This window comes from Quercus lobata, chromosome 9 (genome assembly GCF_001633185.2).
Source record: "Quercus lobata isolate SW786 chromosome 9, ValleyOak3.0 Primary Assembly, whole genome shotgun sequence".
Taxonomy (NCBI): Eukaryota; Viridiplantae; Streptophyta; class Magnoliopsida; order Fagales; family Fagaceae; genus Quercus; species Quercus lobata.
The window spans coordinates 11,892,775-11,964,863 of record NC_044912.1 but is presented as its reverse complement, the minus strand read 5'-3'; the positions used below and the strand labels follow the sequence as shown (position 1 = coordinate 11,964,863).

Here is a 72,089-nt window from a genome sequence, read left to right as displayed (position 1 = left end):
AAGATTTTCGGCTATGCTCAATAGTGTCATTTTTGGTGGGAAAACAAAAGGTGACAATTGCCCCTCCAGTTGGTTAAAACTCACATCTAAATACTGTAAAGTTGGAGGCAGCTCCACAAACCACTTAGGAATCTTATCCGAAATTCCAGTATTGGAGATATCTAGGATAGAAATGTTCCACTGAGTTTGGAGCCAGCTTGGAAATCTAGGTCCCAGCTTGCAGGATGACAAGTACATGACTCGCAATTGAAAAGGTGGAACCCATTCCTTGTTCAATTGTAAAGCCAAGGAATTAAGTGACAAGTCTAAAGACCACAAGTTGGACAGGTTTGACAGATGGACTTCAGTGACCACACCATGCATAGAATTGTTAGAAACATCAAAGACCTCCAGCTGATGAAGGTTTCCGATATCTTTGGGTACGGTGCCAGTTATATTGTTGGTCCCAACATATATTTCTTTTAATGAAGAAAATGTTGAAAAATCAGGCAACGATCCCGTAATTTGATTCAATGATAAATCCAACATTTCCAGTGAGTTTTTTGCACACCCAGACAAGATATTGATAAACTCAACGAGTTGTCCACTGAGCCTATTGTTTGATAGGGACAATGAACTTAGAGTGCATATGTTTCCGAAAGATTTTGGTATGCTACCTTCAAGTTGGTTTTTGTCGAAATTGAGACTATCAAGAGAATTCATTTTGCCAAGGGCATCTGGAATTGAACCTTTTAACTGATTGGAGGAGAGGTTAATTTCAACAAGGCTGGTATTAAAGTTGAGCAACCATCCGAATATTGAGGAGTTTTGATGATTATCAGAGAGATCAACAGCAGTAAGAGATTTCGAATAGTTGAAATGGGTATGAGTTGAGGGAACGATTGGAGGAAGATCACATGAACTCAAGCTCAAAGATGTTAAATAAGGAAGACGATTAACAACGTCTGCCCAATCATAGGCTTCACTGAGATTTATTGAATTTAGTACAAGCTCTTTCAAAGAAGACAAATGAGAGAGCCATTGAAGGTTTGCAACATTATTGAAGTTATTTGCACTGAGATCAATAGATTCCAAGTGCGAAAGGTTTCCAAGTTCATACGGAATAGTCCCACCAAACTCAGCCTCTAAGAGATAGAGGTGCTTTAGGTTATTGAAAGAACCAAGAAACTCTGGGATTTTGCTCATATTGAAATCATTGTAACTGAGGTCCAAAGAGCTCAAATGATGCAATTCAAGCAGTGAAGAACTAAGCTTACCTCTCAAAGGTTGTGTTTTTTCTGAATCACCCCGAAGATCAAGCTCCAGTACGTGACCTGTGTGCTTGCTGCAATGAACTCCTTTCCACTTGCAACAATTCTTCTTTTGATCTTGGCTCCCCCATGAAGAGAGTATATCATAGCCATCAACAAGGCCTTTTTTGAACTCAAGGAGGGCTTGTCTCTCCCTCTCTATGCACCTGACATTAGCATCTCCAACCCCTGAAATAAATCCAAGGGCTGGATTCAAGTGCAGTAAAAGCATTAAAAATGCAAATGCATGGAGAAGTCTAAGGGATCTTCTGTCCATAATCATTGACATGCCACTGAAAATAACAACTGAAATCAAGATCAAGATGCCACCAAGCTTACAAGCTGCAGTAGAAAAACATGCACCGCAGAGTTTTGGGTTTTTTATTAGGTTCTCAGAATTCTAAGCATCAACCTTATATTTATATTGGTAACTGTAGCAAGCCAAAGAAAACATTTAAAATATATCATTACCTCTCAACCGGTTTAGAGCCATCTTGTACCAACTCTATATGTGACAATTAAAAAATTTATTTAAATATAATGTAAGTCATGATTTTTTAAAATAAATTTTGTAGGCCTTTTAAATAATACACATTAATAATTTTATAAACTGTTATCTAGTAGGTTGGAGAACATAATTTCAAACTAATATAGAGCTTAACTTTAATCTTTTTCATGTTTTTTTTTTTTTTTAAGTACTTTTTAGTTCTTTATTTTTGTGAATGGTAAAAGGTTCGGCAAGCATGGATGCCTACAATTCAGTGGTGGAGCCTAGCTAGGGTGCAATCACCAACTAAAGAAAGTTTTGGTTAATATACAAAATTTAAAATAAAAAATAAACTCTTGTATGGTCAATTATTAGATATTTGTAATACAAATATGAGAAACTCTCGTACTCTTAAAGTTAAAAATATTTGTAGTAATAGGGTATAAAATTTAAGGTAGGGTGTGAAAAATATTTTTAAAAATAAATTAAAATATTAAACTAAAAACAATATATTATAAATATATATATATTGGGAAGTCAGGGGTTCACTTCAACCCAAAACAAAGGGTAGAGCCGTCCCTTTCACAGATAAGTTTGAAAGTTTCTCAAAAGAAAATCTGTCATGACAAGTGACAACTGACAAATATCAATTTACGTAATAGGTTACTATATATGCACCTGGACAGAAGTCATAGAATGGTAGAACACAGTAATTAACGATTCTACACGTGTGTACTTAACCCAATAGTCAGTGTGAATGGGAAGAAATACGTGTATCGGTTGACGCAATTCTCTTCAAAATCTGCTCATCACTTATCGGATGAGGTGATGCAATCTCAAGAAATAATGAGGAAATTAAACCCCTCGAAGAAGGAATGAAAAAGTTTCTGGAAGCTGAAAATTCAAGTAAGATTAAAACTATTCCTATGACCCATTCACTGGAACGTATCTAATGAGTTGAACGTATAAATATTTTAATTTGTGAGACTCATATGTGGGTTCTATTCACACACATACCCAAAAAAAAACTTATTCCTATGAAAGATAGAATGACAAATAATTCTTATTTATATTCTTAATTCACTCTTTTTTTTTCTTTTTTTCTTTTTTTGAGGAAATTCTCAATTCACTCTTAAATATTTAATTGATATGTTTAAATTTCTTATATATATAGATACATATATATGTTAGTGAATTAATTTTTTTTATGGAAATATGAGTAATGATTACATATTAATTATTTTTGTTTATATCTTTTAATTGTACGCGTGTGTAGTTGTTTGAGTTATAACTTATATGAGTATAACTAGATTATATTATGGATTTTTTTTTTTTGAAAGGATATTATGGATTTTTCAAATCTTCTTTCAAATCCTTTTTTTAAGAATTTTTATTTAATTCCCATCTCAATTACATTTCTTATTTGTATTTATCTATTGTATGATCATTAATTTTTTATTTAACTATATATTCATTTCTGTTGATTAAATTTTCCAAATATTTTTTAAATAAACTTTCTTTCAATGTTATCTTTTAGTCCTTCAACTAGATTAAGCTTATGAATCCACTGTTGCCTTTAGGTCACTTTAATCTAAATTGGACGAAATTGACAATTAGTGTCCATTTGGTTATCTTATAGTTTTTAGTAGTTTATTTGTAAAGTGTATACATATACATAAATTTTTTATATTAAAAGGGTATTTTGTAAAAGAAGAAAAGCTCAACATTGAATGTTGTGTCATCTAGAGGAAGAACAGTGAATTTGAATTTTGAAACTTAGAGTTAGGGGAACATATTCAAAATTTGAAATTTTAAGGGATAAAATCAAAATTATCTTAAACTTTCAATTTAGTCTATATTTTAATTAATATAATGGTTGAGGTGATAATAATTTATGTATTACAATCATGATGTGATTCGCAATTTTAATAAAAATATTATTACATTAACAAAAATATACCACCTTCACGTGTTATGAAAATTGAGAAGCGCTACATATATATGCTATAAGTTTTATTGTATGAAATTTACAAATTGATGTGTTACCAATTATAAAAATATATTTTAAATATTCATTTATAAGTTAGTTGAAATCCACCAATAATCTTCATTGTCACGTCAATTTTAAAACTTAAAATAACTTTAAAATTTTATCATGAAATTTATCATATGTTTTTTGTAAAAATAAATACATGTGGTTGCAACAAATACCGGCCGCAATGACTTAGACCTAGACTTGACGTTTCTATTTGCTTATTGATTAGGGAATTGGGGGAAAATCTTACATTTGCTAGGCACATGAGACCACTCACTCATGAGCTCCAAATGTCTGGTGCATGAGATACCATCTTTTTCATTTAACCCAAGGGCAAAGGCAAAGGGACACCCTTGATATTGACTCACGGTCCACAAGGACCACAACCAGGTGGACAAACCAACACCGCTAATTTACATCCAACCTTGAATATTCTCACGTATACTATTCAACCAATTCATAGCCCCACTTGGAGATAAAATTTTGGTAGTCCTAAGCTCGGCTGGAATTAGACGTCTCTAATAAGAAACAATGGCAAAGGCGGAAAGCATAGCAACATCAAAGCCGCCTTCATTTGGAAAATTTTTGCATAAAAACAAAAGGTCAATTTTGTGATGCTTACAGATATAAGTATTTTCTTCTATTTCTTTTTTATAATTTTCTATCTTGTCACACTCACACAACTCAGCTGCCGAACCCATGTATTGGTTGGGTGTTCTCCTAATTACCTAGTATAAGTAATATCTTTTTCCATATTTGATCATTAAAATATTTTTTTTTTAAATTGTTCATCTTTCAAAAATTCAATCAACTTATTGCCCCAATTGGAGGCAAACTTTTGGTACTAAGCTCGGCTGGACTTAAAGAGGTTAAGAAATAATGGTAACGGCGGAAAGCATAGCAATTAAAAAGAGTCAATGAAATAATGGTAATGAACCACGTTTTCACCAGTTATTGGTTAAAGTGATTGGCGGGTTTGCTTAGAGTTTTGTGACAGATTCTCCAACGTGTACAAATAGTAATTACTTTGAGTTTAGGCTTAATTCATGTGTATATATATTGTAATCGTGTAATTACTTATTAATCCAATTTAGTTAATTTCTCTCAAGAATCGCTCTCAAATCTTTCTATTATCTTATTTTCTCACTGGTTTCCTTTATTTTCTCTCTCTTTCTTTCTCTACTTTCTGTTTTCAATACTGCTATTAGAATTAGAGGACTATGACTAACGGCATCTTTGTATTTATCTTATCGGTTCGCTTTTTTCTTTTTAAATGGATTATCTCAACTCTTCTTGATTTCAATTAATTTATTAAATTACTAATGGTCCTAAAAATTTAAGCTCTTAAAAATTAATAAATTTAATTACTTAATCATAATTCTAACATAATTTATACTCATATAAGCATGTGAGAACATTATATATATATATATATACACGGTGATGGGTCTCTTTCTATTCGACCTTAAGATACCAATGTGAAAATTGATAAATGAATTGATGTCTTGGTCTTTTTATTATTTATTATTTATTTTTTTTTAGAAATTGATGTCTTGGTCTTGATCCCTAATCTACCTTGGATGGGGCCATGACGTGATAGGTTTGAAAGAATTTTAGTCCGCCTATGACATATAGTGGATTTGAAAGAATTTTTTTGGAATGAATTGATGTTTTGGTTCTACTCCTAATAGAAATTGACTAATTGAAGTAGAAAATGGGATTCTAGTCCTTTAACTTTCTCGAAGTGTTTATTTTCTTTATCCTTTACCAAATCTTCCATAGACATTTAGACTTTGTTTTGTGGACATGTGAGAATATGCTCTGAGAATCGTGCTCCCATGGTTTTATTATTATTATTATTATTATTATTATTATTATTATTATTATTATTATTATTATTATTAGCTTGTAACCCCATGTATATACATAGATACACTTAAAGATATACAATAAGATGTATAATATAATTCCTATATATATAGTTTAAATATTATTGATTGTCATTTTTATATTTTGTTAACTCTTTAAAAATTTTTGTAAGGATATTATTAGGTATAAAATGTAAATTTTCCATATTTAAAAAAAAAATTATTGTGAAGCACTTTTTTTTTTTTTTAATGATTCATTTATTTTAAACTCTTTGGTTTTTGTACTTAATAACTTGAATGAATATTTATGATGTGGTCCTACATTTAATTCTAAAATTAAGAAATAAAACTATTTAAGAATAAATAATTTAGGACACATGGTGCAAAATTGGAACTCTAATTTGAAATTCTAATTTGAGTTTCTCTCAGCTTCACTTATTATTATATACTAACTTGTAACCCCATGCATATGCATGGATACAATTAAAGATATACAATAAAATGCATAATATACTTGTATATATATAATTTAAATTCTATTAATAGTCATTTTTATGTTTTGTTAACTCTTTAAAAATTTTGTAAGAATATTATTAGGTATAAAATGTAAATTTTCCATATATATATATATATTTTTTATAATTATTGTGAAGTACTTTTTTTTTTACAATTCATTTATTCTAAACTCTTTGGTTTTTGTATTTAATAACTTATTTGAATGAATATTTATGATGTGGTCCCACATTTGATTCTAAAATTAAGAAATAAAACTCTTTAAAAATAAATAATTTAGGACACATGACACAAAATTAAAACTCTAATTTGAAATTCTAATTTGAGTTTCTCACAGCTTCACCTATTATTATATATATAGATTATTATTATTATTATTTCAAATACAGAACACTCTTAAGATATGGAACATCCTTTATGTGTTTTTTTCTTTTTTTACATGTCCATCGTTAAATGTCCGTGAAAATATACAATGAGTAGCTCATGTAATAACATTGGTCCATATTTAAAGTTATATTTCCATAAAAAATAATACCACAAGAAATTTTATATTACACTTAAAAAAGCTACAAATAAATCTATGTTTTATAAGAAACCCATACTAAAATTTTGTGTATTTAACTATTTTTTTTCCCTTTAATTTACAATAATTTTCTTCTTAATCATGTAAAGGGCAGGACACTTGCTACAAATCGAACTTAGACTCTCCTAGGTAAGCCAAACATGGCCGTTGAGCCCCTGACTTTTCTTTTCTCCTTGCCAAGTCTTTATTTATTTTTTTTTTTTTTGGGGGGGGGGGGGGGGGGGGTTGTGTGGTGTGAATTTGGTATTGGCCAACAATCCGTCAGAATTCTTCGATTTTGATGGTAAGAGGTTTTCTTGCGATGGAAACCTAAGTGTATATCATCAATAGGATTCTCTCTCTCTAACTCATTTTTGGTTGACTTGAGTGTTTGCTTATATATTATGGACAAGTAGGGCACAAATTCAAAGCCTCAAATCGATCGAGGGCATGAATGAAGAACTCAATATCCCCAAGTCTCGATTGATTGAACTATTGAGATTGCAGTCCAGCTAGCTCCTTGAGCTATTCTTGAATCTTCACCTTGATCTTCAAGTACTCTAGTAAGATTCTTAAGGACTTACAATTTAACTCAAGTAATGGTTACAATTTGAAATGGTTTACCAGCACTAAAGATACATAAACCTAACAATCTCCCATTTTGGCAATCCATGACAAAACTAGTTACAAAAGTAAACTAGATTACAACATAACCTAAGTTACACTTGAAATAGCCTAATTTACAACATTTGATCCTGATCCGACTAGCCGTTGCATGAACTAGAAACAACTATATATCTTAATTAGCTTCAACTTGTCTATCTTGAAAGCACATAGCAAAAATGTTATCAATGCCATGAGGAATACAATGACAAGTGATAACAATTATACAAATCAAGATAAATAAACTCAATTCACAATGCCAAAAGATACATCAATTCAATTCAAATCTAAGCATGTGAAACAACCAGTAAATACCAAATAAACATATCTAGTTATATAATATCTAAAAGTTGAAGTGTAATATTTATTGTTTCTACATTCCTGTTAAGCCACATCAACATAACATTTCAGTCCACTTTGCTCCATTTTAGTCCACTTCGGTCTGTTTAGTTCATTTCAATCCACGTTGGTCCATTCGGTCGAATTCGGTCAATTTTAGTCCACTTTGGTCTATTCAGTCCATTTTGGTCCAATGGGTTCATTTTTGTCCATTCGGTCCATGTTAGTCCACTTCAAAATATTCGATCCATTTGGTTCATTTTGGTCCAATTCAGTCCACTTCAAAATATTTGATCAATTTCTGTCTATTCGGTCCATTTTAGTCTATTTTCACTTTGGTCTATTCGGTCATTTTTAGTCCACTTCGGTCTATCGATACAGTTGGTCCATTTTTGTCCAATTCGGTCCACTTTGAAATATTCGGTCCATTTTAGTCTATTCTATCCACTTCAGTCTATTCCGTCCATTTGGTTCATTTTGGTCTATTCTTAATTTTCACTTCGGTCTATTCAGTCCTTTTCAGGCCATTTCAGTCCACTTTGGACTAATTAGGCCTTAAATTGATTCTTTTAAGAAATTTCCTTTTTAGTTTTGGACTCAAAAATTCAATTTATTCTTTTTAATTTTTGTGTTGAAACCTATAAAATTTTATTCTATTTGGACCAAACTCTTTAGTTTTGACATAAAAATTACAAATAAAATAAACATTAGAAATTAGATATATGGGCCTTAAAAAAGCAATAAAATTGATAAATATTTACAATATTACCTTAAAATTAAAGTTTCAATAATATAGGAATTATATATATATATTTGGAAAGAAAAAGAAAATATTACATTTCTAAACTAATATAATAATTTAAATTTAATGTAATATGTTACATGTGTTCCATGAGATGGAGGTGTTAGAAGGTACTAGATCATAGTTACAACTTTAAGAAGCAAATGTCAAGTTAGGTGATATCGTGAGTTGAAGATACAGTTTTAATACAGCAAACTTGAGCCCAAATGTCAACTCTTTTTGGAAGTTTTCTAGTCAATTTGCTGCTTGAAAGGTTAATAATCTTTAATATATAGTCCAAGATTTGTACAATACTCCTAGATACTCCTTTCTTTTTAATACAGCCATCGCACTATAAACATATTCCAACAAATAGGCTGAATCATTTCCATGTGAATAAGGAATAATACTGATGTTGTTAGCATCTCCAACTCGGAACCTTGAAATGAATCCCAGGGCTAGTCTCAACTCTCAAGTGCTATAAAAGCGCTATAAATAAAAATGCATGAACAAGTTTGAAGGATTTTCCACCCGGGAATGTGATCGTTGTCATGGCCATGAGTATAATAATGATTAATTTCACAATTCTGCAAGCGCCTTTTTTTACATAAAGTTAAAATTTACATTCAATCAAAAGGAAGAAAAACATTTTAGAAAATTGCAATTTATGTATGTTCCACGTGGTAGTAACAAGGCAGTTCATGGTCTAACTTAATATGCTAAAAACATTTTACATTTTGTCATTCAGATAAAGGAAACTCTTTGTATTATTGAGTGTGATTTAGTTCAAGATATACTGTTTTTATTCTCTTCTGAATGAAATAAAGATGTATGGCATTAGTATTGTTATGAATGAAATAGAAAGTAGTACTTACTATTTGGAGTTGGGCTTGGACTTGATGTGCGGGTCATTTATTTGTTTGCGAAAATGAAATATTTTCGTTTCTCTTCTTTGGACTTTAGGCCGCTTATTTGAAGGTCCATGTTTCACGTGGATGGCCCATTGGCCTTTGGTACATTCATGACAGAGATGTATGTTCGGATAAGCTTAAATATAGCTTATTTTTACCATAGTTTTAACTTTTAAGTAAATCTTTTTTTTAGTTTATTTTAATTATTTAAAGTAAAATAAGTCCCCAAAAAAAAAACGTTTCCAACTGTCCGGAATTTGTTAAGAAATATTTATAACTTTTTTTTGAAAAAAAATAATTTTGCTCAAGAGAATTTAGAAAATAAGACTTACTTGAAATGGTCTGGATAAAACAAAATGGAAAGAAAATAATGTCTTCGTAGATTGTCACATGTAACTTGTAACTTGTTTCCATTGTCTATCAGAAGGTGCCAGATCAAAGTCACAACTTTGAGAACCAAATGTCCAAGCGAGTTGAAGTCACGATTTTTAGGTTTTGAAATTGACCCAAGCTCACAATTTTGAAACTACCACAGGTTTTAGATTATTAGTTTCAGAAACCCAACATATTTCGATGAACACCATTTTGAGCCAAATGATTTGTTAAATCCTTTATCATAACAAGAACACATTTAACAATGCAAAACTGGTTTCATGATCACGTCAGAGGCGGTACTATATGGCATTATATTTTTAATTAAGACAGTTTTGGTTCAAAAAATTCACTTCGCTCCTCCAAAATTAAAAACCAGTTTCCTAAAAACCGATTCTTCAATTTTATTATTATTTTTTTTAATTTTATAGAAACAACCAAGTTAAAGTTGCCACACCTAGTTCATATATGTCGCCAGTGGCTTCCTTCTCAAATAAAAATAAGAAAAATTATTTTTAGTTATAAAAAAAAATCTCCATTAAGAATAAATGTAAAGGTTGTATATATTATAACTATGTATTTTATATAACATTTTGGTGATTGGCTTATTTGGGACTTTAGAATTTGGATGCTACCATATTTGAACTTAGAATTTGGTGATTGGCTTATTTGAGATGGGCACCTCTTTCTTCACCTTTGTCTGTCTGAATAGAAGATATCCCACCAGACATCAAACCTGTATTTATGACTAATCTTCTCAGTCTTGCAGTTTAATAAGATTGGTCTTGATTCTCAATATATATATATATATATATATATATATATCTTATCTACCTCCACCTATAGGATTAATATTTGGATGTTTATTTACCCCTTTTTTTAAACCATCAATTAAACCTTTTTTTAATATTTGGTCTTGAGCATAATTATTGATTAGATTTTTTTTATTGCAATATATAAATCTAAACCACAAGAATCAAATCATTGACTTTGTACATATAATATAATACAGTTTCTTATTCTCAGTTCTAGATTTTGGAAAGATATGTAAATTTTTTTTAATTGATTATATTTATTTGTTAATTAGTAAACAAGCTTTATCTGAAAGAATTCACAAACCATGCAAAGACTACCATTAAAGTGAAAATTCACCATTGTTAGCATAATCTCATTCGACATAAGGACTTCAAAAAAAAAAAAAAAAATCCAATGTTTTTTATTATTTCAATGGCTAGTAAGGACAAGTAGATCAATAGGTTTTAAATTTGTTTATAGAGTAGAATTAATTTTCGGCAATAAAATGAAATATTATATTAACACAAACTGTTTGATTGTATACTTCGAAAGGAAAATTTGTTACGAAATTTAATGCAGAATAATCATGGATGAATTCAATAAACCAAAAGAACGTCAATATCCATTTTAATATATTGTAAATGATTAAGTTGAAATATATTAAAATCAGCTATTTAATATCTTTAATATTTAGTTAATATATACTTACAAATCATTTGTCAATAGTTTTTCATTTATGTTTAATTTGTTTTATTTATGTACAACTCTCTTTAAAACTTCTTCTTCTTTTTTCACTTTTTTTAAAGTCTACGTATAGTTTTGTCCACTTTTAGCCCCCCCCCCCCCCCCCCCCCCAAAAAAAAAAATCAGATATTGAATAGTTGTACTAGCTATCAGATTTAAAGTCTACGTATGGTTTTATTTTTATGTATATATAGATCAGATTTTAATTTAAGTGTATTTCTTATTTTTGAATGATAATTTTTTTTTTTTTTTTTTGGTTTATGCTTTGGCTCCCTTAAAATGAATTCCCCTTTCTGTCACTATTTCATATTGAAGGAGTTAGCTAGTGCGAGAAGCTGTAATGTAACAAGTTGCACTTGATATTCAATTAATAACAGTAGACATGTTACTAGCACCATTCAACAATGTCCTGATGCCTCTGAGAGAGGAGCCACAAATAACCACAACAAAGTTAATAGTACAAATAGCCCACAATGGTAACACTCAAACATTAACTAAATTCAAATTACACATGATCTCTTTGCAAATTGAGTTGCATTATTGAAAATGTAGCAGATAATGACAGCGCTGATCAGAGAGAATACGATTAAACAAAGCATATAGACACACAAGGCACACCCATACAAATATTACAAACGGCTCCCGACACTCTAATTTGCGTGAGCAGCAGAAGTAGCATGCAGCTCCTGATCTGAACACCAAGGAAAGAAAAAGCTATCAACCTAGATTCAATAGATATAGAACTACTTCAAGCAAGTGTAATTTGCCATGCATGTTAAGCGTATCCCCTTCAGCACAGCTATGCAACATGATCATGCAATTTCAAATTAATATGAAAAGCAACAGTAATTAGTGCTTCTTGAATCTTTGGAATGAGTGGCATAATCAATAAATTATTTAAAAAAAAATTTAAATGGTAAAATATTATTTTGATCCCTACTTTTACCCCAAAAAAAAAAATCCTCAAAATTTGTAAAAGGTTTTTTTTTTTTTTAACAATTTTAGAGACAAAAATAAGGAAAAAAAAATTTCAATAGTTTAGAAATGAAAAAATTAACTTTTTTTTTTTTTTAAAGTGTAAGAATAGAAAGCAAAACATTTTCAATAATTTAGAGATAAAAAACGAGTTTTTTACTATTTTAAATATGAAAAACAAACTTCTTAAAATCTAAAAATTAAAAACAAACTTTGATTAAAATTTGGAAACCAAAAATAATATTTTATCTTAAAAAATAAATATAAATATAAAAACCCACTAAAATTGAAACACGGCATACCATGCTAAGCCCTATAGAGAAAGTGGTCATCGAGGCCTCTGAAACTTCCTCCGCAATCTTGCCATGTTTACTGCCATTCTTACACACAGCCAATCCTTCATTTTCTCGAATAACAAGAAATAGGCATGTCTCCATGAATCCTTTAGCAACAAAGAACCGCAAACACCCAAAAATCCTACCACAAATCCAAATCCTGTTGTGCCATAAAACCATTTCCAAAACTCATCTCCATATTCCTCAATAGCTTCACTTTGGTTTGGTGTTTGTTCACCTAGCCAGCACTTTTGTGAAAGTGGAAGCCCACAAAGTGCCGGGTTTCCAGCAAAAGAAGATGCATTAAAGCTTTGTAGTTGAGTGCTTAAAGGAATTTTCCCAGACAAATGGTTGTACGATAGGTCTGGGTGGTTCAAAAAGCTTATCTCTGACATGCTGGATGGGATTTCGCCTGAAAACTAATTCCTTGACAAATCAAGTGTTTCTAGTTTCTTCCACTGACCGATCAAATGTGGGATCTCTCCAATCAAGTTGTTTCTGGATACATTCAATGTAACCAACTCCAAAAGGCTTGAGATCTCAATTAGAAGTTTCCCAGTCAGTTTGTTGCCTGAAAGGTTAATCATTATTAATAGACCAAGATTTTTACCGTACTCATCCTCTCTTCCTTTCAATACAGCAATGACGCTATCAACATATTGTACTTGAGATGTGTAATTTTCATAATATGAAAAAGTACAAAGACTTGTATTGATATAATCGGAAGAGTCCCATTTTTGAGCCATGGCAGTTAAATTATTGAGGCAGCTTGGAATAGTTTCAGATATATCATTTTGAGAGAGGTCCAACAATTGTAATTTTTTCAACCAACATAAATTCAATGGTATGTTTCCATCAAACTTATTGGAATGTAGGCTCAGAACAATCAACATTGGTAGGCCTTCCCCAATCCATATTGGTACTTTTCCGGAGAATCTATTGCGACCCAAGTCTATAACTATCAAGTAACTGCAATTTTTCAGGGATGACAGTAAGTCCCCAGAGAAATTATTATTAGACAACTTCAATGTTTTGAGCTTAGACAACCAGCCCAAAGAGCTTGGAACTTCCCCGTAGAAATTGTTGCCAGCCAAATTCAAAACAACTAGCTCATGCCAATGCATTAAACAATTAGGAAATGTCCAGAGAATGTATTATCGGATAGGTCTAGGTATGTCAACAACGGACTATTGATTTGACAAAGAGATAAAATGGACACTGAAAACCGATTTTTAGAGAGATTTAAGAACGTGAGATTTGTTGGAAAAAGTGGCAATGGACCCCTATACAGTTAGCACTCATATCAATAGTAAGACCATGCGGAGACATTATTGACACATTTGGTAACCTACCATGTATTTGGTTGCAAGAAAGATTTAAAACTCTTAATGTAGTTGGCAGGTTTATAAACCATATTGTCGGAATGTTATCTGAAATATTAGCATCGGAGAGATCAAGGATAGAAACAAACCTTTGAGTTTGGATCCAATTTGGAAATCTTAGCCCTAACTTGCAAAAACTCAGGTGTATTTCATCCAAGTGGAAAGGGGGAACCCAATCGAAGTTGAATTCCAAAGCAAGGAAATTATTGGATAAGTCTAAAATCCTTAATTTGGAGAGATTTAAGAAATGAGTTTCAGAAATCACACCTTGCAAAAAATTTGAAGAAAAATCCAAAACCTCAAGCTTATATAGGTTTCCAATGCTTTTGGACAGAGTCCCATTTATATAGTTGTAAAAAAGATTTACTTCTTTTAAAGAGGAAAATATTGTAAAATTAGGCAACAATCCTGTAATTTGATTCATTGATAAATCCAAAACTTCTAATGAGTCTTTTGCACATCCAGACAAGTTATTGATAAACTCAATAAGTTGTCCATTAAGATTGTTGTCCCGCAAATCCAATGTACGTAAGGTACATATATCCCCCAAAAATTTTGGAATGCCACCTTCAATTTGATTCATAGAAAGATCCAGGCTTTCAAGAGAAGTAAAAGATTTTGAATAATTGAAATGGGGAAAAGATGAAAGACTCAATTGAGGAAGATTACATGACCTCAATTTCAAGGATGTTAAATTAGGGAGACGACTAACAACTTCCAACCAATCGTTGGCAACACTGAGATTTGTTGTAGTTAGGTTAAGGTCTTCTATTGATGATAGATGAGATAACCATTCGAGATTATCAACTGTCAAATCATTCCCTCCGAGATTGAGGTACTGCAAGTGTGAAAGGTTTCCAAGATGATGTGGAATTGTCCCATTGAGATTGGTTACAGAAAGATCGAGGTGTTTTAAGTTACTGAGAGAACTGATAAACTCTGGGAAATGGCTTTGATTAAGATGGATATTGAAACTGAGATCCAGAGAAGTCAAATAAGGCAACTTAAGTAGTGACGGACTAATTATACCTTGAAAACCATGATGATAAAGCTTTAGCTCAAGTACATGACCAGTTTGGTTGCTGCAGTGAACTCCTTCCCAGTTGCAGCAATTCTTATATTCATCTTCACTCCGCCGGGAAGAGAGGCTGCCATAATCATCAACGAGGTCTTTTTTGAACTCAAGGAGTGCTTGTCTTCCCCTTCTAGACACCTGGTGTTGTTAGCATCTGCAACTCCAACCCCTGAAATGAATCCAAGGGCTGGTCTCAAGTGCACCAAAAGCGTCATAAAAAAAAAAAAAAAAAAATGCATGAAGAAGTTTCAGGGACCCTCCTCTCGGGAACGTCACCATTGTCATGGAAAATGGGAATAGTGATTAATTTCACAATGAAAGATGCGAAAAAAATTAGAGGCACTCTCCATTAAAATACCCAAAGCTGCAAGCGCGTTTTCGCATAAAAAATCAATATTCGATGGGAAGGTCTCTATTGCTTTAACCTAGCAGCATGCCAAGGGAATGTATGGCATTGGTATTATTAACTTTTGTAAATCGTAAATTATCGGTTAGCAAAAAGTACTCTACTGTCACCCAAATGGTGCAATGCATGTTTCTGGTTTCACACTTACAAATACTTGGACGATGTTTGAAATTATATGCAATGTGATTCCTTTTGTATGAATCACATTTGCAAATTGAGAAAGCAGTAATTTGGGCGAATAGAACTTTGGCTTGGTGCGAGACAGCCCGAAAGGAGTCATTAATTTTTTTTGCAGAAATGTTGGACTCCCTGCTATGCTGCCCGTGGCCTTTTTCTCGTTAACTTTCGCCAATTATTTTAAAGAGATATTACGTCTATAATATTTTTACAACAAATCACAGGTAGTTAGTTGTTATTGATTCATATTTGAAACTAATATTAAGATTACTTCTTTGCCCTAATAATAACAACCAGTAACAACCTGTTATTTAAGATTTGTTATAAAAATATTGTAGACGTATCATTTCTCATTATTTTAACATCCATTGTCGCATTTGTAAAACTTGCACAATACAATTGATAGCAACTTCAACATTTTCTAAATTTTAATAGTGATATCTTAGGTTACTCAATTAATTTCAACCATGGATAATGAGGGTTTAATTTAATTATTCTTGTGGGAAGATAAAATCTTCTTTATTCCATTTGTCATGTTATGCAATCACATGGTTGAAAGTTAAAACCATACCTAAATTTTGATTGACATTCAATTATATATGTTGGGAACAGCTAGTGTGGTACGGGAGACTTTTAGAAGAAAGATTGGTAGCGATTGGGTCTGTTTGGATTGAGCTTATTTTTGTTGAAACTGAAAACACTGTAGTAAAATAATTTTTAAATGTGTGAATAGTACTATGGGACCCATTTTTAATGAAAAAGTTGCTGAAAAGTGATATTTGTGAGTCCGTGAACAGTGCATAGGTACACTATTCACAGTTAAAAAGTCAACCTTTGTGGCTACTATTTATGAACAGTAGCCGCATTACTCCCTGAAACGCATGAAAAAAAGCCAGAAAACACAAACGCAAAACGTAAACGTTGAATCCAAACGGCATCATATTTATATTTTCAAGCGCAACTACAGAAGCAACTCTTAATATTGACACCAGGTAAAAGAATTAGTCTAGAGAAACTAGATAGATCTTTCATGCAAAATCATATTGAGAAATTATTGTTACCCTAAATAAATTTATTAATAGAATAAAAAAGGACAAATCACAACCTTAAATGTTTTCTTAGGAAAAGTTGCCACGACCATCGTCCCGCCCTAGGGTTTATCTATAAAAATGCCAATTCCAATGAGAAGATTTGCCTTAAGTGCCACCAAAAAGAGACTACAATATTTCATGTTTTAAGGGATTGCAAATGAGCTAAATCATGTGAAATTAATCATTGATGATAGTAGATAAGGGGAGATGATTATTCAGATTTTCCTTCCATATCGGTATATACACCAACAAACTGTGCAAAATTATGGGCTATTCCGATTCGTCATGCACTCCATAGGGCATATGGGATTTGAGCCATAAACATATTATTATTGAATGTGACTCAATCATTGCCATAAACTTGATTACTAATCGAAAAGATCCTTCTATGGATCTTTGTACGTATTGGTTCATGACGAAATAGAGTTTATTCTCTTGTAATTGTAGTCTTTAATATATTTCAACAGTTTGTAGGGCTTTGTAAGGTATTTATGCCAATAAGTTACTTTCCTAATATTCTGTGACTTTGATTAATCTTGTTTATACAAGTTACATTTAGATCACTAAGAACTTAGTCTTCTTAGTCTATTGTTTTATTAAAAATAATAATAATAATAATGTCACTATTTTATTTATTTATTTTTTTTTTTTTGAGAGAGTTTCAACTTATGGCGTCCACTCCTGATGATTGCTCTTTATCATCAGACCAAGACACCAATTAGTTTTTGGTGTAGGCGGGGATTGAACTCCAGATCTCTTAGACAACCATCAGAGACTTTACCAGTTGAGCTAACTGGAACCCACGTCACTATTTTATCAAGAGTATAAAATATTTCCTGTTTGCAATGAAACTTAGAATAATCTTGAATTACTTAGATTCCTGTGATTTAATGGCATTAGATTTCACTAAGAACTTAGTCTTCTTAGTTTTTTTTTATGAGAAAAAGAAAAAATTAAAGTCATTATTATAATTAATGGTAATTTTTCTTTTTGTTATAACTTCGGTCTTGATTTGAAAGTCAAAATAAGATCCGCTCAATTCTTGACATTTTCTAAATAACTAGGGTTCGAATCCCCTCATCAATTATTGTAAAAATTAATAAATATTTATATAAAAATAATATAAATAAATATTTTATTTAACTAATATAATATAATATAAATAAATATTTTATTTAAATAATATAATTAATTAATTAATTAAATTTTAAAAATAAAAAAATAAAAAATAAATAAAAAATAAAAAAACTCTCAGAAGAAAGAGAGGGATTTTTTTTTTTCTTTTTTGAAATAAAGTGGTTTTTTTTTTTTTTTTTGGTTTGTAATTCAATGGTTGGAAGTAGAAGGCCCTTGGCAAAGTTAGATTTGGCAAAGTTAGATTTTGATATTGTCAAATTTGCTCTACTTTTCTCCCATATATCATAGTCAAAAGAATTGGGAACAAGTAATTATTAGGTACTCCTAGAATACGATGATATGGTGCTCCCTCCTTTCACATTCATAATAAATCTCACTAATTAAATTCATAACAAGATCAACCATAAACGTGAGATGAGGAGACACCATATCATCGTACTCTAAGAGTATCTGATAATTTTCCCTTAGAAACCTTAATACCCCACCCACCTCATCAATTTACACCAATGTCATTTTGCCTTGACACTCACCTCAATTAATGCTACCTAATTCAAATAGAGAACAATGATGTTCTCACAAACTCAATGCTATACATTCCACATACATTAGATCCACAATTTCACATATGATATCCACATTTAAAACGTAAAATGATTAGTATGCGGATTATATACAATAATGAGTGATAATCATTACTCCTTATAAATAGACACAATCCCGAAGTGCAAAAACTTCATCAAATGATCAATCTACAAAATCGTTTCTCCATCCACTCTTCTACACTGCAAAAATCTTACAACAAAATTCAGTTTCAGTTCTAAGGGAACGCACGCTTCACCTGGACAAATAAATAAATAAATTACAAAATCTTTTCACGAAATGTAGAAATTGAGATTACAGATAACTCTAAATAATATATTCTATAAAATTTAAAGTGGGTCAACAATCACCCCGCCTCCATTTATATTTCAAAGACGTTGAGATCCGCGAACTTATAAGAAATTTTTCTGCTGGAGTGATTATAGTGAGATAAAGATATATAATTTTTTTTTATCAGAGAGAATAAGATATCATTAAGATATCGAAACTGATTATGGTCCTAAAAAGAAAAGAAAAACACAAAGAGATAAAATATGGGATTCTACTAATTTAAAATTATTCTGGCTGAAATCAAAAAAATTAGAATAAGTCGGGATCATAGGTAATTGAAAAGTTGATTTCCAATATCCAATTAGACAGATATGGCAGAAGTTTAGAGAAACTGTACAAGTTTTAAGAATGAGAGGAACCTGGCCACGCTTCCATCTCAATCATCATCCTCAAGATCAAGTACCATTCTCAACTTCCTTCTCATTACATTACTCTTTGGAGATGCACTAGGAGCTAATTCATCAATTGCATCTTCCAATTCCTCATCCACTACCTGATCTGACAAATTATCTAAATCGTTCACAGGTGCAACATCCAAACGATTTCCACTGCCAATCTTTCTTATTAGATTACTCTGTGGAAATGAACTGGGAGCCACTGCATCCCCAAAAGCTGCCGAAATATCAACTTCTTGTTGTGACAATTGACAAATTATCTAAATGATTCACAGGTGCAACGTTCAACAAACTTCCACTGCCAATGCTAGTCACTTCAGCTTCAGCAGTGCCATTCAGACTGCCATAATTAAAAGAAACATTCACATCAACTCCTGCAGGTTCCGCCTTACTGCACTGGTTGTTAACATCCCTGAAAATACATAAGATTAGTTCTATGTTCAAGTTAATAAATATTATCAGAATATTTGAACAAAAAAGAAGCTAAGCTGAAGCTATACTTTTCTTCACAAACCATAACTTAATGCAACAAACATCAAGTAAATAACAGAGGTTATTCTTTATTAGTACAAATTCCCTTTGAAAAGAAGCCAGCTTGATAAACACAACCCTGCTTTCCAAACATAACAGCTTAATAAGGATATCAATTTGTAAAATTCTAAGTAATACTACTAACATAGGTGTCCAAAGCTCTTCGAGCACTTGACTAATCCCACATACTAGTTAATTATAGGGAGGAATCCATTGGGAGTGGCCCCAAGATGCAAACTAGGAGTTTTGAACCCAGAGTCTCATGTATCTCATGAGGCCTTGAGAATTTAATTTGGCATAATTCCTGCAAGTCTTTGTAGTAAACTGTCTGAAACTCATGATTAAATCAAAATAAAAATTTAAGAGGCTAAAATGACCCAACTTTATATCACTTTTTTTGTTCACTTTATTTCCTCCATCGAATTAGTCCTTTCAATGGATATATACTCTAAAATTGACAAAGCAGAAAGCTTTTGCTAGTCTTTCAACAATTTTAGAAGAGTGCTATTCCTTTTCGACCTGAAATACGCAGTCAAGCTCCAACAAGAATTGGATTGACAAAGTTTTTAAAAGTCCTCCTTATTCGAGTTTGTTTGATATGCTCATGAGAGCCACATTTGGTCTGGAAGGTCACTCATGGTTTGTTTGAAGCATGAGTTCTCAAGTTGTCATGTTTTCTTCTCTTTTATTTGTTTTTCTCGTTAGTCACTTTTGCGCCTTTGGTTAATTGTTTCCTAGCCTCTTGCAACGTGTAAGGTCCTTTCTAGGCTAGCTTCCAATGTCTCTCCAGTTGTAAGACTTGTTTCTTTAGGTGCTTTAGGGAATGTACTGAAGAAGCATGTTTGAGAGCTTTGTCATGTGTCTTGATTTTATTTTTTATTTTTAGCAGTAAACTTACTATTTACCCGTCAAAAAAAAATTGGTCAATTGAAAATTATTTACATCCAGGCATCCAAGAGAAGTGGGCATAACAGATTCCAAAAAACGTTTCTGCAAAACTGAAAATGATAATTGTGGGGTCATGGGCCCAAATCATATAATTGGGTTTTGGGCTTTGGCCGAGAGCGTGAGAAGTCCGAATCCAAGGAGGAATATCTCCTCGGATAAGCTAAACGCAGATCGGGTATAGATCCTAATGATCAAAGTGACCTTTCAAGAAGCTCTAGTGATAGGGACGTGCACCATAAACATACAAGAAAGATGGAAACCCAAAAATATCTAAGGGAAAACTATTACCACAGCATTAAATGCTCTGTATCTAATTCCCTGACCGTATTAATGAGGAAGTGACCTCTGAACAGTACCTTTCCAGCCTTATAGCCATCCTCCAAAGACTTCTAGAGGAGGCTGATGGGACAAGTATCAGCCTAAGCCATCAACTATCCACGTGTAGGGTAAAGGTGAAGAAAGAAATGTAGTATAAATGAGAATAGAGACCTTAGAGGGAGGAGATCGGAAAACAGAGAAAGAACACTGTAGCAATCACAATTGCACTTATACTCTGTTTACTTGATTTATATGAGCACTTGCCTCCTCGGACAAGGAGTTCATCCATATTAACTGTTGTCCAATTCACTAAAACCTAGTTCTTTAGCTCACTCTTTACAAATTTATTATACTGGGCTCACTAGGCCAAGATCCCATACATTTTGGGCTTGGACTGCAAATCGTGTCCCTACAATAATGATGCCATTTCAGCACAAGAATATATGTAACAATTTCCAAAGGACTAGGAAGTATTTTCTAGACTTTAAGCCTATTATCAATTTGTCATTAATCTCAAAGTATGCAAATACTTCAAACATAGTACATCAGCATCACAACTAAATAGATCCACTAAACATTCAACAGCATCAATCTCCCTCGTTTCCAACATGTTCATTTGTAGGAGTAACTACTTGGAAATGGAAAAAAGTGAGATTATCATTTCAAGTTCAACCTGAATATTCAGCATTATATGGATTGTAGAATAAATTGAATAACGTAGTAACTAGCAAGAAGAATCGTGGTGGATGAGCAACATACTGTATTTTGACAACTTCAGTAGGTCTATTTCCAGGATCATTTTGAATTTTTTTTCCCTGAATTGAGATGGCTGTGAGATTCTCATCCTTTGACTGAGCAAGCGGCCTTCTAGTTTTCCTGTATCCAATAGATTAATTAATTATAAACAAAGGACAGAAAGAAAACATAACGGGAAGAGTTGTTGCCACTCAGTGATATGATTAGATTTAACACACACATACTCTAATTTAGAGTTACGGAGTAAATGAATATATAGATAATTATGTTCCAAACAGTACCATCTTCAAAAAGGAAACCACAAAGGATACAGGTATAAAATTATGAAAATTAATGACATGTTTAGAGTGCTGCAGCTATTTAGCATTTAAACAGTTATAATACAATGAAAGGATTCCATTATGATTTCCAATGTTTTCTAAATCATGCAAAGGAACTTTTAGATCATTCAAAAGTAACAGAATTCCAATCAACATGATACAGCATAATTAAGGTGTCGTGTGCTATGCAGATATTATTAATATCATCACCTGATATCAATTTGAGTCTCAGTCCAAGTAATGTGTCTCATTTTCAAATACATGAGAGACTTGTTCCCAGTCCAAGGGAAAAAGGCAAATGATGAATCCAATAACATGCATATATTCAAAAAATTGTGTACCATTTACATATAAGAAGAGCTGTTCCCAGGCTAAGGACAATTCCAAGAAAAGTTTTATGATAGGACAAACAATTAAACCACTAACAAAGACTCCATGCATAAAATTGATAATATAAGTTTAAAAGAATTCATCATAAATATGGATGAGACAATGGAACTGGCAGTGCAAGGTTCATGTTGTTGGCCACAAATAGCAGCAGTACTACGGACCACAAATTAATAACCACAAAATTCAATGAAATATTAAAGCCAAGAGACATTGTATATGTAAACAAATAACGAAGCAGATTGGTTAGAATTTTTTTCTTGGTTCTACAGTGGACTAGGCAAGAGAATTCTTGATTTTCAGAAATATATTTGACACCATATATGCAAATTTAATAAACAAAAGTGAACTTTATCATTATTTGGGTAAGTACCAGTCATAAAAATAAATTAACTTTAAACTATGAAAGATAAGAGAATAAGAAACAATATGACAGGCAGTTCTACTTTTGCCTACCAAGAAAAATTCAAACAAAAGTGGAAATAACAACTATGCCATTTTTAAGGAAAAACACTGAATATTTCAAATACAGTTCATAGATTCCTTTCATATAAACAATGATTCCCAGATATGAGTCCATTATAAGGAAAGGTAACAGCTTCCAGATATAATTACCCAATATAATATATACACAATCAAGCTCCAACAACTATAAATATTTATTCTTTATGATGAGAGACAGAGAGAGACAGAGAGAGAGAGAGAAAGAGATAGAGATTTACTTAAGAACAGAGCTTAGGAGTTCATCGTCCGAATCATCTTCGGGCAATAATCCTTCAACTTGTTTTGGTAATTGCTCACCAAATAGCCTCTCATTCTCCATTTTGCGCCTACAGTTTTTTAATATATATAGATCAGTAACATTAGGAAATCCAGCAATATTTGACAAGAGATGTCAAATTCATCTGAACTTGGAAAAATGAAAATGAAAATTCATATATGTAGGGTGTAAGGTTGAATTTAATCAACCATTTTATTGGCTTTATTCCGTGCCAAATTTGCTTGTATTTCAGCATTTAGTAACCCTGTATTTAGGTGGGTTTGTTGTAAGGGTAGTGAGTGAGATAGAGTGAAGTTTGCTCAAGAGTGTGCAAGAAAACAGAGACTCGCGACTTGTTCTCGCGGGTGGCTCGTGGCTTCAAGTCGCCAGACGCAGCACACGTGCCAAGCATGCCAGAAGGTGAACAGTCATACTAGCTGGAGCACTACAGGACAAAACAGGACAACTGACCATACGGTTATCTCGCGATTGGATCTCGCGACTCAGTCAAGTCGCGAGGTCAAGCCGCGAGCCACCCCTGTTTTGTAAATCCTGACATTTCACATTCCTCTCTTACTCCAGTATAAATACCCCTTTTACCCACAAATGAAAGAGAGCTTCCAGAGAGAATTTTGAGAGAGAAACCCTAAAGAAAAACAAGATTGATTCACCCACAATCTATACATTAGAGTCTCTTCAAATTCCTCAATTCTCTTCCTCTCCATTGTCAAATCCTTGAGAGGCATTTTACCAAACCTTGTTCTCACCATATTCATCATTGTGAGAGGGCTGTTTGGATTTCTGGGAAGCAGTTAGGAAGGAACCAATCTACATTGGTTGATGCTACGGTCTAGTAGCGGAATCCGGGAAGCTAGAAAAAAAAAAGGTTCGGCGCAACCTCGTTGGAGCAAGAAGCTTGGAGGGCTTAGGTGCACTGGGTAGAATAGGCTTGGAGGATCTATTGCTGTCCATGTATCCCAACTATATTTTCTAGTGGATTGTTTACCACTTGGAGGGCGGCGGAGAGGTTTTACGCCGAGGGTTTCGGTTTCCTCTTCGATAACACATCGCGTGTTGTCTTTGTGTTTGCATCTTCCTTCCCTTTTATCTTTGCCTTTTTATCTGCTGTGGGTTGTGATTTTAATTTGGCTTAGATAGTTTTTCCAATTCCATATTATAGCTTATGTTAATTTTTCGCACACTAGTTGTTTGACATAATGCTTGAATTGGTTAAGTTGTAATTTGGGGGTCTAAACGTTCAAGGGTGTTTATACACATATTTGAACTTTCAATTGGTATCAGAGCGGGTACACTTTTATTGATTTCAATACCGTTGTGTGATCCTTGACTCCCTATTGAGATGGATCGGTCTCAATCCCTAAATGCACCTCCATATTTTGATGGTAGTATTTATGCTTTTTGGAAGGTTCGCATGAGAGCATTTCTTTGCTCAATTGATGAATCTGTTTGGGATGCTGTTGAGATTGGTTGGACCAGACCTGAGGCAGCCAAATCCACATGGGATAAGGCAGCACTCGCTACATCTAATGCTAACAGTAAAGCATTCAATGCTATTTTCTGTGGTGTGTGACCAGATGAATTTCACAGGATTTCTCACATTACCGTTGCCAAATGCACCAAGTTGCAAATGCTGACCAAGCATGGGAGATATTGCACCAAGCTACCATTGCCAAATGCACCAAGCATGGGAGATATTGGAAACCACCTACGAAGGCACGAAGAAAGTGAAAGACACCAAGTTGCAAATGCTGACCACTCAGTTTGAGGAGCTCAAAATGAGTGAGGATGAGTCCTTTGACTCTTTCTATGGGAAGTTAAATGAGGTGGTTGTCAGCAAGTTCAATTTGGGGGAGAAAACGGAGGATTCTAAAATTGTAAGGAAGATCCTTCAATCTTTGCCGGAAAGTTTTCGTGCTAAAGTGACAGCGATTGAAGAGAGCAAGGACCTTGATGACATCAAAGTCCAGGAGCTAGTTGGTTCTCTTCAGACTTATGAGATGTCGCTGCCCAATCAACAGAAGAGTAAATCTCTTGCTCTTAAGACCATTAATGAGAAGGTGGAAGATCAAGACTCATCGGGAGAAGATGTGGTTGACAAAGATGTTGCATACCTTGTTAAAAATTTCAGAAAGTTCTTGAAATTCAAAAATAATGGAAAATTTGGTGATAAAAGAAAATTCCAAAGTTCAGGAAGGGAGAAAATGGAATTCAAAAAGAAAGATGGAAAAGAATCTCAACCTACACAAGGTGTCACTTGTTTCGAATGTAACGGGCATGGACACTTTAAGAAAGAATGTCCGAATTATTTGAAATCGAAAGGCAAAGTGTATGCCACAACATTGAGTGACTCAGATTCATCCGACTCAGAATCTGAGGAAAACTGTGATGGAGAGGGGAACTACTCAGCTTTTATGACTATTGCTCATGTTGAGTCTTCAGACGAGTTAAATCTGCTTGTACGAGACCTTGGAGAACATAGTGACGAAGAATCACTGGGAATTGTTGAAGAATCAGATGTTGAAGAAGATGAAAGTACAGCCAATCTTCAAGAGAATTATAACTCACTCCTAGAGAAGTCGGGTGAGTACACAATGGTGGCCAAGGCTGCTGTGAGAAAAATGAAGAAGGCAGAGGAGGATTACAAAAGTCTCCTAATCCGATATAGGGAGGCCAAATGTGAAATAGAAACATTGAATGGTGAGCTGTCAGAAACTTACACAAAAGTGAGATTTCTTGAGCAAGAGGTTGTGCAAGCAAATGCTAAAATAGAGAGGGTCACCACCAAGAAGCTAGATGATGTTATTTCATCTCAAAAGAGTTTTTCAGACAAATCCGAATTGGGATATACCGGAGGAAGTAGCTCATCTGGAACTGTCACTAAAGAAGTGAAGTTTGTAAAAGCTAAAGATCCAGTTGAAGTTGACCTTACTGCTGAGAAGCTCAAGATGGAGGAGAAGAAGAATGTGGAGAACCAACGGTTGTTGAATCCCCGCAATCAGTGTGTGGGCAGGTCTGAATCTCGTGCCAAGTCTCGTCCACGACCACAAAGAGGTCCTAGATCAACTTATATGTGTCATCATTGCGGACTTCAAGGGCATACTCGACCAAATTGCCAAAAGCTGAGAGCAAAGAATAGTGCAACCCCTCAAAGGTCACGAGGACCTAGAAATATAGAAGAAATTGGGCAAGTGAACAATCTAGAGATCAAAATGGTGATCCCGGAATGATGAACGTGATGAAGATGATTGGTGCATTCACCAACTGCTTGGAAAGTTTCTCACGAAGGTTTGAAACCCCTAACTCCCGTACCCAATCCTCTAAGGAAATCACCCCAAACGCAAGTGACGTGTGATTGAAAAAGGGTGCTCATGCATAAGCATTACAACATGTCCATGCATTAATACTTCCTATGCTTTGCGACGATGTTTGTTTGTTTGCTTGTTGTTTTTGCCGATGGTTGTTTGCTTGTCTACTTGTGCATACTTTTGATTTTTTTTTTATCAATCTTTTTCTTCTTGTGTCAAAAATCCAAAAATCACATAAAAATTAGAAAATCAAAAAAGTTTGATTGACATTGTTGAGTTTTTGTCTTAAAACTTGTTTTGTCTTGTACCTTTGTGCTAATGGTTTTGTGCATTTTCGAGCATTGCTTGTTTCTTTGCACTCATATCACTGTGGGAGAAATCTTGAAATCTATGTGTTTGTTGTAAATAGATCTTCAAACTTGTCATGAATGATTAGTGAATGGTTATGATGATCTTGAGACATGCATAGACTTGTGTCTATATATCTTCCCATTCTTTATTTTTGTTTTTGCTAAAAAGAGCTCACCAAATGTAAATCTCCAAATGAAAAGAGATATTGAGCTGCAAAAGTCTGTCGCACATTCTAGTATTTAACTAGGAAAAAGGGTAAGCGACCTTATATTAAAGTGAATGTTTATTCAAAAAGCCAAAGGCTAGTTCTTTAAAGTGAAATATCATATATCACTCTCACAATGAGAGGTAATTGTCTCAAAGGATCAAAAAGATCAAATGTTATGATTAAAAGTGGAGTCAAATGTAAAGCTCCAAGATATGTTATCAAGTTTTATGGGAGGTCATATATACATATTTCTATAATTGAGATAGATCACATGATCTAGTGCTAATTGTGTATGCCTTGGTTGAATTGATCATTGAAACTTCACATTAGACTAAGGACTAACTCATTGTTGATATCCACACACAACACACAAGTTTATGTTCAATGAATGCCATATTCATTTGTGTGATTGTACTTGATGAAATATGTTTTCACATGCTCAATCTTTGTTAATTCAAGCACAAAAAGATTTTTGAGTGTTTTAGGTGTTTTTGGAAAGTATTTTGTTAGAAAAATCTGAAAATTTTCAAAAATCCATTTTTGCCCTGTTTTGGCGACTCAGTCGCGGGTAAGTCAAGTCGCGAGCCTCAGTCGCGTCTTCGCGGGTCATTTTTGGCAACTTGTTCGCGAGTAGAAGGTCCAGTCGCGAGGGTTACTTAGAGATTTTCGCGACTCAGCTCGCGACTCTCTTGCGGGTAGACCTTCCAGTCGCGAAAAACACTTAGAAAAATTTTTCAAACTTTTATCTTTGAGTGTTTTGGCGGCTTGAACTGGCGACTTTGTGGCGACTCACTTCAGTCGCGAAAAACGTGTGTTTGGCAAAAATAGGGGCAGTTTTTAAATCTTTTTCAGTTTTCCCTCGAACTTTTGTGACTATTCATCTTCTCTTTCAACTGTCTCCTTCCCAAACACTCCGTGCTCCCATTTCCAAACTCCATTGTTGCGTATTTTCTGCTCAAAATCTTCAAGTAACAGGTATGGGTTTTCATTCTTGAACTCCTTTCTACTTGATTTTGTGTTTTTTCCCCCTTGATTATTCGCATTTGTTTATGGTTTTGAGATGGGTTTGTGTTTCGACTATTGCTCTATGTTCATGCTTAGCTTGTGAATGATGTTGCTTGAGTTTGAAATTATTTTAGTTGATTTTTTTTTTGGTCTTCATCATGTGCTTAGCTAAGTATTTTTTTTGAACTTGTGCTGATGAGTTGATTCAAAATGTTCCTATTTGTGGATGTGAAGTTTACTGTGCTGAATGTGCATGTTCTATTGTGTGAATCTATTGAAAGCATCTGTGAGTTTTACTATGTTATTTTTGAGTCATGTCATTCTCATCAAATTGTATGTCTCGTTGACATATATCTGTCTTTAGGATGTTTTCTATCTCTACTGCTTTAATACTCCCCTGCATTCTCCCTGTTGTTCTTGTATTTTCTCTTTTAGGCTTGTTCATCCATGTGGATGATTTAAGTAGCATAAGGTTTAAGTGTTTAAGTTCATCTGTGTGGTTGCATTTTTATTGTTGTTGTTAATGACATAGTACTAATTAGTTCTGCACATGTATTGCTCTATGTTGTTGTGGCCTCTTCTGATTGTTCACAGATGGCACCTTCATCCCCAAAGAAGAAAACACCTACAAAGAAGGCAGATAAGAGGATGAAAATGGACCCTAACTTGTTCAGGTCTGTTTCCCACTTTGAGAGATACAATGATTTCTTCTTAAAAGTAGGAATTATTCAAGAAAGGTTTGTGGATTTGGAGGATTTAAGGAACACTTTTATCCCCAGCTGCTTTGAAGGGAGAGGATGGGAAAAGCTTCTGAGTGATCTCCCTGTAGTGTGTGAACCCCTGATTAGGGAATTTTATTCAAATGCTGTGATAAGGGAGGATGATCTAAGCTGCTGGGTTAGAGGTAAAGAGTTCACTTTGGATGCACATGACATTGATGATGTGCTAGGTCTTGAAGGATTAGAAGATCAGGAGTTTGTCAATTACAAAGATAGGATTGTGTCTATTGAAATTGTTCAACAAAGGATAGGTGGATAGAGAGAAGGGAAATGTCTGAATACCACAGCTTTTCCAGTGGACATGAGGTGTCTAACAATAATCATGATGTTTAACCTATATCCCATAAGGAAGTTGACTACAATCAACTGTGCAAGAGCAATTTTTCTGATGGATCTCAAAGAAAAGTCATTCATTGACATCAGTTCCCACATATATGACACTATTGTGGATGAGACTAGAACCACTTCTAGGCCAAAACTGATCTTTCCTAGTTTGCTAATGAGGATCTTTAGAAAGAAGGGTGTTCCAATCCCTCGAGACATCAGTCCCATGTCCACACCTTCTGCAATTAACAAGCTTACCTTCAAAAGGATAAGTGTTTGGCTTCCAGGTGAAGAAGATGAAAGTGATGAAGGAGAGGGTGTCCCAATGGAGACTGAGGCAGAGGCAGCAGGGCATGCATCAACCTCAACACCCAGGAGGATTGGCAAAAGGACTAGAGCATCAACTTCTTCAGATACACCTCCAGATGCTTTTCAAATCATTTTGGAACGACTTGATGGGATCAGAGGAGTCCAGACTAAGCACTCTGAGAGGATGAGAGCCATGCAGGACCAGATTGATATTTTGTTTGCAAAACTTAACAGCTTCACCACCCAACATGGACAGTGACCCTTTGGTCATTCCGGTCAAAAAGGGGGAGATGTTCTTTCTGTTGTTGATGAGATTGTTGATGAGAAGCAGAAAAGCAGCTCTTAAGGGGTAGTACTGTGTTGAGGGGGAGTTGTCAAAATCAGAGACATTGTTTATATATGCTTATGTTTTGGGTATTTAATGTTTATATGGGTGTGATACACTGTGGTTTTGGTGTGTTCTTGTTTCTAAATCATAACTTATAATCTTGGTTTAATCTTTTATATACATTGTTGATGTTATTCAGAATATATTGTGGTTTGTACCCATGTGCTTATGTAAGCTTTTAGGGTTAATGTTTTTATGCATATTCTGTAGGCTTTATGGTTTGTACCTTGCTTAATGCAGCCTTTTATGCTATGTTGAAATCAGTACTTCTATCTAAATGTCTTGCATTTTGATTCATGTACTGTCACTCTTGTGCCCTTGTAGGATTGTTCCTAGATGCATATACTTAGTGTATTATGTATTGGTTGAGTGTTTGGCATGCAAGAGACTTGCATTGAGCTTGTCTGCTTGTATGTCCTAGTGTTCATTCCAAGTGTGAATGAGCATTGTGGTCACTACCTTGTAGTGATTACTTGGTTGATCAAGTCATGGTTTGTTTCTTAACTCTATCTTTGCTTGATCACATATTGCCTGTTTCATATGCATTTCACGATTTTTTGCTTACAATGATCATGGTGTATTTTTGTGTTTCAGGAGTCTTATGTTCATATGATTCAAGTGCTTCACAGCTTCTAGAGTTAGGTGTGAGTGAGTTTTGCTCAACTGTTCCCAACTCACATGTTAAGTCTAGAGTCTGTTTTAGGGTTTTGTCACGAAATAGCCAAAGGGGGAAATTGTAAGGTTGAATTTAATCAACCATTTTATTGGTTTTATTCCGTGCCAAATTTGCTTGTATTTCAACATTTAGTAACCCTGTATTTAGGTGGGCTTGTTGTAAGGGTAGTGAGTGAGATAGAGTGAAGTTTGCTCAAGAGTGTGCAAGAAAATAGAGACTTATGGCTTGTTCTCGCAGGTGGCTCGCGGCTTCAAGCCGCCAGACGCAACACACGTGTCAAGCATGCCAGAAGGTGAACAGTCATGCTAGCTGGAGCACTACAGGATAAAACAGGACAACTGGCCATACGGTTATCTCGCGACTAGATCTCGCGACTCAGTCAAGTCGCGAGGTCAAGCCGCGAGCCACCCCTGTTTTGTAAATCCTGACGTTTCACATTCCTCTCTTACTCCAGTATAAATACCCCTTTTACCCACAAATGAAAAAGAGCTTCCAGAGAGAATTTTGAGAGAGAAACCCTAAAGAAAAACAAGATTGATTCACCCACAATCTATACATTAGAGTCTCTTCAAATTCCTCAATTCTCTTCCTCTCCATTGTCAAATCTTTGAGAGGCATTTTACCAAACCTTGTTCTCACCATATTCATCACTGTGAGAGGGCTGTTTGGATTTCTGGGAAGCAGTTAGGAAGGAACCAATCTACATTGGTTGATGCTACGGTCTAGTAGCGGAATCCGGGAAGCTAGAAAAGAAAAAGGTTCGGCGCAACCTCGTTGGAGCAAGAAGCTTGGAGGGCTTAGGTACACTGGGTAGATTAGGCTAGGAGGGTCTATTGCTGTCCATGTATCCCAACTATATTTTCTAGTGGATTGTTTACCGCTTGGAGGGCGGCGGAGAGGTTTTACGCCGAGGGCTTCAGTTTCCTCTTCGATAACACATCGCGTGTTGTCTTTGTGTTTGCATCTTCCTTCCCTTTTATCTTTGCCTTTTTATCTGCTGTGGGTTGTGATTTTAATTTGGTTTAGATAGTTTTTCCAATTCCATATTATAGCTTATGTTAATTTTCCGCACACTAATTGTTTGACATAATGCTTGAATTGGTTAAGTTGTAATTTGGGGGTCTAAACGTTCAAGGGTGTTTATACACATATTTGAACTTTCATAGGGAAAAAGTCAGAGCAAATACAAATATAATGAAGGGATGATTTTGGCAATTGCATGTCCATCAGTAAGAGAAAACCATATATCTGACATTAAACCAGCCATGTCCTATGGTTTTACTGATGGGAAATTTTTTTAAAATAAACATATAATTGAAAAAGACAAAGAGGAAGGTTCAGAAATGTGGAGATAAATGATGATGCCTGGATGGATGAGCAGTATGATAAAAAGATTGATTCAAAGATCAAAAGAATTACAGTCTTGAAGCTACAACAACAAGAAACAAAACAAAATTGTAACATAGGGAAAAGTGTTTTATGTAAAGTTGGAATCAAGCTGCTGCAGAATTCATTGTGCAATTCAATCTGGCTCGATCGATCGAGAATTAGACTCGATCGATCGAAAGTTAGGCATAATGTTTTTCTGCAAAATTTTCCAACTCAACCCTAAGCCCATATGATGTGTAGGGTTAAGTGTTTTACTCATAGTATATAAAGGAAACCCTAAGCACGTTTTTATAAGTTTTTAGAGAGAGAAGAGTGTGCCTCTTATATATTTAGGGTTTTGTACCCAAAAGCTCTCTAAGGACTTAGGAGCTCTAATTGCTGTGTGTGTGAATCTCTTGTGAGATCTGAGAGGTGGTTGCCTTCACACATGCTTAGGATTATCAAGAAGGAGATTTCATTGAGAGCTTGATGATCACTCAGTTGTTGCAATAAAAGCTTAAAGATACACAAGCAGGTGTGCTTGTATTTGCTGGAGAATCCAAGAAAGAAGGAGTCCGTGGTCTCGGAGCTTACACGTGGTCGTGTCAGTAAGTTTCTACTGGTGGGTAGCAGTAGGATGTTAGTGGTCTAAGTTGCTATTGTAAAATTTCGATTCTTTCATAGTGGATTCAAGTTTACCTTGAGGATAGCTAGGTTAAATCTTTCCCAGGTTTTTACCGGTGTGGTTTCCTGGGTCATCATATCTTTGTGTTCTTTATATTCCACACTTTACATTGATATGATTATATGTTTGTGTTAACCTAGATCTAAAATTTGGACTAAGTAATCACTTGGCTAATTAACTAGGTTAATCCAATTGTGTTTTAAGGGGTCTAAAAACAAACACTATCTTATTTTGTGATGCCTCTAGGGAATAGTTGTTGTCCATAAGATTGGTGTTGTCTTGTTTCTAGGCTTTTACGGGTTTGAATGTCAATGTAGGGAAAAATGAGATTGTCCCCGTTGGGGAGGTGAATAATCTAGATGCTCTGGCTAATATTCTTCAATGTAGAGTGGGCAATTTGCCTATGAAATATTTGGGGATGCCTTTGGAAACTTCTTTTAAGACAATCTCGATTTGGAATCCTATTTTGGAGAAAATGGAGAAGAAGCTATCTGGGTGGAAGCGTCTCTATTTATCTAAAGGTGGTAGACTCATGTTACTAAAGAGTACTCTCTCAAGTCTCCCAACGTACTTTTTATCTCTTTTTACTATTCCTAAAGCTGTGGCTGCTAGATTGGAAAGTATTCAGAGGAATTTCCTTTGGGGGTCTTCTGAGAGGAGTTTCAAATATCCTTTGGTGGCATGGGAAAAGGTGTGTTTACCAGTTGGGATGGGTAGTTTGGGGATAAGAAGTGTGGTGCCTTTTAATCAAGCTTTATTAGGGAAATGGCTATGGAGATATGGTCATGAAGTTACCCATCTCTGGTGGCAAGTTATTTCCACTAAATATGGTGAGGGTCAAGGGGGGTGGAGCACTAATGTTTGTAGGAGGACTCATGGGTGTGGCCTATGGAGAAGCATTAATGAAGGATGGGAGAGCTTTTCTAAGCATCTAACTTTTGTAGTGGGTGAAGGCACTCCTATCCACTTTTGGCATGATAGGTGGATTGGTGATAATACTCTTAAAGATCTCTATCCTGAGTTCTATGTGTGTTTAGCGGTTAAGGATGCTTGTATCTCTGAGGTTTTGTGGATTCCAGAAGGGGGTACTGTTAGAGTGTGGAATTTAGGGTTTTATAGAGCTTTTGAAGATTAGGAGTTGGCTGCATCTTATTCTCTACTTCAACTTATCCAAAATCGTATTCCTCGAGGTGATAGGAGAGATACTCTTTATTGGCAGCTAAAAGGTGGTGATAAGTTTGACACTCGATCTTACTACCATGCGATTCAGGGTGCTTTGAATTCTTTGTTTCCTTGGAAGGGTGTTTGGAAACCAAAGATTCCTAAGTGCGTGGCATTCTTTTTGTGGACAGCTACACATGGTCGGACCCTTACTTTGGATAATCTAATGCTTAAGGGTCGCCCTTTGGCTAATAGGTGTTGTATGCATTGCTGTGATGGGGAGTCGGTAGACCACCTTCTTCTTCATTGTCATGTTACCCATTCCCTATGAACTTTTATGCTTCAGGCCTTTGGTATTCATTGAGTTATGCCAAGATCGGTGGCGAGTTTGTTATCTTGTTGGCATCAGTGGCTTGGGAAGCATAATTCAGACATTTGGAACTTGGTTCCAGGGTGCTTAAAGTGGATTGTGTGGTTGGAACGAAATCGACGATCCTTTGAGGACAAAGAGAAGACGTTGGATGAGTTAAATGTTTTGTGCCATCGTAGTCTTTTTAAGTGGTCTTGTTGTTGGGTTTTTACTGATTGTTCTTCTCTCTTTGAGTTTTTGTCCTCCCTTAGTTTAGTTTCCTAACCCCTCTATTTGTTGTGTTGTTTGTTTCTTTTATTTCTTGTTGTTCATCATCTTGAACTTCTTGTATTTTTCTTTTTTCTCTCATTTATAATAGTTTTCTGATTACCTATCAAAAAAAAAAAAAATTTGTAAAAACATCTTAAGATGTTAAGCAAGAAAATAACAACTTGTGTCAATGGAATTTGAAAATGCCCAATTCATATTAAGAATTATAATACCAAACATAGTGGAGAAGTTAAAAGAAATGTGAAAGCAACCTACAATAACTAAATGATGACTAAGCTAAGTCAAGAACATGACAAAGCAACATACTTCTCAAATGAGTATCCCACCTATTCACAACCTCACATTGATAGGGTTCCCCAAAATTAAAGCTTGACACATGCCACCAAACCCATTAAAAGGAATGTACGGAACTATTTGGAATACTTACTGAACTTAATACCAAAAAGAATGATTTTAATAACTGGGATAAGTATACAGGGGTGCACATTTGTAAAGTTGTAATTTACAACTATGTGTTTTGTTGGCTTTATTTCCGTGCCAAATTTGATTGTAATTCTATTCAATCTTTTGTACCCTATATTCCATGTGGGATTTATTTTTAAGAGTTGTATGTGAGAGAGAGAGAAAGTGTGAAGACTTAAGGTAAATAGAAGACTGAATTGTTTTCGTGGGTAGCTTGCGAGTAATCATCCAGCGAAGTGATGCATGTGCCCTGCGCATGACTAGAATACGAAGAGTTAGGACAGGATGGAGACAGCTGTGTTTCGCGAGTGTCTCGCGAGTAAGGCCTTCTCGCGAGATACTCGTAAAACATTCTGTTTTGCCAAACTGTCATTTTTGATACACACTTTCTGTACCTACACTATATATACCCACAAATGTTGAGGAGTGCTTCTGAGAGAAAACCCTAGTCACAAACCTTGAAAGTTAGAGATTGTTATACCCACATTTCTCTACACAATTGCTTGTGGATTTTCCTTAACTCCTACCTCTCCATTTCCATACCATTGAGAGGTTGATAGCCCAAACACTTACAAAACCCTTTCGGAGTGTCAAGTGAGGTTTTGGTGCTGCTGAGAAGTATTGGAAGATGCTAGGCTTTAGCGGATGCAATTGGGCGTATTGCGGGATCCAGAGAGCTAGACAAGACACGGTTCCGAGAAGCCTTGCTGGAGTAGGAGATTGGAGGGCTTAGGTGCATCGGGTAGATTAGGCTTGGAGGGTCTCTTGCTAACCCATGTATCCCAACTGATTGTCTAGTGGATTAATTACCGCTTGGAGGGCGGCAGAGAGGTTTTTCGCTGAGTTCTTCAGTCTCCTCTTCAATAACACATTGGCATGTTATCTTGTGTTTGCATTCTTCTTCCCTACTCTTTTGCCTTTCATTTTACTGTTGTATTATAATGATTATGGGTTAGAGTAGTTTATTTGTTTATCCGCTTGCATTTACTCTATTTCGCACTTAGTATAAATTAGAGTAAAATCAATCGAGCCGTAACTTTAATTTAGGGGTCTAAATAGCTCTTGTGTTTTCACACATTTTCGAGCTTTCAATTGGTATTAGAGTGGGTACGCTCACTGTAGTTTTATTACCTAAGTGTGATCCTTGACCCTTTGTGATGGACCGATCACAATCGCTTAATGCTCCACCATTCTTTGATGGGAGTAACTATGTGTTTTGGAAAGTCCTTATGGGGGCATTCTTGTGTGCTATAGATGAGTCGGTATGGGATTCTATCGAGAATGGGTATGTCAAACCCATGACACCCAGGTTAGAATGGGACAAGGCAGCCCTTGCTTTGGCTAATGCAAACAGTAAAGCTATTAACACAATATTTTGTGGTGTATCTAATGATGAATTTCACAGGATATCGCATGTGAGGACTGCCAAGGAAGCTTGGATGATTCTTGAGACTACTTATGAGGGTACCAAGAAAGTTAAGGACACGAAGCTCCAAATGCTTACCACTAGATTTAAAGAGCTTAAGATGGGTGATGATAAGGCTTTTGACTCATTCTATGGGAAGCTTAACAAATCGTAATTGCTAAGCTCAATCTCGATGAGAAGATTGAGGATGCTAAGGTGGTGAGAAAGATTTTGAGGTCACTACCAAAGAGTTTCTGAGCAAAACTCACAGCCATAGAAGAGAGTAAAGATTTGGATGAGATCAAAATCCAAGAGCTCATTGGATCTCTCCAAACATATGAGCTGGGACTACCTTCTCATAAGTCGATCAAATCTCTTGCTCTCAAAACTATCACTAAGAGAATGGATGATTCCTCCAAAAAAGATGATGTAGAGAAGGAGGTAGCATTCCTTGCAAAGAACTTCCGAAAATTTCTGAAGATGAAAAACAATGGGAAGCCGTTCAGCAAAGGAAAGTTTTCATCCTCTGAGGGTGATAGGAAGGAGTTTAAGAAGAAAGATGGAAAGGAGTTTCAATCCCCTCAAGGAATTGTGTGTTATGAAGGCAATAGCCATGGACATCTTAAGAAGGAGTGTCCCAATTATTTGATAGGGAAGGGTAAAGTGTTTGCCACTACCCTCAGTGATTTTGATAACTCAAATTCAAACACGGAAGGAGAATGTGACAGTGAAGGAAACTACAAAGCATTCATGACAATTGCCTCCGTTGATTCTAAGAATGATTTGAGCAATTTGGTTGATGAACTTGGTGATCTTTCCGACGATGAGGAAATTGAAGAATCAGAAGATGAAGATGTGTGCCAAAATGAAGGGGAAATCAACCGACAAGAAGCATATGATTCTCTGCTAGAAGATTGTGGCAAATACGCCAAAGTTGTGAATAGTGTTGTGAAAAAGATGAAAAAGTTTGAAGAAGAGCATAGGTGTATACTTGTGCAACTCAAGGAAGCAAAGTGTGAAGTAGAAGGACTCAAAGGAAAGTTGGTTGAAGCTTACACTAAGATCAAGTTTCTTGAACTTAAGGTTATCCAAGCTAATGTCAAGGTTGAGCACATCTCCACCAAGAAATTTGAGAATGTGTTGTCCTCTCAAAAGTCTTCACATGATAAGACCAGTTTAGGCTATACTAGAGAAGGAAGTTCTAGCAACGAACCCAAGAAGGAGGTAAGGTTCGTATCAGCCAAGAATGAAGAGAAACTCAAAGAAGTGAAGCCTGAGATTGAGACCCCTGCTGTAGTAAAGAGAACCATTGGTGCAAGACCAAAGGAAAAAGGGAAGTCATTACCCAAAAATCAAAGGGGGCCTCACGTGAAGCATGTGTGTCATCATTGTGGCGTACAAGGGCACACAAGGCCGAATTGTTTCAAGCTTCATGAGCTCGAGAGGGCTAAATCTATGCGTGGTCAAGAAAGTTCTAAGAGAAGACCAAGGGAAGCACAAGCTAAGGGAAATAGTGAAGGACATCTCATTGGATACGTTATGGAAATGCTGAAGAACATATCACTATGCCTCGCTAACTTCACTCCGAGGTTTGAAAGTTATGTTGGTCGTACCCTGCCATCTAAGGCTCTCACCCAAAATACTCGTAAAGAGTGGGTGAAGGTACCTATGCATCATCACTCTCTATGCCTATGCATTAATATTTCCGATGTTTAGGGTCATAGGTTCATGTATCGTGACATACACATTTTTGTTAGGACATATGTGATTCACTTGTTAGGAACATATGTCACTATTTTATGTAATTTGCTAATCCTTTGACAAAACTCACTTTACTTGTATTTAGGTAGATCTAGGATGTGTTTAATACTTCAAGAAACTTTGTTTCAAGATCAAGTGTTGAAGCCATGCAAGTCTGTCCAAGATTCAAGTTTGAAAAGTGTCTGTCATTAAAGCTCGACAGCTTGCCATCTATCGAGCTTAAAGAGCTGTTCAGCCCCGTGGCTTGACAGCAGCTCGACAGATAGGGTATCTATCGAGGTTTATGAAATACAGAATTTCAGTTCTGTTTTGACTCTAATACGTGATTGTATGTTTGGGCTTTCTTTTCTCACAACTCTAGACATATAAAAGGATTATTTTAAGGGCCATCAAAGTGGACACAAGTTGCACAAGTGTTGAGCAAAGTTTGTTCAGTCAAATTGTGACCAGAGACAGAGTTTTTCCCTAGTTCATCTTTCTTGTGAAGAAGTTGCTGTGTTTGTGCACCGTAGGATTTTGTGACCAAGCATCTTCTGAATCTTCATCGTGTGATGAACTGAAGAACTTTGCAGCCAATAACCTTCTCTAGTTGGTGATTGAAGTCGCGTACTAGGATCCGTGCAATTGGTTAGTCACGTATTGGGAGCCGTGCATTACAAGGAGAGATTGTCACTATAGAACAAGTTCAATTGGGTATTGGGATAAGGGTTCAACTGTAGGTTGGTATAAGGTACTAGGATTCCTTTACTTGTAACCGTTTTTTGTGATAATAGTGGATTCTCGGGAGTGGTGACCTTAAAATCACCCAGTGGGGTTTTTGCCGTGTTGGTTTTCTTCATTCGTAAACAAATCACCATGTCAATTTATTTTCCACTGCATACTTAGTTTAATTGGTGATTTTTTTGTGCTACCACGTGTTTGCATGTTAATTTGATTAATTAATAAACTTGGCTAATTAATCAATTAATTCATCACAAGAGGTAAATACGTTTTTGGCCTATCAAGTGGTATCAGAGCAGGCACACTCAAATTAGGTTTTAATCTTTGCTGTGTGATCCATTGACCCCTGTTTGTCATGGATAGATGACAATCTCTCATTATACCTCCTTTATTTGATGATACTAACTATGTATACTGGAAAATACGCATGAGAGCTTTCTTGCAACCTTTAGATGAGAAGGTGTGGCAAGCTATAAAGATTGGTTGGACCAAGCCAAAGGAAGCGCCAACAGATTGGGATGAAGCCAAGATCAAGGCGGAAAACTTCAACAGCAGAGCATTGAATGCTTTATTCAGTGCGGTCACCAATGAGGAGTTCAAGAAGATATCCTCCACTAAAACTACTAAGGAAGCATGAACCATCCTCCAGACAACCTATGAAGGAACAAAGGCTGTCAAGGACTCAAAGTTTCAAAGGCTCACTACTAGATTCGAAGAGATAAAGATGGAAGAGGATGAGTCGTTCAATGAGTTCTATGCCAAGTTCAAGGACATAATGAACTTAGCTTTCAATCTTGGGGAAATCATCCCTAAACCCAAGATTGTGAGAAAGGTGCTTAGATCTCTACCCGAGAGATTCCATGCCAAGATTACGGCGATTGAAGAATCAAAGGATATTGACAAGATCCCTTTGACAGAGCTGGTTGGTAATCTGCAGACCTACGAGCTAGGGTTAACGAGGATTGGTAAGTCGGGTAAGAGCAAAAGCATGGCTTTGAAGGCCAAGAGTAATGACACAGATGAGTCTTCAGACGATGAAGATTCTAAGATGAAGTCCTACATCACCAGGCAATTCAAGAAGTTCATAAAGAATGCCAATGGGAAGGGCTTCAACAAGGACCGTAGGTAATCCAGTTCTTCTCAGTTCAAGAGCCAAGATAAAGGGAAGAAAGATGCTAGGGATGGCGGTCAGTACATTGTTCCTACAGGACCGAAGTGCTTCAAGTGTCAAGGCTTTGGACATATGAAACAAGAGTGCCCTACATATCTCAAGACCATTGGGAAAAGCAAGGCACTTACTGCTACTTTGAGCGACATCAAGCCTAAGGATGATTTCGATAATGAGGATGATGGAATCTTAAATTCCTTCACTGCCACTGTCAATCCTACTGAGGAGATTGTTAAAGATGTGGATGAAGAAGAAGAATTGGTGGAGTCCAAGTTTGAGAAGATGGATGAATAAGATGTCATCCATATAGCCTATGCAAAGCTGTACAAGGTCTCAGAAAAGCATGAGAAGTTGTATAGGTTGACCACCAAAAAGCTTAGTGATGTGGAGCTTGAGTGTGAAGAGCTTTCCACAAAGTTTGATGAATCCAATCAAACTATTGGAGCACTGAGGTTTGAGAATAACTTCTTGGCTGAGAAGATCAAGAAGCTTGAGGTAGAACTGTTCCAAGTCAGAGCTCAACTGGAAAAGACTTCAAGCACTAAGCTCAATGAAATGCTTAGTCTTCAGAAATCTGCTTCAGATTTAACCGGTTTAGGGTATGATTTCTCTTCTTCTAATATTGCTTCTTCTAATACTACTGTTTTTGTTCCTCCTAGTAATAATGTTGAAATTGAGAACACTAATGTCAAAACTGATGTAGCTAGTGAGAACATAAATAAGGGTAAATCTATCTTAGGAGCACCCCCTAAGCAAGATAAGAAGAAAGTTAAAAACTCTAAGGCTAAGAAAGCCAACTCTCATAGCCTAAATAGAAGAAGTAGCATCTCTGTCATCACTGTGGAGCAGCCGGTCATACTCGAACTAATTGCTATAAGTAGCTAGCCACTCAACAAAGCAATAGCATGTTCGCATCAGGAAACCAAAATCAGTTTCCATCCTTGTTTGCTCCCCTTGGAGATCTTCTCAAAGCCCTCATGTTTCTTTCAAACTTGAATGATTTCAATTCTTCCCCCTCACCACCGATTCAAGACTTTAATTAAAGGAAAGGTTCCTCCAAAGGGTGGAAGGAAAATGGCTCCAAGTGATTCTGTCACTTCTTCTCTCTCTCCCTTCTTGTTTTTGTTTGCATTACTTGTGTGTTTTGCTTTCAAGGTTTGAGTCTATCTAGTTTTTATGCTTTGCTTTGATTAACATGTTTTTGTTTGTTTTCAGTTTTGTTTATTTTGTTTTTCATATAAAAATAAAATTGAAAAATCAGAAAAATACAAAAACAGTGTGTGTTTTGTGTACATTGGTACTTGTGTACCTTAGATGGCTATTGAAACAAAGTTTTCTAAATTTTGTATCTTTTGTAGCTTAGATGAGCATCTCTATGCACAACTAAGTAAGGGAGCTTTGTGGCTCATGTTTGTGATGAGTAAGGTTAAGTGATCTCTTGTACTTAACACTTGTATCACTCTTTTTGACAGGAAGGACTAGAAAATCCTAAGAAAAAGACATAAATAACCATCTCACCACTGTTGCTCGCCAATCATGAATGACATTTGTGTGCTTCGGTATAGAAAAATTGGAATGTCAAATGCTTAACATAATTGGGTATTTCTTTTCTATCTCTTATATGCCTATGCATGAATTGCTTAAAAAGAAAAATATGCAAAGAAAAATAAAAAGCAAAATGAACAAAATGCTTTACATATGATTGCAAGCATGTATATTAAGAGATGTGGGAGTTATAGGATGTACCTCAAAGGTGATAGTTCCCATCAAACAGTTATGATTGTGTGTGAGTTAAAGTAATTTTCTCATATCTCAAATCGTCATAACATGTATACACTCATGCAATCTTGCGATGTTTTTCACACACAACACGCAATTTTTTTGCTACTCTTAATACATGAGCAGGTACAATGTGATTTGGCCATTACAAGGTTTTACATGTGTTAATGTATGTTCACTAAACTATCTTAACTTGTTTTTGAAATATAAAATTGGTTAAACTTGTTTAGTGTGTGTGTGTGTTTTGGGATCTATGTGCTTAACATTTTTATTGTTGAGAGATGTTTTTGAGAGGTTAAAATGTTATTTGGATCCTTGGTTGAGTTGCATGTTTGATTACATTCATATCTGTGTTTTTTCCTTCTTGAAAAACTGTTTTTAAGCAATCTCGACACCTCCTCGACACCTCTTGATACCTAGCCTATCTAATGAGATATTCAGTTGATTGTTATCGCAATCTCGACACCTCTCGATAGCTAGGTGGATCGATCAAGAAATCTCCTGTCCCCTCAATAGCTCCTCGATATCTCCTCAATCCATCGAGCTTTGGTTGCTGTGGACACCTGCCTGGACACCTCTCGATAGCTGAATCTGTCGAAACTTTTAAAGCTCGACACCTTCGTTGATACCTCTCGACACCTCGATCTATCAAGAATTACTGAACACTTATAAATAGGTTTCTGCGATCCGATCCTCATTTTCTCAATCTCTCTCGATCTATCCATGCCTTTTCACCTCCCAAACACTCTCTTCTCTCTCAAAACCTTCAACCCACGTGATTTTCGGCTTTTCCTTGTTTCAAATCACTTGGTATGATCTCTTTTTCTCTCATTATTCATGCATTTCATGCATTTAGACCTAGGTTTTGGGGTTTTTCAAAATTGTTGAGTGTTTATTGATATTTTGGGATGGGTTTTTTGTCTAAATGATCTTTGAACCTCATGCATTGCATCACACATGCATTATGTATGTTAAACTGATTGTGTGCTAGTAGGCTTGGATTGGGCTGAGCCCATGATGCTTTTTACTTTGCACATCACATGCTCATGCATTTTCATGCATACGTACCTTACATTCAATATATTGTTCTATATTTGAACTGTTTGGAGCTTTTCTAATTGTCTCTTTCTTCCCCCTCTCTCTCTTGTTTACGTTAGTGCATCAATGGCACCAAAACGTAAATCTGCTCCATCCCGGAATCCTCTTTGTTCCGAGGCATCATCTTCTTCTGATCCTACCCCCTTTTCTATTCGGTTCCATGATGAGGATGCCCGAAAAGACTTCTCGGAGAACTTTTCTCAACAAGGTGTTCATTCAAAACGCCGAGTCATTTTGTCAGATTTCGCCAACACTGACCTACCCGATGTCATTCATAGTCGGGGTTAGGAGTCACTGTGTGATGTCCCGATCACATCTCCTTCCATGCTGATCCAGGAGTTTTACTCCAACATGCATGGAATTGATTCTTTAGTACCTCTCTTTCATACTCGCGTTTGAGGTACGCACATAGTTGTCACACCAGAGTTGGTATCCGATGTGCTCTATGTCCTGAGGGTAAGGCATCCTGACTACCCCAGTTGTGAGTGTCCGAGGATAGTGTCCAAAGATGAGATGATTTCCGCTTTTTGTGAGTGTCCTGCTGATTGGGGGTGATCGTCAGTTCACACCATGTAAGGCCTTTGCTAAAGGTCCTAGATTCATGAACATGGTGATGACTTTTGTTTTGCACCCACTCTCTCACTATAACTTTATCACAGAGCCTCATGCTCGATTTTTGCTTTCTTTGTTAAAGCACCTCACTATAGATTTTCATTCACATTTTATTCTTTCTATTATAGATGTGTATAGGGATACGGCTACCCATGATAAGCTCATTTTCCCTTCGGCTATCGTGTAGATTTTATGCTCATTTTCCCTTCGGCTATCGTGCAGATTTTGTTCCTTTTCCCTCTTCCGACCACTTCTCTGTCATGTGTGCCATTGACTACGCTACCATTAAACGAAGTGAGGCACAGTTTCAATCGAGGCAGTCCAATACGACAGCTCCTCCCACTCCTTCTACTCCATCCACATCTGCTCCCTCCTCTTCTACGAGCGGAGTGACACTTAAGGACATCATGGCACAGCTTCAGCGAATGGATGCTCGCCTCAAAACTTTTAGTGATGAGTTGTGTCAGGTGAACACCTATGTAGTCTACATTGCTTGAAGCCAAGTTGAGATGGGTGGTTATACCATGCCTTCCACTCCTGCGGCCCCTGTGGATAAGAGTGATATTGATGATGCTGATGATGATGATGCTACTGCTTTTGATGATGAGGATGATGGCGATGCTAGCTCACCCAGCAATAACGAGATGTCTACTTGACACTCTTACCCTTTGTCACTCGTGACAAAAAGGGGAAGTAGTTTTGGTTATGAGAGTAGTCATACTTAGGGGGTGGGTTAGCATAAGAGATTTTTGCTAGGGGGAGAGTGCACATTGAGGGATGTAGTGAGGATTACATGTATCTTTTTCTTTTCTTTCTACTTGAGATACATTCATCTTGTACATGGGTCTTGTGACCATTATTGATAGACATTGTACTTATCTTCTTTATATGTTGATGTATGTTTCTTTCACCTACCCTTACATGTGTTGTTTCTTTTCTCTCTTTATGCACATGCTTCTTATTACTTGTATGCAATCTATTATTTCTGTTTCACACTAAGATGCCTTGATGAGTTTTGTTTAAAGTGTTTCAAAAATACAGGTTGTCAAAGTCTTTTTTGCCATAGAAGTTTTTCAAGAGTTTGTGTTAGGATAGATTTTATTGTATTCAACAAGTGAATATGAGTTGAGTAATTTATGACTTCTCTCATATGTTCATTTGTTTGTTGTGGTTTTGTCACGGATTGCCAAAGGGGAAGATTGTTAGGAACATATGTCACTATTTTATGTAATTGGCTAATCCTCTGACAAAACGCATTTTACTTGTATTTGAGTAAATGTAGGATGTGTTTAATACTTCAAGAAACTTTGTTTCAAGATCAAGTGTTGAAGCCATGCAAGTCTGTCCAAGATTCAAGTCTGAAAAGTGCCTGTCATTAAAGCTCGACAGCTAGCTCGACAGCTAGCCATCTATTGAGCTTGAAGAGCTATTCAGCCCTGTGGCTTGACAGCAGCTCGACAAATAGGGTATCTATCGAGGTTTATGAAAAATAGAATTTTAGTTCTGTTTTGATTCTAATCTGTGATTGTATGTTTGGGCTTTCTTTTCTAACAACCCTAGACATATAAAATGATTATTTTAAGGGACGTCAAAGTGGACACAAATTGCACAAGTGTTAAGCAAAGTTTGTTCAGTCATACTGTGGCCGGAGACAGAGTTTTGCCCTAGTTCATCTTTCTTGTGAAGAAGTTGCTATGTTTGTATACCATAGGGTTTTGTGACCAAGCATCTTCTAGATCTTCATCGTGTGATGAACTGAAGAATTTTGAAGCCAACAACCTTCTCTAATTGGTGATTGAAGTCGCGTACTAGGATTCGCGCAATTGGTTAGTCATGTACTGGGTGTCGTGCATTACAAGAAGAGATTGTCACTACAGAACAAGTCCAATTGGGTATTAGGGTAAGGGCTCAATTGTAGGTTGGTATAAGGTATTGGGATTTTTTACTTGTAACCGCTTGTTATGATAATAGTGGATTCTCGGGAGTAGTGACCTTAAAATCACCCGGTGGGGTTTTCCCCATTTGTAAACAAATCACCGTGTCAATTTATTTTCCACTGCATACTTAGTTTAATTGGTGATTTGTTTGTGCTACCACGCGTTTGCAAGTTAATTTGATTAATTAATAAACTTGGCTAATTAATCAATTAATTTATCACAAGGGGTCAATACGTTTTTGGCCTATCAATTTCTCTTATGTTATTGCTTCCGGTTTATAGCATGTTTCTTTTACAAGTTTTGTTTTGTAGTTGTTGTTTTGTTGATCTTACTTTTCTTGTCCTGTTTTTGAGTATGTTCAAAAATTCAAAAACCCATAGAAATTAAAAAAATTTCAAAAAATTTGATTACTTGTATTGTGTATATCACATGTGAGTTTGGCCTAGTACCTTCATACTAATGGCGTAGTGATTTACAAGCTTCGCTTGTGTTGTGTATGCACATATATCTTTGTGGGAAAAATCTTGAAAATTGTGAGTGATTGTTGTAAATAGATCTTCAAACTTGTCATGAATGATTGGTCAATAGTCATAATGGTCTTGATACTTGCATAGACTTATGCCTATATATCTTCCCACTTTATTTTTATGTTTTTGCTTAAAGAGCTCAACAAATGTAAATCTCAAAATAAAAAGAGATAATGAGTTGCAAAAGCCGTCGCACATATTAGTATTTGACTAGGAAAAAGGGAAAGCGACTTTTAAATTGAAATGTATGGTGCTCAAAAAGCCAAAGGCTCACTCTCAATATTGAAATATCAAAAATTTTAAGCACCGATCTCAAAAATGAGATGTATTGTTAAAAAATGATCAAATGTTATGATTTATGCAGAAGCCAAATGAAAAGCTTCTAAGATTTGTAATCATTTTCTGGTGAAATGTCATATATGCTCATTTCTATAATTGAGACAGTCCACTTGATTTAGTACCAGTTGTGTATGACTTGATTGAATTGATCATTGAAGTTTTACTCTGGTCTAAGGACTATTCCACATTTGATACTCACCCACAACACACAAGACTTAGTTCAATTAATGATTATCTCATTTGTGTGATTGTACATGTTCAAATGTGATGTATATGCTCAATTGCTTGCCAATCAAACCCAAAAAGATTTTTGAGTGTTTTATATGTTTTTTAAAGTGTTTTTATACTTTCGTGCTTTTAGTTTTTGTTCAAAATGCATTTTTGTGTTGTTCTTCAAAAACTTGTTCAGAGGCATTTTTGCAAGAATCTCGCGACTAAGAGCTTCCCGTGAAAAGAGTTTAAGGGAAATCTAAAAATCTCATTTTCACACAGAGAGTATCGCGACTGCCTCGCGACTATTTCGTGACCAAGCACTATCCGCGAAATGATTTTTAGGCAAAAACTGGAAAAAAACCAGTTTCATACAGAGGCTATCGCGATCATCTCGCAAGTGTTTTGCAACTAAAATCTTCTCGTGAAAGCTTCTGTGCTTCAGGGGTGTTTTTCGCGACTAATTTTGCGATTGTCTAACCCGCGAAAAACGCGTGTTTTCAATTTTATAAGGCTGATGTGACAGTTTTTTAAACACTCTCTATTTCCCTCGCCTTGCCTCCCTCGAACCTCTCTCAACCCAAAACTATCTTTCACTCTAAACCCCATCATTTTCAAGCTTATTTTCTACAAAATCAACTTCAAGGTATGTTTTCTTAAACATTCTTTCCATTTCTATCTTAGATTATGCAGAAATTAACTTAGGCTTTTAAAATTGGGGATTTTTTGAAAAAAGGGGCTGGGTTCATAATTTTAACCAAAATTTTTAAAAAATTTTGATTGGGCTGAGTCCCATTTGGTCTGTATGTATCTGTGTTGGCCCTTTGTGGCATTTTAAACTTGTATTGAGGCATTTTTCTATGTGTTCATGCATTGCCCATTCATGTAGTGCAATGTTGCATGCCAAGTGTTTGTCAAAATGTTCAAGTGACATTTTTGTGTTGAATTGGACTCAAATGAGTTCCAATGTTTGGGTGTATACTTGATTGAACATGCTTGACATGTTTTGATCATTGGGTGTGTGTTTTACACACTTTACATACTTTGCCCAATTTGTACCTTTCAATGCCTTGCCATGCATCACCTAGGCACACACTAGGCACACACCATGCATCACCTCATTCACACATATGCACACTAGATGCACAGTCTCTAATATCTTGCAAGTTAGTTATTTTTTCATGGTTTAGCACTTAAAGAATGTTGATTTAACATTGTTTGTGTTCTGTTTTGAGTATTTGTACTTATGTTTTTGGACTAACTTAAATCTAATCAAGTTTGTGCTCTGTTTTTGTGTTTGTGCACCTGTTTCCTTTCTTTGTTCTCTGTGTACATGTGTGCAAATGTCTCCATTCAAGACGTCAGCTGTGAAAGGAGGCAGCAGCAAAGGAAAAGAGCCTATGATTGATGTTGATAACCTCTCACCATGGCCAAAGCGGACTCGATCACCGATAGAAGTGTTTGATCCTAATTATTTCAGATCCTATGCTGCATTTCAGAACTTCGAGAACTACTTTAGGGAAACTCCATTGTTGGTTTAAAGGGCTGTTGAATAAGCGTCTCTTCTTGACACTAAAATACCTACATGGTTTGCCACCAGGGATTGGAACTACCTACTTTCCAACTTTGATGATGCATACGAGAACATGGTCAAAGAGTTTTATGCTAATGTCATTGTTGAAGGAGAGGAGCTCAAATGTTGGGTTAGAGGAAAGAGTTTCTCAGTAACACCGGTGTATATGGCGGAGATTCTACACATCAACCGACCACTGTTAACTCCACCACCGGTATATGATGATCTGAATCTAGATGAGGAGATTCTTTGAGAGGCCTTAAGAGATAACTTGGACTTCTCATCCAAGGGGAAATCAGTAAGTGTGGCATCCCTATCTCCCGAATTGAGGCTACTCACGACGATCATGTTTCACAACCTCTATCCTTTGTCAAGCACCGGGTACATGAATCTCGGTCGAGCGTTATTCCTCCATGATCTGATCACTAATGAGGAGATTGATGTGTGCTCTCACATTTTCCACATCCTGGCAAAAACGACTGAACGGACTGCTTGAAGGAACTGTATTCCCTTTTACTGCCTTATCTCAAAGATCTTGAAGCTCAAAGGCGTGTGTCCTTTGGAAGATGAGCACCCATACCCATGGCCAAGCCCAATAAACATCCGTACTCTCAATGCAAGTATAAGTCACACCAAAAAGAGCACCAAGCAAGAGAGCCATGCTACTTCAGGAAGTTCAAGCTCTACCTCCCATGCTTTTGATGCAAAGCTAGACAACATCATGGTCACTCTCCAAGAGATTAATACCAAAATATCTAGACTAGCTACCATCATGCACTCCCAACATGTTCGCTTTGACACAAAGTTCACATCTCTCCAAACTCAATTAGACCAAATTCGGAGGAAGCTAGAAGAATATGGAGACTAGCTATTCCATGACAAAAAGTGGGAGATGATCTTTGATAAGGGGAGTGTAGTGATAGGGGGAGGAGGAGCTAAAACTGCAGTCTTTTATTGCTTTTCTTTAAAGCTTAAGTACTCTGTTTTTATATTTCAATTTAATATTCAGTACTTGTGTTTATCTTACTGCTTTATAGCATTTTTTTAGTACTTTTAGATGTTGATTATATATCTTAAGTACCTCACACCTGTACCCTTGTAGGATCTTGTATCCTAGATGCATATACTTCATGTATTTTGCATTGGTTGTGTGTTGGACATGCAATTGATCATTGTGATTGGTCTTTATTGCATTGCATGTCCGAATGAGCATTTACTAACTAAATGTTCATTGTTGTCATTCTTTAATGACTGGCTTTGTTTGATCAAGATATGCCTACATGTCATATAATGTTTACAAACTTGATCGCATTTTACTTGCTCATGTACGTACCATGTATTCGACTTGTCATAAGTTTAATGAAAGTTTTGTTTGTGTGCGAGTGTTTTAGGTTATAGGTATATACGTGCAAGTGCTTCACGGTTTCTAGATTAGGTGTGAGTGAGTTTTTCCATCGTTCCCAAACTCACATTTAAGTTTAGAGTCTATTTTAGGGGTTTTGTCATGGAATAGCCAAAGGGGGAGATAGTAAAGTTGTAATTTACAACTATGTGTTTTGTTGGCTTTAATTCCGTGCCAAATTTGATTGTAATTCTGTTCAATCTTTTGTACCCTGTATTTCATGTGAGATTTATTTGTAAGGGTTGTGTATGAGAGAGAAAGTGTGTGAAAACTCAAGGAAAATTGAAGACTGAAGTGTTTTCGCAAGTAGCTCACGAGTAATCATCCCGCGAAGTGATGCATGTGCCCTACACATGACTGGAATGCGAAGAGTCAAGACAGGATGGAGATAGCTGTGTTTCGCGAATGTCTCGCGGGTAAGGCCTTCTTGTGAGATACCCGCAAAACATTCTGTTTTGCCAAACTGTCATTTTTGAAACACACTTTATGTACCTACACTATATATACCCACATTATCCACAGATGTTGAGGAGTGCTTTTGAGAGAAAACCCTAGCCACAAACCTTGAGAGTTAGAGATTGTTATACCCACATTTTTCTACACAATTACTTGTGGATTTTTCTTAACTCCTACCTCTCCATTTCCATACCATTGAGAGGTTGATAGCCCAAACACTTACCACACCCTTTCAGAGTGTCAAGTGAGGTTTTGGTGCTGCTGGGAAGCATTGGAAGAAGCCAAGCTTTGGCAGATGCAATCAGGCGTATTGTGGGATCCGGAGAGCTAGACAAGACATGGTTCCGAGAAGCCTTGTTGGAGTAGGAGCTTGGAGGGTTTCTTGCTAACCCATGTATCTTAACTGATTGTCTAGTGGATCTATACATTTTTAGACCCCTTAAAACACAATTGGATTAACCTAGTTAATTAGCCAAGTTATTACTTAGTCCAAATTCCAGATCTAGGTTATCACAATCAAACAATCATATCATGCATAGCAGTGGAAATATAAATAACACAATGATATGATGACCTAGGAAACTAAACTGGTAAAAACCTGGGGAGGATTTAACCTATCTATCCTCAAGGTAAACCTAAATCCACTATGAAAGAATCGAAATTTTACAATAGGACTTAGACCACTAACATCCTATTACTACCCACCAGTAGAAACTTACTAACACAACCACGTACAAGCTCCGAGATCACAGACTCCTTCTTTCTTGGATTCTCCAGCAAGTACAAGCACACCCGCTTGTGTCTCTTTAAGCTTTTTAGTGCAGCAACTGAATGATCATCAAGCTCTCAATAAAATCTCCTTCTTGATAATCCTAAGCATGTGTGAAGGCAACCACCTCTAGATCTCACAAGAGATTCACACACACAACAAAATAGAGCAACAAGAAAAACGTGGCTAGGGTTTGCCTTTTATACTTAGGGCAAAACATAAAACCCTACACATTTTAATAGGCTAGGGCTGAGTTGGAAAAATCTGCAGAAAAAACATTCTGCCCGAGATTCGATCGATCAAGTCTAAGCTTCGATCAATCGATCGAGTCTAAGTTTCGTTCGATCGAGCCAGGCCGAAAGTCACTAATACTTCTACAGCCACTCAATTCCAACTTTACATACAACGCACACACTTTGAGCAAGTCTAAACAAGACTAACAACTGTTTTGATCATGATTTGCCAACATTACACATTAGAGTTCTAAATACATTAGTTCCTAAGTCTTTAGAACCTAACAGAATCGATTAACGCTTGGAGGGCAGCGGAGAGGTTTTTCGCCGAGTTCTCCGGTTTCCTCTTCGATAACACATCGGCGTGTTATCTTGTGTTTGCATTCTTCTTCCCAACTCTTTTATCTTTCATTTTACTACTATGTTATAATGATTATGGGTTAGAGTAGTTTATTCGTTTATCCACTCGCACTTACTCTATTCTGCACTTAGTATAAGTTAGAGTAAAATCAATCGAGCCGTAACTTTAATTTGGGGGTCTAAATAGCTCTTGTGTTTTCACACATTTTCGAGCTTTCAACATCAAGAAACCCTAACATTTCGATCTACAGGATACTGCCTATGAATATAATATTACCTATTCAATAACGATAACAATGTTTCATCATCAGGGTCATGTGCTTTGTCTGTGAACAAACTATTAGAATTCTCATTTTTTATAAGCGTGTTGGCTTAAAACTTCTTCTGTTGAGGAACTCGTAAACCAAGTTGCTTAAGCTTATGAGAAACTTGAACAGTTGTGAATTTATTGTAAGGTTGAATTTAATCAACCATCTTGTTGGCTTTATTCCGTGCCAAATTTGCTTGTATTTCAACATTTAGTAACACTGTATTTAGGTGGGTTTGCTGTAAGGGTAGTGACTGAGATAGAGTGATTGAATGCTCAAGAGTGTGCAAGAAAACAGAGTCTCAAGACTTGATCTCGCGGGTGACTCGCAGCTGCAAGTCGTCAGAAGCAGCACACGTGCCAAGCATGCCAGAAGTCGAAGCGTCATGCTAGCTGGAGCACTATAGGGCAAAATAGGACAACTGGCCGTTCTGTTATCGCGCGACTGGAACTCGCGACTCAGTCAAGCCGCGAGCCACCCCTGTTTTGAAAAACCTGACATTTCACATTCTTTTCTCACCCCAGTATAAATACTCCTTATACCCACAAAAGAAAGAGAGCTTCCAGAGAGAATTTTGAGAGAGAAACCCTAGAGTATAACAAGATTGATTCATCTACAATTTTTACATAAGAGTCTCTTCAAATTTCTCAACTCTCTTCCTCTCCATTGTCAAATCCTTGAGAAGTATTTTACCAAAACCTTTTTCTTACCATATCCATTACTGTGAGAGGGCTGTTTGGTGTTCTGGGAAGCAGTTAGGAAGGAACCAATCTACATTGGTTGATGCTATGGTCAAGTAGCGGAATCTGAGAAGCTAGAAAAGAAATAGGTTCGGCGCAACCTCGTTGGAGCAAAAAGCTTGGAGGGCTTAGGTGCGCTGGGTAGATTAGGCTTGGAGTGTCTATTGCTGTCCATGTATCTCAACTACATTTTCTAGCGGATTGTTTACCGCTTGGAGGGCGGCGGAGAGGTTTTACGTCGAGGGCTTCGGTTTCCTCTTCGATAACACATCACTTGTTGTCCTTGTGTTTGCATCTTCCTTCCCTTTTATCTTTACCTTTTATTATCTGATGTGGGTTGTGATTTTAAATTGGCTTAGATTGTTTTTCCAATTCTGTTTTATAGCTTTTGTTCATTTTCCGCACACTAGTTATTTGTCATAAAACTTGAATTGGTTAATTTGTAAATTGGGGGTCTAAACATTCAAGGGTGTTTTTACTCTATTTGAACTTTTAATTGGTATCAGAGTGGGTTCACTTATTGTGGTTTAATTACCTAAGTGCGATCCTAGACCCCTTTGTTTTGGATGCTGTTATGGAAAATACCATGCTGAATTGTAGTTTAAGTGTTTGTGAAAATGACTATATGAGTATGTTTGAAGGGTGTCTTAACAATGAACTCGTAGAGTTGTTAAAAACAAAGAAACATGCTAGAATATTTGTTCACATGCTGAAATATTTTGAAAATCAGAATCACATCTTACACAGTAGCATATCTGAATCTAAATCATTGATTAAGAAATACAAAAGAAAGAATAGAATGTTATGTGAGATGATTGAGAGTCTGAAAATGAAAGGGTCAATCTAACAGAAGCATGAAAACTGATGATAATATTCTGTTTGAAGGTCAAGAATGTTTGTCTCATGTGAGCTTATTTGTGCATACCTCATTGAAGGTATTTAATTCATGCTTGTGGTATCTTGACAGCGGTTGTTCTCGTCATATGACAGGGGATAAGTCACTGTTTAAGACACTCAAAGAAAAGGTTGGTGACTATGTGACTTTTGGTGATGAAAGTCATGCTCAAGTTCTCGGTAAAGGGACTATCGAGATACCTGGATTACCTTTGTTGAAAGATGTGTTATACATCAAAGGGCTGAAGGCAAATCTTCTAAGCATCACTCAAATATGTGATGAGGATTTCCTGGTACAATTCTCTAAGAAGGGATGCTTAATCATCAATGAAGAAGGGATTCAAGTCTTGGAGGGAAATCGAACTACAGACAACTACTATGGAGTAGTTCCTACGGCACCCATTTCATGTAGAAGTGCTCGTGTTGACATGTTGGAATTTTGGCATCACAGATTTGGGCATGCGAATCTCAAACAAGTAGCTAAAGTGTCCAAACTTGAAGCAGTTGAGGGACTTCCTAAGTTTGGAAAGGTGAAGAAGACTATTTGTGGTGCATGTCAAATGGGAAAGCAAACAAAGGCAAGTCATCACAAGGTGAATGTGATTGCTACTTCTCGGTGTTTAGAGTTACTTCATGTTGATCTAATGGGGCCTACCAGAACTGAAAGTCTAGGAGAAAAGAGGTACATCATGGTCATTGTGGATGATTACTCAAGAATGAATTTCTTAGAGAAAAATTAGAAGCATGTGAAAGGTTGGAAATTCTGTGCAAGAAACTACAAAATGAGAGAGGGGTCCCTATTGCCAAGATAAGAAGTGATAATGGGCGGGAATTTGAGAATGCAAGATTTGAGTCTTTCTGTGAAAAGAATGGAATCAAAAAGGAATTTTCAGCCCCCAAAACTCCACAACAAAATGGAGTGGTAGAGAGAAAGAATCGGGTGATTCAGGAAATGGCAAGAGTCATGTTACTTAACAAGCAAATACCTCAAAAGTTTTAGGGAGAAGCTGTCAACACCTAGTGTCACATTGGCAATAGAATATTTTTCCGAGTAGGAACAAAGAAGACCGCCTATGAGATTTGGAATGGAAAGAAGCCTAGAGTAAAGTATTTCCGAGTGTTTGGAAGCAAGTTTATATCCTAAATGATCGGGAGAATCTTGGGAAGTTTGATGTGAGAAGTGATGAAGGTATTTTTCTTGGGTACTCTACTACGAGTCGGGCGTATAGAGTTTTTAACAAGAGAACTAAGACAGTGATGGAGTCCATCAATGTCAAGATTGATGATGCCTTATCTAAGGTGGAGATGATTGATGATGGAGAAGGGCCGAGCACCAAAGAACCCGATGTTGAGGTCGAAGCTCTTGATATAGAAGTTGAAGAATCTACACCAGAAGAAGAATCAACTCCCATGAACCCAAGAGTGGAAACGAGATCGATGTCTAGAACATCAAGTCCTCTTACTCCTCCGGAAGTCCATCCTCCCATCTCACAAAGTGATGAAGTCTCCACATCAAAGAAGCCATCTTCAAGAGTGATTAAGAACCATCCGGAAAGCAACATCATAGGGTTTCTAGATGAAGGTCTTCACCTCAGAAAAGGAAACATCCTTTTGGCCAATCATGTAACATATCATTGCTACCTTGCTTAATTTGAGCCAAAAAGGGTAGAAGAGGCTCTTCAAGATGAGAATTGGGTTGAGTCAATGCATGAAGAGCTGAATCAGTTTGTGAGGAATGATGTGTGGGAACTTGCTCCAAGGCCTGAAAATGTTCATGTCATAGGCACGAAATGGATATTCAAAAACAGAACCGATGAAGATGGGGAGATAATACGGAATAAATCTCGATTAGTAGCTCAAGGATACACTCAAGTAGAAGGAGTAGACTTTGATGAATCCTTCGCTCCTGTGGCAAGACTTGAATCCATTCAAATTCTCATGTCCATTGCATGCACTATGAATTTCAAACTCTATCAAATGGATGTAAAATGTGCATTTCTGAATGGATACCTAAATGAAGAAGTGTTTGTTGAGCAACCAAAAGGATTTGTCGATCCTCACTTTCCAGATCATGTATTGAGATTGAAGAAAGCCCTTTATGGCTTAAAACAAGCACCTAGAGCTTGGTATGATCGGCTTACACATTACCTCCTAGATAGAGGATTCAAAAGGGGATATGCCGACCGAACTTTGTTTGTCAAAAATGATGAAGATTATCTCCTTGTGGCACAAGTTTATGTTGATGACATAGTGTTTGGGGCAACCATTGAAGATCGTGCTATTGAATTTTCTGAGGAGATGAAGAAGGAATTTGAGATGAGTATGGTGGGGGAACTCACATTTTTCTTGGGCCTTCAAGTCAAACAACAGAAGGAAAGTATATTCGTTTCACAAGAGAAGTATGCTAGAAACATTGTCAAGAAGTTTGGACTAGACTCCAAAAAACATGCCTCCACTCCCATGAGCTCGTCTACTAAACTGAATGTTGATTCTTCTGGAGTAGAAGTAAGTCCTACCTTATATAGGAGTATCATTGGGAGTTTACTCTATCTTACAGCTAGTAGACCGGACATTGCATTCAGTGTTGGTGTTTGTGCCAAATATCAAGCTAATCCAAAGGAATCTCACCTGACTGCAGTTAAGCGAATTATTCGATATATTAATGGAACTTCAGACTATGGTCTGTGGTATTCAAAAGACTCAAATGCTTGTCTTGCCGGGTATTCAGATGCTGACTGAGCTAGTAGTGTGGACGATCGGAAGAGTACTTCAGGAGACTGCTTCTACCTTGGTAACAATCTTGTCTCGTGGATGAGCAAGAAACAAAATTCCGTGTCTCTCTCTACTGCTGAAGCAGAATACATCGCCGCTGGAAGTTGCTGCACCTAGCTTTTTTGGATGAAGAAATTACTTCATGATTATGGAATTCCTCAAGAGACGATGTGTGTCTTCTGTGACAACACCAGTGCCATCAATCTTTACAAGAATCCTGTCCAGCATTCAAAATCTAAACACATAGAGATACGTTACCATTTCATTCGAGATCTGGTAGAGGAAAGAGTTGTGTGTCTTGAATTCATACACACCGACAATCAAAAGGTGGACATCTTCACCAAGCCTCTCGATGGTCCACGGTTTGAATCACTCCGTAAGACCATTGGTGTTGGTACAATTCCTTGAATCTCTTGTGTGATGTGTGCTTTACATATTTACAATGTGTTAATTTTGTTTGTGTTGGGGCACAAACTATTTTGTTGGCTTTTTGTATAGCATGATTCTGTTGGATGTTAACTGCTTTGTTTGCTTTTGTTGTTTTTACATTGTTGTCTTTGATCAATCTTTTTCTTCTTATGTGTCAAAAATCCAAAAACCACATAAAAAATAGAAAATCAAATAGTTTGATTGACATTGTTGAGTTTTGTCTCAAAACTTGTTTTGCCTCAAAACTTGTTTTGCCTTGTACCTTTGTGCTAATGGCTTTGTGATTTTCGAGCGTAACTTGCTTTTTTGCACTCTTATCACGGTGGAAGAAAACTTGAAATCTATGTGACTGTTGTAAATAGATCTTCAAACTTGTCATGAATGATTAGTGAATGGTTATGTTGATCTTGAGACTTGCATAGACTTGTGCCTATATATCTTCCCACTCTTTATTTTTTTTTGCTATAAAGAGCTCACCAAATGTAAATCTCCAAATGAAAAGAGATATTGAGCTGTAAAAGCCTGTCGCACATACTAGTATTTGACTAGGAAAAAGGGAAAGCGACCAAAATTTTATGTGAATGTTTATTCAAAAAGCCAAAGGCTATCTCATCAAGGTAAAATATCAAATAGCATTCTCACAATGAGAGGTGATTGTCTTAAAAGGACCAAAAAGATCAAATGTTATGATTAAATGTGGAGTCAAATGTAAAGCTCCAAATTATGTTATCAAGTTTTGTGGGAGGTCATATATGCATTCTTCTATAATTGAGATGGGTCGCATGATCTAGTGCTAATTGTGTATGCCTTGGTTGAATTGATCATTGAACCTTCACATTAGACTAAGGACTATCTCATTGTTGATATCCACACACAACACACAAGTTTATATTCAATAAATGCCATACTCATTTGTGTGATTGTACTTGATGAAATGTGTTTTCACATGCTCAATCTTTGTTGATTTAAGCACAAAAAGATTTTTGAGTGTCTTAGGTGTTTTTAGAAAGTATTTTGTTCTTCAAAAAAACTGAAAATTAAAAAAAAAAAAACATTTTTGCCCTGTTTTGGCGACTCAGTCGAAGGTAAGTCAAGTCGCATGCCACAGTCGCGAGCTCGCGGGTCATTTTTGGCGACTTGTTCGCGAGTGGAAGGTCCAGTCGCGAGGGGTACACAGAGATTTTTGCGGCTTAACTTGCGGCTCCCTCGCGTGTAAGACTTCCAGTCGCGAAAAACACTTAGCAAAATTTTTCAAATTTTCGATTTGATGTGTTTTGGCGGGTAAACTTGGCGACTCTCTAGCGACTTACCTCAGTCGCAAAAATCGCGTGTTATGCAAAATGAGCTCATTTTCAACACTTTTCTCAAAAAGGGGTTCTCATTTGCTTGTCTTGCACTCTGTGTCTGTTCACTTTCTGGTCTTACTTTCACTTATTCAACATCACTATGGTAATCTTCAAATTCTTTCACCAACTTGTTACCATTCAATCTATCTTCAAGGAAAGGTATGGGTTTTGTCCTCGACTCTTTGTTTTTCTCAGTTATTCCCTTTTCATCATGGTTTTTGTGTTCTATTTGGTATTCATATTTCTCTTACCCGTGTTTGGTTACTTGAGTGTATGATGTTCTCATTTTTGTGTGGTTTTAATCTGATCCACTCTATTTTGTAGCTACATTTGGGTCATTATTGTCCCTCATTGTTATTTTCTGGTCATTTCCATCTAGCTCTTAGGGTTTTCTTCATTATCCCTAATTTGACACTAACCCACTGCTAATAATGTCTGTTGGATTGTGTTCTTTCTTTTTCTCTATTACATGATACAGACTGGAAATGTCTCCATTCAAGAAAGCAGCTGTGAAAGGAGGTAGTTCCAAAGGAAAGGAACCTGTCATTGATGTCAATGACTACTCACCTCAAACAAAAGGGACTCGCTCTTCATCAAAAGGGTTTGATCCCAACAAGTTTAGATCCTATGCTGCCTTTCAGTCTCATGAGAATTATTTCCGAAATGCTACACCATTACTAGAAAGACCTGTTGACCAATCATCACTTCATGACACTGACATTCCAAAATGGTTTGCTCACAAGGATTGGAATTACATTCTCTCTGATCTGGATGATGCGTATGAGAATTTGGTAAAGGAATTTTATGCCAATGCGATTGTGGAAGAAGAAGAACTTAAGTGCTGGGTTAGGAAAAAGAGTTTTTCAGTCTCTCCTGCATATTTGGCAGAGATCCTTCACATCAACCGACCAATACTTCGACACTCACCGGTTTATGATGATCTTTGTCCTGATGAGGAACTCCTTAAGGAGAGTCTTGGACAAGACTTGGAATTCTCATCCGAAGGAAATTCCGTCAGTGTTTCCTCTCTTCCTCCAAAATTGAGAGTGCTTACAATTGTGATGTTTCACAATTTGTACCCCCTATCAAGCACTGGGTATATGAACCTTGGACGTGCCTTGTTTCTTCATGACCTAATCTCTGATGTAGAAATTGACATCTGTGCTCATATCTTTCATGTTCTGCGCAAAACGGTTCTACGAACTGAGTCCCGAATTTGTGTTCCTTTCTGCTATCTCATTTCAAGGATCTTGAAGCTCAAAGGAATTTATCCAATGGCAGATGAATCTCCTTACACAAAACCGAGTCCAATCAACATGCGTACATTCAACGCAAGCATTGTTCATAGTCGGAAGAGAGCCAAACCGGAAACTTCCACATCTCACAGTGGTTTGCAGTTCAGCACCCTCTCCCTTGACGAAAAACTTGATCACATTATATCCTCTGTACACGAGTTGAATACCAAGATGTCTGTACTCACATCTACTCTACACCATCACAGCGCTCGATGGGATATGAATTTTACCTCACTCCAAACTCAATTGGATCAGAGTTAGGGGAAGCTAGAAGAGAATGTGTCGCTATTCCATGACAAAAAGGGGGAGATGATGTCATAAGGGATGAAAGGGGGAGTGATAGCTTGATCAGAGGGGGAGGATATTACCTAAGGGGGAGTGTTTCTGCATTTTTTTCAGTTTAAGTTATTATATTGTAGTTTGTACCCATGTTGCTTTTGTAAGCTTTTAGGGTTTATGTTCTTTTCTTGTAGGCTTTATGGTTTGTACCATGCTTTATGCAGCCTCTATGTTTTTTGTTAAATCAGTACTTCTATCCAAATGTCATGCATTTTCGAGTTAAGTACTGTCACTCTTGTGCCCTTGTAGAATTGTTCCTAGATGCATATACTTAGTGTATTATGCATTGGTTGAGTGTTGGGCATACAAGTAACTTACATTGTTTTTGTTTGCTTGTATGTTCAAGTATTCATTCCAAGTGTGAATAAGCATTGTGTTCACTACCTTGTAGTGATTACTTGATTGATCAAGCCATGGTTTGTCTCTTAACTCCATCTTTGCTTGATCACATATTGCCTGTTTCATATGTATTTCATGCTTTTCTGCATACAATGATCATGGTGTATTGTTGTGTTTCAGGAGTTTTATGTTCATATGATTCAAGTGCTTCACAGCTTCTAGAGTTAGGTGTGAGTGAGTTTTGCTCAACTGTTCCTAACTCACATGTTAAGTCTAGAGTCTGTTTTAGGGTTTTGTCACAGAATAGCCAAAGGGGGAGATTGTAAGGTTGAATTTAATCAACCATCTTGTTAGCTTTATTCCGTGCCAAATTTGCTTGTATTTCAGCATTTAGTAACCCTGTATTTAGGTGGGTTTGCTGTAAGGGTAGTGAGTGAGATAGAGTGATTGAATGCTCAAGAGTGTGCAAGAAAACAGAGTTTCGCGACTTGATCTCGCGGGTGACTCGCAGCTGCAAGTCGCTAGAAGCAGGACACGTGCCAAGCATGCCAGAAGTCGAAGCGTCATGCTAGCTGGAGCACTACAGGACAAAATAGGACAACTGGCCGTTCTGTTATCGCGCGGCTGGAACTCGCGACTTAGTCAAGCCGTAAGTCCAAGCCGCGAGCCACCCCTATTTTGAAAAACCTGACATTTCACATTCTTTTCTCACCCCAGTATAAATACCCCTTATACCCACAAAAGAAAGAGAGCTTCCAGAGAGAATTTTGAGAGAGAAACCCTAGAGTAAAACAAGATTGATTCATCTACAATCTTTACATAAGAGTCTCTTCAAATTCCTCAACTCTCTTCTTCTCCATTGTCAAATCCTTGAGAAGCATTTTACCAAAACCTTTTTCTCACCATATCCATTACTGTGAGAGGGCTGTTTGGTGTTCTGAGAAGCAGTTAGAAAGGAACCAATCTACATTGGTTGATGTTATGGTCAAGTAACGGAATCCGAGAAGCTAGAAAAGAAATAGGTTCGGCGCAACCTCGTTGGAGCAAAAAGCTTGGAGGGCTTAGGTGCACTGGGTAGATTAGGCTTGGAGGGTCTATTGCTGTCCATGTATCCCAACTACATTTTCTAGTGGATTGTTTACCGCTTGGAAGGCGGCGAAGAGGTTTTACGCCGAGGGCTTCGGTTTCCTCTTCGATAACACATCGCGTGTTGTCCTTGTGTTTGCATCTTCCTTCCCTTTTATCTTTGCCTTTTATTATCTGCTGTGGGTTGTGATTTTAAATTGGCTTAGATTGTTTTTCCAATTCTGTTTTATAGCTTTTGTTCATTTTCCACACACTAGTTGTTTGTCATAAAGCTTGAATTGGTTAATTTGTAAATTGGGGGTCTAAACGTTCAAGAGTGTTTTTACTCTATTTGAACTTTCATTTATTATTTGCATCCAATGCATTTGCAATCATGTAGCTACACCTCTTATGCTCTTTGAATTTGTGAGGATCAAGAAAAGCCCAATCTTTTTTTATTTAAAAATTCAAATAATAACAAAATAACATATTCCATCACATCTTCATCAACTTTTTAGTATATTTGATGTAAAAGGAGACTTAATCTAATATTGTAACCAGCGACCAAGCTACGCAACACTCACTTCTCATATAGAGCTCTGATCATATCTTCCTGATCTTCACTAAAAGCAGAAACTGTTTTCCTTTTGTGCCTATAGAATTATAGTAAGGGAGGTATCAGAGACTTTTCCAAAATAGAAGGGAAATGAATAAACAAAGATTTCAGACTAAAAACATAACACCAGAAGCTTTTATGTGGACAATGCTTTGCATTATAAGCCACTGCTTTAGAATACAATCTTATACAACGCACATATTATCTATAACATTCATAAAGTACAAATTTCTTATAGTACTTACAAAGGCCTCAATAAACTTCCCTCCATATCATCTGAGTAATGGAGATTACTAACTTTTTCCACCGCTTTTCCATCTCCATCATGGTCATCATCATAGCGCATCTTTTTCCTTTGTGCAACTTTCAGTCCTAGCTGTCTAAGCTTATTAGAAATTTGTGCTGGTGAAACTTTACCATCAGGTTCTAGAACTTCAGCAATAAGACGACTACAATGCTGATCATCTTTGAATCTAAGAAGGCCACATTTTTTCAGAAAAGACTTGAGCAAAAAGTTTAGAAATCAGAAGAAAAATGAAACAATACACAATCGATAATACCCATCAAACGTTTTGCATGCTTCAAATAGTATCAGGTATAATTACAATAATCTAAGTGCTGTTTTAGGAACAACATTTGTAAGAAATAAAACAGCTAAATCACACTTACTTCTTATAGAGATCCTTAATTTTTCTCTCCATTTCGCCATCGAGAGAAAGTCTTTTCTTTCTTCTAGGATCCCTTTCAGATTCACGTTCCATGGACTGCCCCCTACTGCAACAACCAAATGCACCAAGGAGTTTTTTAATGTAAATGTATACCTTTTACACTTTCAATCAAGATAAACTTCTTTTTTCCCTAAATGAATAGGAACTTCAATAAATTAGAAGTACAAAATAGCATCTCTGAACAAGACTATAAATGGATGGTTTGAGATTCTAGAAGGAAAACTCTAGGGACATACTTTGCCACACACTATTTCACAACTTGCACATGTTAAGTGGTGATTGGATTACTTTTTACCAAGTACCAATGGTGGACCCATGTGTAAGTGACATGATCCAATCACAGGTTAACACGTGTGTAAGGTTGAATTTAATCAACTATCTTGTTGGCTTTATTCCGTGCCAAATTTGCTTGTATTTCAGCAATTAGTAACCCTGTATTTAGGTGGGATTCTTGTAAGAGTAGTGAGTGAGATAGTGTGAAGAAATACTCAAGAGTGTGCAAGAAAAATAGAGACTCGCGATTGGATCTCGTGGGTGACTCGCGGCTGCAAGCCGCCAGAAGCTGCACACATGCCAGGCATGCCAGAAGTTGAAGCGTCATGCTAGCTGGAGCACTACAGGACAAAATAGGACAACTGACCATTCAGTTATCTCGCAACTGGAACTCGCGACCCAGTCAAGCAGCGAGCCAGCCCTGTTTTGAAAAACCTGACTCTTCACATTCCATTCTGACCCTAGTATAAATACCCCTTATACCCACGAAAGAATGAGAGCTTCCAGAGAGAATTTTGAGAGAGAAACCCTAGAGAAAAACAAGATTGATTCATCCCCAATCTTCATTAAGAGACTCTTCAAATTCCTCAACTCTCTTCATCTCCATTGTTAAATCCTTGAGAGGCTTATTACCAAAACCTTTTCTCACCATATCCATTTCTGTGAGAGAGCTATTTGGTGCTTTGGGAAGCAGTTAGGAAGGAACCAATTTCACATTGGTTGATACTATGGTCAAGTAGTGGAATCCGAGAAGCTAGAAAAGAAATAGTTTCGGCGCAACCTCGTTGGAGAAAGAAGCTTGGAGGGCTTAGGTACACTGGGTAGATTAGGCTTGGAGGGTCTATTGCTGTTCATGTATCCCAACTACATTTTCTAGTGGATTACTTACCACTTGGAGGGTGGCGGAGAAATTTTACGTCGAGGGCTTCGGTTTCCTCTTCGATAACACATCGTGTGTTGTCCTTGTGTTTGCATCTCTCTTCCCTTAATTTTTGCCATTTAATTTCTGCTATTGTAAGGTTGAATTTATTCAACCATCTAATTGGCTTTATTCCATGCCAAATTTGCTTGTATTTCAGTATTTAGTAACCCTGTATTTAGGTGGGTTTGTTGTAAGGGTAGTGAGTGAGATAGAGTGAAGTTTGCTCAAGAGTGTGCAAGAAAACAGAGACTCGCGGCTTGGCCTGGCGGGTGACTCGTGGCTGCAAGCCGCCAGACGCAGCACACGTGCCAAGCATGCCGGAAGGTGAACAGTCATGCTAACTGGAGCACTACAGGACAAAACAGGACAACTGGCCATACGGTTATCTCGCGACTGGATCTCGCGACTTGGTCAAGTCGCAAGATCAAGCCGCGAGCCACCCCTGTTTTGTAAAACCTGACGTTTCACATTCCTCTTCCACTCCAGTATAAATACCCCTTTTACCCACAAATGTAAGAGAGCTTCCAGAGAGATTTTTGAGAGAGAAACCCTAAAGAAAAATAAGATTGATTCACCCACAATCTATACATTAGAGTCTCTTCAAATTCCTCAACTCTCTTCCTCTCCATTGTCAAATCATTGAGAGGCATTTTACCAAACCTTGTTCTCACCATATTCATCACTGTGAGAGAGCTGTTTGGATTTCTGGGAAGCAGTTAGAAAGGAACCAATCTACATTGGTTGATGCTACAGTCTAGTAGCGGAATCCGGGAAGCTAGAAAAGAAAAAGGTTCGGCGCAACCTCGTTGGAGCAAGAAGCTTGGAGGGCTTAGGTGCACTGGGTAGATTAGGCTTGGAGGGTCTATTGCTATCCATGTATCCCAACTATATTTTCTAGTGGATTGTTTACTGCTTGGAGGGCGGCGGAGAGGTTTTACGCCGAGGGCTTCGGTTTCCTCTTCGATAACACATCGCGTGTTGTCTTTGTGTTTGCATCTTCCTTCCCTTTTATCTTTGCCTTTTTATTAACTGCTGTGGGTTGTGTTTTTAATTTGGCTTAGATAGTTTTTCCAATTCCATATTATAGCTTATGTTAAGTTTCCGCACACTAGTTGTTTGACATAATGCTTGAATTGGTTAAGTTATAATTTGGGGGTCTAAACGTTCAAGGGTGTTTATACACATATTTGAACTTTCAGCTATGGATGTGGTTTTATTTGGTTTAGATTGTTTATCAATTCTGTATTAAGCTTATTCATGTTCCGCACACTTATTGTTTGTCATAAAGCTTGAATTGGTAATTTTGTTATTGGGAGTCTAAACGTTCAAGGGTGTTTTATACACTATTTGAACTTTCAACGTGCAAGTTGTAATAAAAGTTGTGGCAAAGTGTGTAGTCGTAGAAGAATTGATTCTAGAATAACTTGGTTTGGCATCATTGTAAGTATGCAGTGTAAAGAAACAGAAAAATGAAAAGGTCAAGAAAAAGATAAAGACTAAACTAATACTCAAGTTTCAAAAAAAAATTTTACTTCTGATATCCTAGCTCATGAGAGATCACAACATCAGCTTCATCTTCACCAAGTGCATCTGCAATGCTTCTACCGGTCCATCCTTTGGCCTGTGATGAACCGAGTTCTGCATCCTCTGGAATATTTTCCCAGTTTCTACTGTCCTTCAAAGAGCCAATCTCATGCAACATATATTCAGCATTAATGTAATGGCTTTCTTTGCGCGTCTTCCAAAAGAGAATTTCCACAAAAAGAATGGGTTGAATTTTCATTTTTCTTAGCATCCTTCTGACAAAACTTGTCAGGAAATCAACAATGTTTGCATAATCTTTTGGTGGACATGACTTCTGCTCAACTAGGATACTATGGAATGTGATCAGGATTGATAACTGCCAAAACATTTGCATAAGAAGCAAATAAGATACAAATTCATAAATAATTGGATATATTTTTTTTGGGGCGGGGGGGGGGGGGGGGGGGGAGAAAATATGGATGTCCTAGCTTTCCTTGAGAAGATAAATCCTAACATATTTCACCAAATTAATAAACCTTACTTTTAGATATTTATTTTTATCAATAACTTCTTCCTAAAGAAGTTGAACAAATTTTACAAAGTGGTCAATCGAATATTAACCATTTATTTTTTATGAAGTTTTTTGTACGTTTATCCCTAGGATCTAAACACATGCTATATATATTTTTTTAAATTATCATATATCTAAAAAAGATTGTTCTTAGCAAAGTCATTTTTAACCTACTGATGAAAATTATTAAATTTGGACATTATTCGAAATTTTTATTTTACCTAAGACCTTGAGATTTTAGATAAGAATAAAAACTCACAAGTACAGATAAGGAAAATTTTTACTCTAAAATAAGCAAGGTTCATCATATCTGTTGGGATGATTTACTTCACATTTTCTTATTAAAATTAATTCTTCTTGTCTATAACTATTTTATATTTTAATTTTATGATGGGGTAAAGTTTGGCTTCAATTTTTTAAGAAGTTATCACTTCTCGTCATATTGTTGGGGTAAAATATCTCTAGTAAGCATTACAAAGGGTAGAGTTGGCATAGGTGATTTTAACAGGGACCAATTAAGCTTTAATTGCACGGTACTTAATGGTCCTATGAAATATAAGTTATTGTCTTTTGAAAAATAGAACATCCATGCTTTTTCCTTTTCTTCTGAAAAGTAAGTAAATCATGAAGTTTTACCTGATACAGCATTGGTGAGAGCTCCAAATCATCAGTAATCCTCCACAACATGCAAATTATGTAGTGATTTGTAGTGGCAGAATTGCTCTTATAAAACTTTAGTAACCAACATAATTTATGAATAAAGTTGTTGTTTGCAAAAGAAGATATCAAAGTTGACACCTTAAAATCAACTTCATCAGTTGCATTTAGTTGCTCATCATCAGAAGAATCACCTGTGCCATAACAAGGATCATCATTAGCATGATCAGCGCTTTCATTATCCGCATGTAGCACACTGCTTTTAAGGTTCCCTGTCCCCGACATGGATATTTCAGGTTCATCAGCCTGAGCAGAGAACATGATGTTTTCTTTCTCATCAGAATTTGTGTTAGTTAGACTTCCCTTCTGTGCTATGCTCATATCTGCTGAGTGCTCACTATTAGAGATACCAATCTCATTCTGAACAGTGACATGATCACCCTGTATGTTTCCTGCTTCCTTGTCACTCGATGATTTGTTCTTTCTCTTTCTCGATTTTCTAGAAACCTAAAAAAGGAGAAAAGGTTTTAACAGAGATCCCCACAACAAAGGCTTCCTTAGACTGATAAATAGAACATTGATAATACATAACCTCATTAATTAAAAAGAAAATCAAAGATGTTAATAGAGAAGTGTTTTTTGCTAGAGATTGCAAATGGAAAAAAAAAAATGGATGCATGTGTCTCAGAAGGAAAGTTTTCAAGCCAAAAGATGCATGCAGAAATTCAAACAGATTAAAAACAGAGAGGCGGAAGAAATCCCAATTTTCATAGAAGAGTATAAATGCATGGGAGAAGCATTGCGTAGAATTACGTGACAATTCACTAAATATAAAAAGAAAATGCACTAATTTCCATCAGCGTAAAAAAAAAAAAACCAGGAAAATACAAATCAACTTTTACTGATAACAAATATAAGTTAAATGAGGAAAAAAAACACCCCATGTAGGCAATTGGAATGCATATGACATATACTGATTATCATTAAGATAAGTCTGTTAGAAAAATGATAAGGGGAATGAGTTAACTTTGTAAGTCTGTTACATTATTGTTTTTGGAATAAGAGTATCAACTTTGTGGAACAAAATTATAAAATTTTCAATTCATGGCAGGCATGAGTTAACTTGAGGAACAAATTATAGAAATTTCAATGCTTTGCTCAAAACTCCTATTAGTGCTTCTAAGAAATTATAGTATAGATAGTTCTAATCAAAAAATTATAATATAGAAAGAGAACATTCCAAAGTAGTTGACCTGTATTTTGACGTTTCTAAGAAACAATGCGAAAAACAGAGTAATACTCCAATTAATAAAGACGTATTCATTTTCAAGGTCTCTTAGACTCTTACTTATATTAAGTCATTGCATACGTCACCTGCATTTTGTCAAGTCTAGATGATAGACAATGGACATGCAACGAAACTACTTTCATAAAAAGGATAGAACAATTAAAGCCTTTTGTATCATTTCATATGGAAATTTAACAAACAAACGAACAAATATGTATCATTTAGAAAAGAATTGCATATCAAATTTTTTAGTAAAGTGATATATATATATATATATATATATTAAAAGTGAAAACTCTATTATCAATTTGTTATGGGAAAAGACCTCTGGTATGGACTTATCTAATATATTTACAAAAATTGGAAAAATTACACTGACCTCTCCTAAGATTTTTTGTTATTATACTTACATCCCCTCTAATTTTGGAATAAGACACTCACCTTCCCTAATAAACAAACTATTTACATTGGCCTTTCTAAATAGTTGAAAAAAGGTTATAAAAATTTCTTGTAAGAAGTTTGAGAGTTTTTACCTTGAGTACAAAATTTGACAACAAACTTAGTTGTGGCTTAAGATTACAACTTAACTATCTTTTTATTAGATGTTGGACTGTGAGCTATGCCGCTCCACCTTAAAACCAATTAATAATGAGGAAGACACACTCAAATCTTTTATGACATTCGATATTGCATCGAGCCTATTTTTAAAGTGGTTGTAGGGAGTCAAATTGTAGTCCCCAACAAATGTGAAATTTGAAAAATCCACTATTAGATTACATGTTTTTCTTATATACTTTACGCCTACAAAATTTCTAGAAGATCAAAAACTAATAACTATGTCATCAATCAAATATTTAAATTTCAAGTTTTTGTAGTATAAATTATTCATACAAAATAAATTTATGGATCGAATGGAGAATAACATCTAATTAGTTCAAAATTTGACAAGTGTGTTAAGAACATAAATAACATGTAATTCAACAATTATATTTTCAAAATATGTAATCATATATATATATATATATATATATGTAAGGTTGAATTTAATCAACCATCTTATTGGCTTTATTCCGTGCCAAATTTGCTTATATTTCAGCATTTAGTAATCCTGTATTTAGGTGAGTTTATTGTAAGGGTAGTGAGTGAGATAGAGTGTGGATTGCTCAAGAGTGTGCAAGAAAAAGAGACTCGCAGCTTGATCTCATGGGTGGCTCGCGGCTACAAGCCACCAGATGCAGCACACATTCCAAGCATGCCAGAAGGTGAACAGTCATGCTAACTGGAGCACTACAGGACAAAACAGGACAACTGGCCATACGGTTATCTCGCGACTGGGTCTCGCGACTTAATCAAGTCACGAGGCCAAGCCGCGAGCCACCCCTCTTTTGTAAAACCTGACGTTTCACATTCCTCTCTCACTCCAGTATAAATACCTCTTATACCCACAAATGAAAGAGGGCTTCCAGAGAGAATTTTGAGAGAGAAACCCTAAAGAAAAACAAGATTGATTCACCTACAATCTATACATTAGAGTCTCTTCAAATTCCTCAACTCTCTTCCTCTCCATTGTCAAACCCTTGAGAGGCATTTTACCAAAACCTTGTTCTCACCATATTCATCACTGTGAGAGGGCTGTTTGGTTTTCTGGAAAGCAGTTAGGAAGGAACCAATCTACATTGGTTGATGCTACGGTCTAGTAGCGGAATCCGGGAAGCTAGAGAAGAAAAAGGTTCGGCTCAACCTCGTTGGAGCAAGAAGCTTGGAGGGCTTAGGTGCACTGGGTAGATTAGGCTTGGAGGGTCTATTGTTGTCCATATATCCCAACTACATTTTCTAGTGGATTGTTTACCGCTTGGAGGGCGGCGGAGAGGTTTTTCGCTGAGGGCTTCGGTTTCCTCTTCGATAACACATCGCGTGTTGTCTTTGTGTTTGCATCTTCCTTCCCTTTTATCTTTGCCTTTTATTATCTGATGTGGGTTGTGATTTTAATTTGGCTTAGATAGTTTTTCCAATTCTATATATAGCTTATGTTCATTTTCCGCACACTAGTTATTTGACATAATGCTTAAATTGGTTAAGTTGTAAATTGGGGGTCTAAACGTTCAAGGGTGTTTATACACATATTTGAACTTTCAATTGGTATCAGAGCGGGTGCACTTTTTGTGGTTTTATTACCGAAGTGCGATCCTAGACCCTTGTGTTGTGGTAGCTGTTATGGAAAATACCATGCTGAATTGTAGTTTAAGTGTTTGTGAAAATGACTCTATGCATTTGTTTGAAGGGTGTCTTACCAATGATCTTGTAGAGTTGCTAAAAACTAAGAAACATGCTAGGATTTTTGTTCACATGCTGGAATATTTTGAAAACCAGAATCATATCTTACACAGCAGCATATCTGAATCTAAATCGTTGATTAAGAAATATAAAAGAAAGAATAGAATGTTGTGTGAGATGATTGAGAATCTGAAAATGAAAGGTCAATCTGACAGAAGCATGAAAACTGATGATGAGTTTTTGTTTGAAGGTCAAGAATGTTTGTCTCATGTGAGCTTATTTGTGCATACATCATTGAAGGTGTTTAATGCATGCTTGTGGTATCTTGACAGCGGCTGTTCTCGCCATATGACAGGGGATAAGTCTCTGTTTAAGACACTCAAAGAAAAGGTTGGTGACTATGTGACTTTTGGTGATGGAAGTCATGCTTAAGTCCTAGGCAAAGGGACAATCAAGATACCTGGATTACCGCTGTTGAAAGATGTGTTATACATAAAAGGGTTGAAGGAAAATCTGCTGAGCATCACTTAAATTTGTGATGATGATTTCCTGGTACAATTCTCTAAGAAGGGATGCTTGATCATCAATGAGGAAGGGATTTAGGTCTTAGAGGGAAATCGGACTACAGACAACTGTTATGGAGTAGTTCCCACGGCACCCATTTCGTGTAGAAGTGCTCGTGTTGATATGTTGGAAGTTTGACATCACAGATTTGGGCATGCTAATTTCAAACAAGTTGTCAAAGTGTCCAAACTTGAAGCAGTTGAGGGACTTCCTAAGTTTGGAAAGGTGAAGAAGACCATTTGTGGTGCATGCCAAATGGGAAAGCAAACTAAGGCAAGTCATCACAAGGTGAATGTCATTGCTACTTCTCGGTGTTTGGAGTTACTTCATGTTGATCTAATGGGGCCTACCAGAACTGAAAGTCTAGGAGGAAAGAGATACATTATGGTCATTGTGGATGATCACTCAAGATACACTTGGGTTGAATTTCTTAGAGAAAAATCAGAAGCATGTGAGAGGTTGGAAATTCTGTGCAAGAAACTTCAAAACGAGAAAGGGATCCCTATTGCCAAAATAAGAAGTGGTCATGGGAGAGAATTTGAGAATGCAAGATTCGAGTCTTTCTGTGAAAAGAATAGAATCAAAAGGGAATTTTCAACCCCCAAAACTCCACAACAAAATGGAGTGGTAGAGAGAAAAAATCGGGTGATTCAGGAAATGGCGAGAGTCATGCTGCTTAACAAGCAAATACCTCAAAAGTTTTGGGGAGAAGCTGTCAACACCTCGTGTCACATTGGCAATAGAATATTTTTTCGAGTAGGAACAAAGAAGACCGCCTATGAGATTTGGAATGGAAAGAAGTCTAGAGTGAAGTATTTCCGGGTGTTTGGAAGAAAATGTTATATCCTAAATGATCAAGAGAATCTTGGGAAGTTTGATGCGAGAAGTGATGAGGGTATTTTTCTTGGGTACTCTACTACGAGTCAGGCATATAGAGTTTTTAACAAGAGAACTAAGACAGTGATGGAGTCCATCAATGTCAAGATTGATGATGCCTTATCTAAGGTGGAGATGATTGAGGATGGAGAAGGGCCGAGCACCAAAGAACCCGATGTTGAGGTCGAAGCTCTTGATATAGAAGTTGAAGAACCTACACCAGAAGAAGAATCGACTCCCATCAACCCAAGAATGGAAACGAGATCGATGTCTAGAACATCAAGTCCTCTTACTCCTCCGGAAGTCCATCCTCCCATCTCTCGAAGTGATGAAGTCTCCACATCAAAGAAGCCATCTTCAAGAGTAATTAAGAACCATCCGGAAAGCAACATCATAGGGTCTCTAGATGAAGGTCTTCGCCTCAGAAAAGGAAACATCATGTTGGCCAATCATGTAACATATCATTGCTACCTTGCTCAATTTGAGCCAAAAATGGTAAAAGAGGCCTTTAAGATGAGAATTGGGTTGAGTCAATGCATGAAGAGCTGAATCAGTTTGTGAGAAATGATGTGTGGGAACTTGCTCCAAGGCCTGAAAATGTTTATGTCATAGGCACAAAATGGATTTTCGAAAACAAAACCGATGAAGATGGAGAGATAATTCGAAACAAATCTCGATTAGTAGCTCAAGGATACACTCAAGTAGAAGGAGTAGACTTTGATGAATCCTTCGCTCCTTTGGCAAGACTTGAATCCATTCGAATTCTCATGTCCATTGCATGCACTATGAATTTCAAACTCTATCAAATGGATGTAAAATGTACATTTCTGAATGAATACCTAAATGAAGAAGTGTTTGTTGAGCAACCAAAAGGATTTGAGGATCCTCACTTTCCAGATCATGTATTGAGATTGAAGAAAGCCCTTTATGGCTTAAAACAAGCACCTAGAGCTTGG

The 72,089-nt window shown here is 36.4% G+C and overlaps 2 protein-coding genes and 1 pseudogene across 2 annotated transcripts in view; all 3 read right to left on the bottom strand.

Annotated features, from left to right (window-relative positions):
• The window catches only part of LOC115961226 (receptor-like protein EIX2), a 2,823-nt gene extending 1,257 nt beyond the window's left edge, over positions 1-1,566 (bottom strand). The window contains exon 1 of the mRNA XM_031080240.1: positions 1-1,566. This exon is cut by the window's left edge and continues 1,257 nt beyond it. Coding sequence (XP_030936100.1) covers positions 1-1,566 — 1,566 coding nt within the window.
• An 11,096-nt stretch (positions 1,567-12,662) lies between these two features.
• LOC115961225 (receptor-like protein EIX2) lies at positions 12,663-13,064 on the bottom strand. Its single transcript, XM_031080239.1, has one exon. It carries the CDS (start codon positions 13,062-13,064, stop codon positions 12,663-12,665), a length of 402 nt encoding a protein of 133 aa, XP_030936099.1.
• Positions 13,065-19,089: 6,025 nt separating this feature from the next.
• On the bottom strand, positions 19,090-66,632 carry LOC115962164 (annotated as a pseudogene).
• Between the last annotated feature and the right edge of the window lie 5,457 nt (positions 66,633-72,089).

What these genes read in the sequence shown, in the direction of transcription:
- LOC115961225 (XM_031080239.1), bottom strand. Translation starts at nt 13,064, where the DNA reads ATGTCAGAGATAAGCTTTTTGAACCACCCAGACCTATCGTACAACCAT.